General features: G+C 45.3%; 2 protein-coding genes across 2 annotated transcripts in view; both read right to left on the bottom strand.

Annotated features, from left to right (window-relative positions):
• Positions 1–4,522, bottom strand: part of LOC310799593 (leucine-rich repeat-containing protein 28-like) — a gene marked incomplete at its 3' end in the record, with an annotated part of 6,163 nt that extends 1,641 nt beyond the window's left edge. The window contains exons 1-5 of the mRNA XM_083662181.1: positions 4,433–4,522; positions 3,399–3,636; positions 1,122–1,162; positions 738–775; positions 254–391 (exon numbers count right to left, since the gene is read on the bottom strand). Of these exons, the coding sequence (XP_083518307.1) occupies positions 254–391; positions 738–775; positions 1,122–1,162; positions 3,399–3,566 (385 nt within the window). The 5' untranslated portion in view covers positions 3,567–3,636; positions 4,433–4,522. The remainder of the gene's footprint in view (positions 1–253; positions 392–737; positions 776–1,121; positions 1,163–3,398; positions 3,637–4,432) is intronic.
• Positions 4,523–13,754: 9,232 nt separating this feature from the next.
• LOC310799592 (histone-binding protein RBBP7-like) lies at positions 13,755–53,169 on the bottom strand (the record flags this gene model as incomplete). Its single annotated transcript, XM_083662180.1, has 16 exons — positions 13,755–13,899; positions 16,547–16,657; positions 18,145–18,202; positions 20,734–20,810; positions 21,354–21,431; positions 21,711–21,837; positions 29,035–29,195; positions 29,496–29,611; positions 31,971–32,144; positions 36,565–36,710; positions 37,705–37,797; positions 37,984–38,078; positions 38,171–38,304; positions 38,862–39,009; positions 40,297–40,403; positions 52,887–53,169. 16 exons carry the CDS (start codon positions 53,167–53,169, stop codon positions 13,831–13,833), a joined length of 1,977 nt encoding a protein of 658 aa, XP_083518306.1. The 3' UTR covers positions 13,755–13,830.
• Between the last annotated feature and the right edge of the window lie 18,920 nt (positions 53,170–72,089).

The raw sequence follows: 72,089 nt of genomic DNA, 5'->3' as shown, positions 1-72,089 counted from the left end.
ATTCCACAACGTTTATTTTTGGCCCTCGGCCCTCCACCCAGATTGAGTTTTGGCCCTTCAATGGGAAAGAATTTGGGCACCCCTGTACTAGAGGCTGGGGTGGTGATGTTCTGCGGGAGCGGGAGCGCACTCATACTGGATCATTGTTGCTAAACATGCAGGCCGACTGGGGTAGCGTCTGGTAATGTTCAGGGATTCACTGCATGTTTTAGAAATGGTGATATGGTCCCAGCCCTAGAGGGGACAGACCCACCTGGAGGAAGGCATTTCAGCTGGTTGTTGGACAGTTTCAGGTGCCGTAGAGACCTCAGCCGGCCGACCTCTGGACAGAGGAACTGGAGGGCGTTGTCGCTCAGGTCCAGTGACTGCAGCCTGGCCAGGTTTCCGATAGCTGAGGAGGATCAAACTACAGTCACTCTCTATCACTCTGTTCAATGGATAAACTTCACCTAGATGACCTCCTCACAAACACGTATACATGCAGTCAAAAATAAATAACCTTCAGGTTCATTTCATCTCCAGATCAGCCTAGTTTTCATTCTCATTGCTGTACCCCTTCCCATTGTCTTATTTCTGTTGTCATTATGTTATCCAGTCAAAATGGGCCTTAACTTGATTTTTGTTGTGACTATTTTTCTTTTTAGATTCTTTCAATACAATGCTGTCAAATCAAAGTGACTGACAATCAATCAATGTGGACAATAGAACCAATTCTTATGAAATAAAGAAAGACTTACCTTCAGGAATGATAACTATGTTGTTTGAGTGCAAATACCTTAAAAGGAGGGAGGGGACAAAGATGACAATTTGAATGACAACATTAATTGCTTGCTTTAGATATCTCTCCAGAGTGACACCGGACGCTATTGATATGATGACAGTGGCGTTGTGGTCACCTGATGGACATACATTAGATTTAATTTAGGAATTTAGCAGACAGGCTCATCCAGGCCAACTAGTTGTGGTTATTTCCAATCATAATCATAGTTAACATTTTATGGAAATAATAGTCGTGCAGTAATTATATCACATATCATATAGAGTGTGGCAAACCTTTAGTGTAAAATAAGAATCCTAATGTGTGTGGATTGCACATATACTTGTGTTAACTGAATACTCACAGTTCAATTAGATTTGGGAGCTTCTGAGCAAGATTGTCAGGCTAAAAGAGAAGGATAGATAGAGAGAATAAAATAACAGCACAGTAAATCTCACAGAAACAAAAAAAAGCAACAATTCTGAACTTGATTAGCAGTGCTGCTTGCTGCACTGCTGGCAGTGTGACAGGATTGTATGGAACAGGGACGGCACCCGGGTAGCAGTATGGGTTAGCTCCCCAGCCTGCGTCTTCCGTGAGGAAGAAGCCCAACAACCCACGAGAGGCCTTTTAGGAGGGCCATTCAAGCCGCAGGTGGAGTCTGCAGTGCCACCAAGTACTGGTACTGCATGGTATCCACCAAGATACCATCACCTCGGAATGAGATGTTTGGAGCGGGGGAGTCTGGTGCAGCGCACAGGTCCTAGACCTGGTGAGACGAGGGAGGAGCCCGGCCGGGTGGCAACCCACAGAGCCCGGTCCCTCTACGTACCAGAGCCCCCACCGCCCCGGTCCCGGCAGAGTAGTTCCGGAGCAGCGGATTGAGTGGCCCTGACCGCGTGACCACCTTCGACCCTTCCTGGAGGGCTGACCGTGGGTAGCTACTGGTACGTAAGTTGGGGCTTGGCCAGCCCCGGCTGGGTCACCTGGGCGAGGGTGTATGATGTTGCGAGACCCGAAACATCCTATGACCCCAGGGTACATCACTGAGGATACGTCCCAGTTATGCATCCATGCAATGTTTTTTTCTTTATATGAATGACAGGTATTTTTTTTTTAGTAGTTTAAAGTCGAACTGAACCTGTTCGTCACGTGCATAATGAGTCCGTTTCAGACTGAAAACATAGTTTGTCTAAGATGACAGGTTGAGAGGCGGGTCATAGTATCATGTCGATGATTTTATTTGACAATTCTGGGGACTGGATTGGGCTTTGGCCAATCCTGGCGTGTTCCGCCTCCAAATCGAGTGCGATTCAGTGTGTTGTGGCACTCCCCTCGGGAAGAGCCTTTTGACGGGAGGAGTGGAGCTCAGTGACCCGCAGGCAGCCAGCTGCCTTCGTGTTGCCGAGCGGAGAGTGCAGCACATCGGCCCGGAATCTCCGAAGTGCGACCCCTGACAACCAAGCTCTCGGATGCGCGCGCCATTATCGCTGCTGTAAATACGATATCCCTGGAATGCGCGTTTTAACGAGCCAGTTACATTTCCTTGCATTCTTAGAGATTATAGTTTTTGTTTTTTGTTCATGTTTCTAACAATTGGCCAAGTTAGTAGTTAGTTTATGGGATAGGAATTCTGCCAGATGACAGGCACTAGGCACCATTTTCTACTTCAATTGGAAGAGAAAATTATCCAGAAATGAAGATTTGATTGACAGCTGCATGTCATGATATGATTGGTTGAAATGGGGTAGAAACTAGAAGTATGATAGTACTAGGTGACGTCAGCAAACTGTACATTACTGTTATCAATGAAATCTTGAAAAATGAACTTTTGATGTGAAAAAGTGTGAAAAACGAAAGAAATTAGATTGTTGTGATTTTGTTTGCATACATTATTAAATAGGTGCACTGCATACCCAGGTATTTGAACTAAAAGAAAAGAAAAGTCATTTTTGGGTTCAGCTCGACTTTAAGTGTTTCTTCGAGGATCATATCGTTCATTCCTTTATAACTGGAAACTGGTAATCTTACGACTTCAAAGGTCATGAGCTGGGCGGTGACGTAATCAGAGCTGGTATTTCCCATTCCAAACTCGTAGGAGCCTCAGCAGCCCCGACCTCAAAAATCCAAGATGGCTGCGTCGTGCAACAACAGTAGTTATAATCGTAGTAATATTGTTTAGCACTTCTGTTTTGTTTGTGTCTCATTAAATCAGCTGTACACACAGCACTGTCTAACTTCTATCTGTGTGGACATGAGGCTGCAGTGTTTGTATGCGCAAAATGCCGCGAAATGCCTTGTTATCAACTGTTATTGCTAACAATGGCTAGCCTGGCTAGCGACTGGATCTGACCAATGAACAGTGAACTTCCCAGCTCAAGTTTTCTACAAATGGAACGCTAACAAAACGGATGTGACGTCATTTAGCCTCCACATCCCAGTTATTTTGCGATAAAGGAACGCACCAATAGGCCTACTGTATCTGTATGTATGCATACTATGCAGAACTGACCAGTTTAGTTTACCCAAACTTTTTAACAAGTCCTGTTCTGTAAAGACAATATTAAACATCGGTCATCCACAATTATCAATGGGGTTTGCCCTGACATCCTCTCCCATACAAAAAGACAGAGTAGGATACCAGCGTAGTGAGCGAGTTTCTCTTCATATAGAGTCTTTCCAGAAACTGCAGGCCCCCGTCCTTCAGCAGCTCCACAGGGAACTTGTTGAGGTTCCTGTAGTTGAGGTAGAGGTTTTTGTGGCGCTCCTGTTTGGCCACGAATATGGTCTCATGAAGGTCGGTTGCCATGTCTGAGTAGAACCTCTCCTGGGAGAGGAGACTCGGTACCTGCCTCCTGCTTCTATGGCATTACAGTTCCCTGAAATAAAAGGATGGACACAGTTTGCAGCAGACGTACTTGATCCTCTGTTGTTTCATTAGTGCAGCTTAGAATAAAAATAAATTGATTGATAAAGAACTAGCTACTAGAAAGCATCACAACACATGCAACAGGATCATTTAAAAAAACATATCTGGAGGTAACAAAGTCCATTCCTTTCATGTCAAACTTAACTGAAAGATTGTCACATCAGGTATGCTAACGTTGAAAACGGCAACCTTTTAAGGTACTTCAACTCACTGAAGATCTTACTGCCTGACTAAACCTGTCTTACTTTGATTTCTCTTTCTCTTTTATTTTCTCCAATAGGGAGAATTTGTTATTAAGATGTGTGTAATTTTTGTTTTGGAAAGGGAAGGGGTAGGGAATGGAGGTATTAGGCTAAACAAATCAGTGGGGAAATTAAAATGTCATTCTCCCTGTATTACGTTGATGAATAAGCACTCAATAAATAAATTAATACAAAAATGATTCTGATTCTGAAAGAAATGCTGACGTTACTAGGAAACAGACAGTCCACACTCAACTAGCTAGTCTGTCACCACAACGTGATCAGCAAAACTATTACGTTACTCGGTTGTTTTGACACTTGTTAAAGAGTGCTTACAGAAACAGAATTAATACTACAGCTATTTAAGTAAGATAGTTAACGTTAGAAACTCGGTCCCATCTTCGTACTGGTATCGTTTTGGTTAGCAACATTAGCAAGCTACTTTTCGACAGCAAGCAGCAACACACAAAACACGTAGGCCTATCTGTATCACTATGACTTTACCTTCACTCTGCAAGACTACTTTAAGATGCTTTAATTACCCCACATGCGCATTATAGACAAGTATTTTCTTGTCTAAGGTTTGACTAAAAGACTGGCACTGGCAGTTATGTGATGTAAACAACGTGAGACGTCATCGCCTCGGTCAAAGGTCACAATTCTCTTCCTTTTTAGGATTGGCAAACTACGAATTGGTGCATTACCGCCACCAACTGGTATGGAGTGTGGACATACCTACTATATAGTATCTCTTTACGGTTACCGTCTGCAGTGTACAGCGCCCTCAGGCGGCCTGGAGGCTGAGCTTCATCTTCGAACTTGAGCCAAGTTAATAAACCGTATAAATGCATTATTATAATGGTAAACGTTTATTATTTTTAATGCGTAAATTAAATCCCACTCATGTAAACTCAGTATGTACATTTAACATTGGTAAATAATGTTATAAATAATGCAATAATTTTAAAATGTGCTAAATATGTACATGGGGTGCAAAGGGGACGATGGGAAAATAAGTAACTTGCGATAATTGTATTTTTTGTAAGTATCTCTCATCCTAAAAAAAAACCTATGCCCCCTGCTACAAGGCACGCCCACTTCAATGTAACGTTATGCCTCTGTCTTGGACCAATCAGAACAAATTCCATATTTCAAACGGCCGTGCATTGAGGTTATGCCTGCAGGTGCGCAGGTGCGGCAGACGTTGTATATAAACTGAACTCGCTCAGTTCAAATTCAGTTCAGCTACTCTGAATCTACAGTACAGTCGCATAACCGAAATTCCCTTGAAAATAACTTGCAGTTGCAGCATGATGACTCCTACTAGTCGAGGAAAAAAGAGAGACCGGGGTGGTAAAGTGTTATTAACCCCCCGGGCTCCAGAGCGATACTTACTGATAAAGATGCCAGAGGCCTGGTCCAATCTCCCGGTGTTCCCTCTTCCCCAACCAAAGGGCGTGGAGAGCGTTGCGGTCTACGAGGCCAATGGCGACGGTTGCGTCATATACGCAGGTAATCAGTTGCATTGCTTTAATATTGTGATACTTGGATTATGTTAACGTTACTGACTTTTTTAACCACAGCTCCTCTGCCCTGGTCCCCTCTCCCCCCACAGCTCCTCTGCCCTGGTCCCCTCTCCCCCCACAGCTCCTCTGCCCTGGTCCCCTCTCCCCCCACAGCTCCTCTGCCCTGGTCCCCTCTTCCCCTCTCTGCCCTGGTCCCCTCTCCCCCCACAGCTCCTCTGCCCTGGTTCCCTCCCCCCCCCCCCCCCCTCTCTGCCCTGGTCCCCTCTCCCCCCACAGATCCTCTGCCCTGGTTCCCTCCTCTGCCCTGGTCCCCTCTTCCCCCCACAGCTCCTCTGCCCTGGTAGAGATAATTATTCATTGAGCCTCCATTTCTAAATCTATGGTCTAAATAGGGCTACGGATTTTGGAAAATTTAGACTGACTTACTACTTAGACTTACTCTCTCCCTCTCTGTAGGAGTGAATGTCTCTCGCTCTCAGTTCCTCTACAGCTCATTGGTCAGTGTGAGTGTGGAAGATGATCAGCTGATCAGCCAGGCGCTGCAGGATAGGCTGCTGCTGGCCCCACCCCCCCGTAACCATGACAACAAGGTACTAGCATGTTTTCAAGTAGGTTTCAAGGAGTATTAGTCTTATTAGTGACTGATAAACACCATCAATAATCCACGTGTGTGTAGGTGGCGGATGCTCCATCTCTGCTCCTCTTCTTGACCTCTGACCTCCAGAGACAGAAGCCACTCCCACAGGGGGAGGAGCCAACCCACAGCAAGGCAAGCCCCTCCCCTCGCAACCTTCGACCTTTACACACGACAAACACGCTGGCAGGCGTGACACGAACACAACACAAAACATATACATATCACACACAGCTGCTATGAATATGAGCGCTCTGATTGGCTGTTGATGCTGTGATTTTATTGGTGAGACCGTGTGATGTTATTGACTAATCAATTAATCTAATAGGAGGAGAGCCTGAATCACATTGTTTTATCAGATTTGATTTAATTTAAAAAATCAGTTTTCTTCTTTTCAAACCCAATATTAATATTGATTGTTTCATTTCATGTTGCAGTAAAAAGTCAATAAAGTCTTGTGGAACCACTATTCAATGTGTTGTTCTGTGTGTGTGGGTGTGTGCGGGGGGGTATGTGATCTAGTTCAGTGGTTCTCAACCTATGATGGTCATTTCTGAGGTGGTAATTAGTGTAAAGAGGTTCTAAAAAAAATATCCTTTGCAGCAGATTTAGCTACAAGTTAATTTCCCTCTGCAGTCCCTGATGATTAGAATCCACAGTAACAAGACACATAGTCTAATAATAATAGTTATTAAACTGAATAACTATTATTAGATTAGTTATACTATTTACATTCTCAATAAACCATATATGTTCATACACACACATATATACAAATATATATCTATATCTATACAAATACATTCATACCTTGCATAATAAATATAATTTATAGTTCTAGTGAATAAATTATGAATTATTAATCATATACTATAGGCTGAGACAAGTTTTTTATGTGTTCAACAGATCACCAAACTCCCATGGCTATATTAATAATTGGTCCTGAATGTTCCTGTATGTTTGTTTGGTTTGAATTAAGTTACATTTGACCTGTGCCAACTTCCAAGAGAGGTGCCACAGCGGTTAGACGTATGGCTCTGCTTCTGCTGGTCTATAGACGGTTTTAACTTGACAACAAAAACATTCTAAATTGAACCCCCGCTCACTTCCTGTTGCAGTGTTTGCTATGGACATAAAAGAAAAAAAAACATTCAAGTGCAGGACTGACCATTCCGTGAAAACCGTCTATACAGCTGAGCGGCGAAAACAAAAGTAACGATGTCGAGTGAATATTTCTGCAGTTTGCCGAATGCTGAGAAAAAGGAAGTGCTGTGGGGTTGCGCTCTGGTGAAAACCGTCTATAGCCTGAAACAGCTAACTTACAGTGGTCCTGCAATACGATTTGATGATACAAATATATCACAGCAAAGTCCCTGTGTATAGGGATATTATTGTGATAGGAAAATTCCATATGAACTTGCTCAGACTCACTAAGTTACTATATGGGGATATTATAGAAGAATTATAATAATACCATATATGATCAAATACCACAAAATATGAATGAGGTCACCATAAAGTGACTATGTCAGACAAAGTCAGAAATAGTAATTGGCAGACGAGGATAAAAATAAATAAAAACAAAACAAAGTATGACTTCATTAAGGTAACCATAAACTCATTGATTACACACACACACACACCAAAGCCTACAGGAATATTATAGGAGTAGGTATATAGCCTAATGATACATAGATACAAAGGTCACTATAAACTCACGAGTAAGCTATACTGTAAGTCCATAAGAATACAAATACAAGATGGTCACTAAAAAACAATTGAGGCTACCCAGATACTCCATAAATTCCTATTGGAATATTATAATTATTATACCATATATTAGAGGTTTTCAAAGTTGGAGGCGGGACTCCCCAGGGGAGCTCCAAGCAGTTTCAGGGGAGGCTCAGTGCATGGAAGTGAAAAACATATAGATATCAAATAGAGATCACATAGCCATGTGTGATTTGGTTAAAGATAGTTCAGAGATTTGGGAATTTTTCAGTTTTTCCCACTCTTCCCAGTGTCAGAAACAAGTAAATGGCTTCAGACAGATGTTTTTTTTATAGTCTGTATGTAATGTCAAACAGCAATATCAGGCTATCATGTCTCAATTGTTGAGTTTCTATTGGATCAAATAACATTCACGATCCCATTGGTATCCAGGAATCTAGCGAAACTACGGTAAGCAAGTAATGTGTGTGTGTGTGTGTGTGTGTGTGTGTGTGTGGGGGGGGGGGGGGCTTTGTCTGAGGGGAGGCCCACAGTCTCAGACTTTGAAAACCCCTGCTATAGAGGATAAAAGTCCCACAAATGACACTTTCAACTCACTGTACCAAGTGCCACATTATAACGTCCTATGAATATTAAATAAATATTATAGGCATTTTTCATGATGATATATTTGGAGCCCTAGAATCCCTTGGATGTACTGTATCATTTGTTTTTGTTAGATAGACAGCAAAGGATGGTCACATTTAAATATGATATAACACTAAACTAAAATAAACACATAATTAGAGATGTTAAAAAAAGATGATTCAATTCCCCTCTCCCTTTTTAAACCTATTTTTCACAGCATCAAAGCTCAAAAGCATCAACGCTCTCTTCAATATTAAGATGGATCATTCTATAGATTCCTTCAGCTCAGGGACTTTTCAAAGGACATTTGATGTTAAAGGCTTGAAGCAGCAAGATACATTTCTACCTCACAGCTATAGGCTTATTAATCTATGAAAGTAAACTGAACCAAAAAGGTTCTTTGAAATACAAGTGGATAGCTTAATTAGTCCAGTTTTGAATTGGTGCTTAATTAGCATAGACCCTTGAGTATTGCCTCTAAATCAAGGTAGGAAAATGGTTGTTATGCTGATTAGACTTGAAGTGACTTACTTTAAGTAGGCATACACACCGATGTCTACTGACTGCAGAACAAAGCTCTCTGTATTTTGAATGTATTTATTTTTTATTGTTATTATTATTATTATTACAACTATTGTTACTATATTATTATTATTATTATTATTTTTTAGGGTTGATGCTCACTGCTTATCTCTCAAGGCAGACAAATTGGGGCCGTGGGTTGGTTTCTTGGGGTCGTGGATGGAAGGGGACAGCAGTGCTGCTGACCCCCGTGAATGATGGGAGACAAGTAGCCCTGAATCCACTGTAACCTTACAAGGGAATTGTAACTGGAGTTATGGAGTTCTGTGTGTGTGTATATATATATATATGTATGTGTATATATGTATGTGTATATATATATATATATATAGAGCATATTGAAGCATGTACATATCTAATATATAATATACATATGTGATGGTAATAGTTATATATATAATTATATATATAAGATATGGTAATGGTATAGGTATACATAATATGTGATATAGTTTTATGTATATTCTACACATCTAATGGTATGTAGGTCATTCTGATGTATGCAATATCTTGAAAGGTACAGTATGTATGTAATATCCAAAATTGTACCGTTTGTACAGAATGCATTTTTGTACAATGTAATTTTATTTTATTTTATATTTTATTTTATTTTAATTTATTGTATTTATTGCATTTTACTGTAATGACAGTTTTTACATTTAGGGAGATCCTGTGTGATACTGTGTTATGCTATGTTGTGTTAACCTTGAACCTTGAACCTTGTTATGTGGATATTCATGCCTGAGTGCGAGCAACTGTAACTTGTCCCAATTTCCCCCCGGGGATCATTAAAGTCTTTCTGATTCTGATTCTGATGAATTTTGTATGTGATATCTTGAAACTATGCAAGTTGTTTGACCCCAGGAAGAATTCATAGCTTTCAAGGGGCGTTACGTAAGTACAAGGAACGCCCCTTCTGGCGGTCAAAACTCAAAACAACAATGGCGCTGAACACTGACCAGACGCAGCTGCAGCAAAAAGCGGTCTTTTTCCCTCCAGTTTCCAGTCAGGAATATTTAAACGCAGCACAGCTGTTTCATTAGTGACATACTGACACGGTGAATCGATTCACTTTGCACCGTATTGTATCGGCGTAAGAACTCATGGGTCTGGCGTTGAGACTAGGTCATTACCAACAATGTGTAGCAGCCACATGTGAAGGGTTCTTCTCAGAGACCACCACACATTTGTTCAAAACAGTGAACTGTAGTTGCCAACCAGAAACCGAGGCCACCGGCAATAGATTTTGGTGATTTTACCTTATCTCTTTGTCTGCTCTGATTATAGTGTATCCATCAACGTCCACATTGTAGTCCTGTTTTAACCCAGTTTCAAAAACAGATGAGATTGCTGCATTGAAAACTCCCAGGGAACGCTGGAAGTAGGGGTGCTGAAGCACACCCTGCTGTCAGGGGGCAGTAACTGCAAGTCTAAAAGGCTGTTACTCCTTGAGGACACTGGCAGCGTCTAAAGCCAGAGTGAAGATACTGCTATAGAGAGCCGCAGTAAGGAGTCCGGAAATAATCGATGCTAACAGCCCTGGTTCTTCACAGTTTTCGCCTATGGGAGTTTTGAATGGGTTTTTGGTGCGATGCTTCTAATAATCTCTCTGAGCAACGCTGGCTTAATCAAACGCGAACCAGTGTTTAGTAATATCATCTTCACACACGAGGACCACTTTTACGAGTTTCGAAGCTTTTACGTGCCGTTAAAAGGACGGCTAGCTAGCAAACGGCTAAATGAGACTACTGTTGAGTCAATGGGGATATATATGTCAATAACTTCACCACTTCAAAGGGCGAACACGGAAATTCTCTTTCCCTCACCTGGTTCAGCCCCGTTCAGCCCGGGGTAATCAGTGCACACATCAACAACAGTTGAGTGCTGACGTGACGTGGAAGCCTATGCGACAGTGTGTAGTTCTGGATTAGCTTAGCTCGAGCATTTTACTTCTAGGGCTCGCATTTACGCTACAAAACTCATGAAAGTGGTCCTCATGTGTGAAGATTATCCGACGGAACTCTGGTTCGCGTTTGCATACTGGGGTCCATAAATAGTCTTGGAATTGTGTAAATTGGGTATGACTGGAAAGTTGAGACTTGTGGATTTCAATGCCTTTCTGGACTTTGCTTGCCACACACCCAGAAACTCTCCATCACGGTGATGAGAATGAGACGGACGTAAGTCCACCAACATCTAATCAGTTTGTCCTTGAGTCTAAGCGGATGTTTGAGCTAAATTTGAAGGAATTCCCTCAAGGCCTTCCTGAGAACACCGGATCCAAATGACCAGATACAGGCGGGTGGGTCTCTAGACCGGATCTCAGGCCGATGGATTTGTTTATTTGCAGCGTTTCTTGGTGAAGCTGAGCCTCTGATGAAATGTTACTAAGGTCAAGTTGGGAGATTGAGAGGGAAAAAGGAAGCGTTTAAACACTTTATTTTCAAAGTTAGAAAAGTTTTATTGCAATTCACGCCAGCTCATGGGGTTCTGCAGGGGGTGGTGGGGGGGGGCAGCACTCCATGAGGTTTTCACACGGCGTCTGTCACACAACGGCAAACAGGAGAAAAATATACACATGCATTTATCTCAAGTGCACTAGCTTAGTCTTTCACTCGAGCCTAAATCCTCTGTCCTTAAGCTGTGTAGGATGAGTTATTTGATGTACCTGAATGTGCCTCAAAGGTGTCATTGGGAGGCAAAAAAAAACAAAAACAGAAGGGAATGTTTCTTCAAAAGACATGATGATCCTATGTAGGGACAGTGACAATGAAAGCAGAGAGTGCTTCAACACTTTTGGCTGGGAAAAAAACAGGAACAGCCAATCAGATGCACAGTAGGGCGGGTCTTGTGGTGTTGTTGGTAGCATTCTAGTCTGCACCATGACGCAGCATGGTGGAACAATGAATGAAGAAGAGGGCCCAGTCTCACGGCCACAGGGCCTCGGGAAGGAGATGTGGAACAAAGCACAGAGACTAGGAACAGCGGACCAGAAAACACCTTAAGTGCTATCAACAAAGGGGCCCTTGGTACCTTCAGACGAACTTGATGCACATGGAAACCTCACCTCTGCTCCCGTGGAAGTAGGCTCAGGCGAGGCAACGATCGAGCCTCCTGTTGACTGGTTTGAGCCCGTTGAGGAGGAGGATGAAGCAAATGACCTTCACCAAGGTCCTAGCTAACACTTCAATGGCAGAAAGGATCCTGAAGAAGAGAGTCTGGCAGGAGAAAGTGAGCAGCGAGAAGGCCCTAAAACAGATTTCCCAGCTTAATGTTCCACACCGTGGTACACAAACAGCTCGTGATGAGGGATGGGAAGATTGGCCTGTGCTAGAAGAGGGTTGCAAATGCAAAGAAGTTATTTGTCGCTCAGGTCCCAGAATTGACCATAAAGTTGTTTATTACTTATGTCCAGGTGGTGAACGAGTGAGAAACTATCCGGATTTAGCTAAAACGATTAAGGGCACTATGGACTTGACAATGTTTGAATTCAAAAAATAGAAAAGTACAGAAAATAAATAAAGCTCGCACACTGCAAAGGCTCCAGTTTAGGTGTTTTTATTTGACACCGGTGGTTACGTTTCGGGCAGCATGCCCTTCCTCAGACTGAGGTCTGGGTCTGAGGAAGGGCATGCTGCCCGAAACGTAACCACCGGTGTCAAATAAAAACACCTAAACTGGAGCCTTTGCAGTGTGCGAGCTTTATTTATTTTCTGTATTATTCTTGCCTCGAGCTCTGCACCTGCCCTATACAGGTTTTGGATGTGCGTGTCTCGCCTTTTTTCAAATGTTTGAATTCAAGACAGGAAAGTTCTACGACAGGAAGTCGGTGGGCTCGCCCAGCCCAGTCTTCCCGGAGGAGAGAGGCTCCTCCTCAGCCCCGACAACCAGAGTTCAAATTCAATTCAAGTTGAGCAAAGGCCTACTGGCTACAAGCCAACGAGAGGGTCATCTACAAAGGGAGCCACTCGAAGAACAGATACTAACCTCTCAAGAGGAGGTGAAGAGGCGAAACGAGGAGATTCAGGTTCAAATGGAACAGCTGGCCACGCTGAAGAATGAGAGCGCCAAAAATTCAGAATTGCAACAGCAAGTGATCCAAGGACCGAAAAAATCAAGTAGAAAGTATGAGTGACTCTGAAAAAAGGCAGAGGAACAAGTTCAGTCTCAGGCAGCTATGCTCGTCAGACACAAGCAGGAGAGTGCTAATCACAAAGAACATCTGCAGCAACAAGTGGCTGGCCTCTCAGGAGGAGGTGAGGAGCATGAAGGAAGAGATCCAAGCTAAAGATGAAATTAACCTGCTAATGTGACGAAATCCAAGGTTTAAAGAACCAGGTAGAAAGTCTTTGCTCCTCGTGGAGGAAGGCTGAGGACGATCTGCAATCCAAGGAAGATCTATTGGCCGAGCTGGAAGGACTCAAGGAGCCGTTTGGTAGCGTGTCAAGAGGAGGTGACGCGGCTAAATGGGGAGATTCAAGCTACCACCTAAGTAGGTCTAAAAGGCCAATCCCTGTCCTGTTGCAAACCAATGGGAAAACTATTCTAAAAGTGCTTTTGGAAGCCTGGGCCATGGAAAGGTGGAAGCAAAACTGAATCCAATCTTTCTGTTGATGAGGTGGAGTGTCGTCCGTGCTGCTTGTACCTTTCCGGTTTATTCAAAAAGTGGGCCGGGGGGAGACTCTCTGTCATTTTGCACTAGAGTAAAGATGAACCAGAATGGGCTGGGCTGGGTGTGCAGCCCGGGGGGTGGAAGAGGGGTCGTGCCTGGATAGAGACTCCTGCAGCGGGTAAGAGGTGGGTTACGATCCCTGGCCCTCCAGCTCTGATGCGGGGGTGTCTGGCTCCTCGTCATTGTAGATGTTCTCCGCCTGGAGGAACAGAAGAGAAGGAAGTACACAATGCATATCAGAATAATTATAGTATGTTTGGAAGAGAGAGAGAGAGAGAGATAGAAGAGTACATGCAAGTAAATAAAACTCAATGAAACATACAACTTAGCACTAGGGATGCACGATATATCGGCAATCATATCGGTATCGGCCGATGTTGGTCATTTTTTTACATATCGGTCATATCGGTATCGGTCAGATGTTGCAATGTTAATATCGGTTATCATTATCAGCCAAATTCTTCACATTGATATGAAATAATGCAGTAAATCTATGATTTATGGGCTTTTCCAAAGGCTTTGCAAATAAAGAAATGCATAACTATTTCAAATTCAGTGTTAACATGTGTTTTTCAGTATGTACAAAATGTGATGATCATAAAAATTTGGTTTTATACAGATCATATCGACATCGGTAAATATCGGTTATCGGCCATAGCAGCAATGTTAATATCGGTTATCGGCATCGGCCAAAATTTTCATATCGGTGCATCCCTACTTAGCACAACTGTTGCCAAAAAACAAATTCTGAAGGAATGGAAATCTCCCTCTCCAGTCCACCCTCTTTCCAATTGTGGTTGACGGACATGACCTCTGTTATACGCATGGAGAGACTTAGGTTCCTGAGAACCAATACACTTAGAAAGTTTGTGACTATCTGGGACCCGTTCTTGGTCTACCTCAACGAGGCTAGGGGTGACGGGTGACTCACCCGGCTGGCTTCCCACAGATCCCTTGAGTGAGATCCCAGGTATATCGTTTACAGGAACATAAGCACCTTAGGTGGCTGGCGGCACCACTTTGTAATGTTGATTATATTGTTTTGTTTTGTTTTTCCTTTCTTTCCCCTGTGTCTGAGCCTGTTTGTCTGTTTTGTCTTGTTTGTGTTCTATAAAAATTTTAAATATGAAAAAAATAAAAATAAAAAAATACAACTTAGCAGCTAGTACCTCAACATGAAAATTGCTAACATTATTTGCTTCGCAGAATTAGAAGCTTGGTTCAACAATTGTAATGCCATTCTAAACAGAATAAAACCTCTTGATGTGATTACCTCAAACCAAATAGATTGGCCAAGGCAATGACATTTTGTTCGGTATGAAAGTGCTGGTATAAAGCTTTGAAAATTGAGAAAAATAACAGCTTATAATGATGTAAACACTTAAATCAAACACATCTGTGCACCCTTGTCCAGAATAAGCAACATCTGCAAACTTCAAATTAAATCTGTTTTTTTGGGTCACCACTTATTCTGATTACATGCTTTTAGTGCATGTATGCTTTAGTGTTCTGTTCCCAGGGATACTCAACTTGCTTTGCCCGGGGGCCACTTTCGTGAAATGATAGAAGGCCAGCGGCCAGTTAATAAACAAACAATATACATTTTTCTGTAGCGGATTGTAGGTTTTTGGGGTGTCAGCCAATGTTGTGCACACCGGATAGTTACGGTAGTTAGGTTAAGTTAGTACATACATAAGTGCCTGGGTAGCAAGCAGACGGCGGTATTTGACAATTTAGCAGCTAAATTATAGATTATTGAAAGACATTCCATATTCCAGACTGAAATGCTATAACAGAAGTGGAGTATTGACCAGAATGACATGAACATTTGGACACTTATTCAGCGGGTATCTTTTTTTTTTGGTGCAATTCCATTGCGGGCCACACAGGGGGCGCCTGCGGGCCGCCAGTTGAGTATCACTGTGTTAAACAGTTCTCTTGATATGTTCAATCATTGAGAACAATTTCAGAATGATAAAGTATTCTGCATAATACCGTGACTAGTGTGTATTAATTAATACACAGGACAAGATGTTACTATCCCTTGTGCCAAAATCCGAGGAAAAACACATTTAGAAGCCCAATCCAGAATAAAACAAGCTAACAGGCTAACAAACTAATAAACAAGACACAAATCACCAGTTACCTACCCTAGCCAACAGCAGTATGAAGCATGTCATTGGGGTTTTCAAGTGGGCACCTTCCTTCACCGACGTTTCGTTAAGTTAGGCCCACGACACCTCAAGAAGGCTTAACGGTGTAATCCAGCGTCCTGGAAACACCCCCCTCCATGCTACCACCGCACAACTGCATATTACCTCACTATCTAAGCCTAGCTATTCAGGTCGATTCGGTATGACATTCCTGACTACACCACCACTGTCAATGATTCAGCCCTGTTGATGCGGACCGTTAATCATGACCACCAACAAACAATCCCTAACTAAACCACCACTGTCAATGATTCAGCCCTGTTGATGCGGACCGTTAATCATGACCAACAAACAATCCCTAACTACACCACCACCATCAATGATTCAGCCCTGTTGATGCGGACCGTTAATCATGACCAACAACAAACAATCCCTAACTACACCACCACTGTCAATGATTCAGCCCTGTTGATGCGGACCGTTAATCATGACCAACAACAAACAATCAATCTGACCTTAGCGAGCTCCCCAGCTAGCATGTTTCCTCCTTATCCACAGCCATTCACTTGCTCGTTCTGCTGCCTGAGACATGTTGCTAACCGCAAGTTTCAGGCTCCGTCCCCGAATGCCCAACTCAGTAAGGCAATAACGGACTTTGCCTTGTGTGGACTATTAGACAGCACATGTACTCACCATCTGCCAAACTTGCATGATGTTGTCCTCGGACACTGAGCAGATGACCCAGGGTTCATTGGGGTTCCAGGAGAAGTCCGAGATCTTGGCTGTGTGGCCGCCATGGATGAACTGATGGGGAGGAAGAGCATGAGAGACAGTTAGAGCCCATTCTGAGGAGGGGTGAACAAGATGTGGCGAGGAAATGATTTTTAGTTGTGACAGCAGTCTAGTGTTTAGTGGCTGAAACCATAGATGATGGATTATAGATTCCTCATTCCATGCTCTGCCAATAGTTTCCTAAAGGGGCGTGGTCACCTCTCCACTTAAAGTGTTGTGCTGACCTAGCAAGCTAACTTGAGCTCGAGATTGTGAGTTCCCAAAGCTCCACACATGTAAACACACAACTGCTCCTTTGTAGCTCAATCTAGTTGTAACTAAGATATTCGCTGAAAAAAAGAAATTTCCCAACAGATTTGGCTACTACATCAGCGAACTTCACATGTAGCTTTAGCTAATGGCTCCCTGCTAACGTAAGCTCCTGTTGCCAAATCTCATGAGTGTGTGTTGCTGAGACAGAGACAGGTCTCCTCCAACAAAGTTAAGTTTCTCCTGATCTGTGCATCTGAAAAATGCTATTTTAGTGTCCGAATGTTCAGAAGATATGTGGTTGTGGAAAATGGGCCCAATATTTACTTTGATGATTATGGGGGAGAAATAATCAGTCATAATCTGAGATCACGTTTACTTCTCCCATTGACTCCAATATAGTCAGGACCTGCCGCAAGTCTCCTAAGGGGGCCGTGGCAGTGGCGAAACCCACGTGACAGATACAGGAAGTGACTGGAAGTTGCACCGTCTCTATAATGCATCGTCTCTGCTGAAACCTTCCGCACTGATATAAGGGTGGAAGATCTAGAGGAGAGTGTGGAACTGGGTGGATGGCAGCTGACATCTTGATTAGGGCTGGGTTAAAAAAAAAATAGATTCTCAGATTTTTTAATCGATTTTTATTTTAATCCTTTGATATCGATTCATATGTCCAGAGATCGATTTTTTTTATTATTATTATTATTTTTTTTAAATAAACATAGGCTATAATATTATAGGCCGTGTGTGGTAGTTGAAACATAGTTTCAAGTTGACGTTTATTTATGTTTGTAGTTGAAACAAAAACATGAATACTGTAGGCTACATAAATGGAAATGTTTGATCATTAATATCTACTTTTAGAAATTATATAGGCTGAAATCAAATCACTGTGCATAATTGTGAAAGTGTCTTTATTGACAGATGAAATGGCTGTTATTTAACGTTTGTCACCACCTGGTGAGTAAATATATGTGTAACTAAAACCATTCAAATTGACAACCGGTCGAGCAAAAAGGTTGGGAACCCCTGTGTTACATAACTGGACAATCATGTAATTCAGGTTACAGCTCAAAAAACATGTTTTAGCATTACTAACCAAATCGATATTGAAATTAATCGAATCGGAATCGAATCGAATCGGGATTAATCGATTCGGAACCTTGTGAATCGGAATCGAATCGATTCTTGAAATTTGAACCAATACCCAGCCCTAATCTTGATTTGGGCTCTTGGCCAGTACTACTCACCAGCAGCTCCGGCGGGCCGTCCTCAGCATCCTCGGCCGACTGCTCCTCCCCGATTTTACTGGAAAGGCAGATCCAGCAATATGTGAAACTGAGTCCATTTGGGGGAATAGACACCTTGAATATGCAGGAAGTGTGATGTTTCTAGTTTTAAATCATAACTGGGACCAGACAGCCTGGTTCTCAATGTAGTTTAGTAGCTAATGAAATCGCTCACAGTCCACCATGTTTATTTGCATCATGTCATTTTCCACAATAAAGCAAATCCTCAGAGTTATTGTCTCTGCTGCACACGGCACATCAGCAGCTTCTTCTAAACAATCAGACGTGAGCACCTTGGTGAGTTTCACTTTCGCCTCGTGCACTGCAACCTCACGTCGGATAGGCTACAACATTGATGATGCAGGAGCTGTATTTAAGAACGGCATCGCAATATTCACCTTATGTAGCCACGCCCATTTGACCCGGTTGTGTGGTCGTGTGACGACTTCCAGCTAAAATAAAATAAAAAATAAAATGGCTGCGCTGCTCCAATATCATCTAACTCTGAATTAACTAATAATTTGGCCAATTGTATGTAACATACCAAATAAAAGCAAACGGCAATGTCTAAGAATGCAACGCCATGTAACTGGCTCGTTAAGTCTCGCATTCCAGGGAATTACGTTAACATCTGCGGGTCTTATAGATGTAAGTGGCTCGAGCGCTCGGAGGAGAGAAAACTATCTGAAGCTTTCTTTGTTGGAGTCCAGGCAGGGCCGCTGGAAGTCATTTTAAGCAGGGGGTGCTGGGAGGAAGGGACTCTCGGTGGGGCCCGCTAGGGCCCCGCCGAAAAAAAATTGGACGTTTTTTTTTTTACATTTTTTTGCCATATTTAGAGGAATATCTCATTTTAAATTAACATTAGGATACTATTGTGATGTAATTATTCAGTATTTTCTCCTTTTCTCACTCATTCAGAGCAAAGAGGGAGATATATAGCATGATGATAATGCTCTATATCTCCCTATTTGCTCTGAATACACCAGTTAACATGATACAGACTTAACATGACAGAAATATTATCAGCAAACTTAATGACTAGACTAACTATTCTGATCTGAATGGCATATATCAAGAAACATTGACTCCTCTCTTTGCTGTATAGTGGGAGGTGCATTTTTGAGTAGGCTATTAAAATAGCATGTCAAGTTCACATTTCTTTATTGCCAGATTAAACAATTCGTATTGGTTGTTGGTTGGTTCAACACAACATGTGCGTGCATGCGCGCTTCTTCTTCTTCTCTATAGCCTACAAGCATGTAACTTCCTTGATTGTTATTGTTGATAATTCTATTTAAATAGGCTACATTTTCATTTCCCGAAACATTCTTAAACAAGAAAGGAACATAGTGCACTGCAAAATATTTTTAATTACATTTGTAAAAAAAAAAAAAAAAAAAAAAAAAATTTTTTTTTTTTGGAAAAAATCTAGGGGGTGCTGCAGCACCTGCAGCACCCCTACTTCCCGCGGGCCTGAGTCCAGGTATGTTTTACAAGAAAGTGCTCGTCATTGTCGACGATAACGTTATCTGACCTGGCTAACAGTGGATACTCGCTTGCTTGCTGTGTACCAAGCTCAAAGTAGTAGGCTACGTTCTTTATTTTACCCCCTGCACTGTCCGCTACAATAACAACTCTCTTCTTCATGACGTTCTTTCATATTTGGCTCCGTGACATTAGTTCATTATTTCTTGAATTAGGCTAATTGACAACTTGCTCGCTCCGCTGGAAATGGGAACGTATCAAATCGACCGCGCCAGTTCAGCTCACCCCGAAGTGCTCTCTGTGTGTGTGTGTGTGTGTGTGTGTGTGTGTCCGTTCGCTCCCACGCTGGACTTAACATTTTGCCCGTTTCTTGCCTCACCATTTCTGTTTCCATGGCCCATCAGTGACATGCAAGTCCAGATCATACAGTGACCGCTAGTTTGGGTGAAGTAACGTTATGTCGTCTGCTGCTGGTATAAAAGTTAAACAGCCTACTACATTATGAGAGTTCCACCACAGAAATGATGCACACAACGCATTGTCGGTTAATCAAATCAGTTAAAATATTTTTTTTTATCTGTGACGGTCTTAACGGCAATTAATCGATTAACAGTTCATCATTAACATCCTTAATGGATGGCTTTACCGATAATCAACCCACTATGTATCAATAATAATCTCGGTAATATAAGCACATGCGCGATGTTTACCTTCTCTCTGTGTTTTCCTCACAGAGATCTCCCATGTCCTCCTCTGGCAAAGCGCCCCGTTGCGACGCGTTTTACGGAGCTGCGGAAGTTCTGCCAGAGAGGCAGAATCTGCTCCGCGGACGGCTGTTATTATTATTATTTTTTTTAAGTATGGCCATGGAGAATTGCATTGAAAGTCTTAATGACTTGCAGCTGGTGGGGGCGGAGTTTCTGCAGGAGGATTTTTCTCCGTGAGGTAAACGGAGAGAGAAGGTAAACACTGCCCATGTGCTTATATTACAGAGAGTATATATGATACAGAGTGGGTTGATTATGCGTAAAGCCAGATCCTTTACAGCTTCCTTTGTAGTTTTACCTGAGGTCCCAGACATTGAGGCGTCGGTCGGTGCCACTGGAAGCCAGGATGGTCTCATTGTGAGGTGACCATTGTACCTGATAAAGTAGGAAACAGTGGGAGCCCGCAGTTCAAAACTCCACTCTGACACAAACGGCACAGTTGTTGACTCACACAGCAGCAGTGCATCATAGCTTTGTGCAAAATCATGGATTTTTTGGGTGCGGAAAACCTGCTGCATCACTGAAAACTGGCCGTGGCTCAGAAAAATATGAACGTTTCACAATGATGCAGAGTATCCAGTTGCCTGTCGCCACCTCTAGATGTCGCTGAAGGACGGCTGAGCTTTTCACTCCCAGAGGCAGATGTTCAGCCTTTCACCATCCAATCACAATTAGGGATTTTTTTTTTTTTTTTACAAATAGTGGGTGCAGTGTTACAGCTGATCTAAATGTTATGTATGTGTTTAATGTCCACTTCTTTTTAAATACACAGGTGAGCCGCAGATGATGATTTGATTGTCCGTGGAAAGCTGGCTGGACTAACAAGTGACCACAAGTTAACTAAACACACCCCTTTTTGTGCGTTATGTTATGTTATGTTATGTTTGCACAACACTTGGTTGTACTGCAAATTCTTACCTGGAAGATTTCGTCTTTGTGGGACTCAAAGGAGTGCAGCTTCAGTTTGAGGTTCCTGAGATCCCACAATGCAACAGTCTGAGAGAAATACAAAGACTGACATTCAAACGTTTGAGAGATACATTTAATATGATCAGACCATTTTGGTCTGTTATTGGCAAAGAATTACTCATGAGTGATTTTCAATTGACACAAGTCCAGGCACAATTCTAAACAAATTCCAGAAAATACAACTGCTTCAAACTGCTATTAGGCCTTGAGAAGGCCATCTCTAGTAAAATAATCAATTTCAGTGACCAGTGCGACATCGTGGTCAAGTTTGTCTAATCTAGGTTATGTTGTCCTCCTCTTTTCTACCTTGTTGGCAGAACCGGTGGCGAGAATGAACTCGCTGTAGGGGTTGAAGCTCAGACAGTTGACCTCAGCCGTGTGAGCGGCCACTGAGTGGCTGGGCTTGGACGTGTTGTTCGACCGAGTGTCCCATCTGGTGGAAACGAGAAGGTACGGAGTCAGAGCCAGCAAGTGTTTGAAATAAGATGAAAAATGAAACTAGAACGACCGCAACGCGGACTTATGCCTCCGCCATTAGTTCATTCTTAAGTCCAAGTGGATGTTGGAGCCAAATTGGAAGAAATTGCATCAAGGCGTTTCTTTGCAGAATTGGATATTTGAGCCAAATGTGAAGAAATTTAGTCAAGGTGTTACTGAGATATGGCGTTACCGAGCTTGAAAATGGCATTTGTTAGGTCACTGTGACCTTGACCTTTGACCTTTGATAACCAAAATGGAATCAGTTCATCCTTGAGCCTAAGTGAATGTTTAAGGCGAATCTGATGAAATTCCGTCCAGGCGTTCCTCAGATATCGCGTTAACAAGCTTGAAAATGGCGTTTGAGAGGTCACAGTGACCTTGACCTTTGACCTTTGACCACCAAAATCTAATCAGATCATCCTTGAGCCTAATTGAATGTTTAAGGTGAATGTGATGAAATTCCGTCCAGGCGTTCCTCAGATATCGCGTTAACAAGCTTGAAAATGGCGTTCGAGAGGTCACAGTGACCTTGACCTTTGACCACCAAAATCTAATCAGATCATCCTTGAGCCTATAAGTAGGGATGGGAATCGAGAACCGGTTCTTGTTGAGAACCGGGTCCCAGTGGATCGATTCCTTGGAATCGTTAGCCAACGTCCTGAACGATTCCACTATCGATTCCATGCGCGATGACGTCACACGCTGCGACACGCACACAACGCAGCCTTGTTTTGTTTCCAGCCACCATGGCGTCTAGGCAGAAGCAAAACGATGACCACAGTGCCACTTGCAATGCTTGCAAAACCTCTATTTCGTCAAAGGGGGGAAATACTAGCAATATGCAGAAACATTTGTCCACACAGCATGCAATAATTTTGGAGGAATGTCACGTTTTTGATGTGCTACGGAGTGACGATAATAACAGCTAACAGCAGCGCGGCTAACGTTAGCGCGTCATCTGTTAATATGGAGAGTAAACTCCTCCAGACCCTGTATTGTGTAAACCAGATTTCACCAATACTCCATTTCCATCCATTTAATTTAGAGGATGATGACGTTCAGAGTCAGACTGGTTCAGGGGCTGGTAGTCGCTTTGGGTCAGACTCTGACAGAGGCTGCAGCGAGTACTTCTTGTGCAGCTCTAGCCCCTCCATTCACCCAGACCCAGGCAGGGAAGAGTAAAATGACCGAGGCGAGGGTAAACGAATGTCCCCGAGCAGTGACCAAGTTTGTCTGACATGCCAGCTAAAGTAAAATGTCCAAAGTTGCATGTTGTCATTTTAACCACTAGTTCTGTTTCATTCATTCCCACTATATATTTTCTATAGGGAGATGACAAAGATGCTCAACCCAAAATACAAACCCCCAAACAAAGCCAGTTTAACAGACACACTGATCCCTGCTTGGTATGGGATTGAAAAGAGCAATCTGATATCAGAGCTGAATAATAATACATAATTATAATAATAATAATCTAAAAGAAAATTAATGTTAATAAACCCGTTTGTACTCTTTTTTTTTTTTCCTTGCCCAATGAGAATCGATAAGAGAATCGATAAGGAATCGGATCGATAAGCAGAATCGAAAATGGAATCGGAATCGCTAAAATCTTATCAATTCCCATCCCTACCTATAAGTGAATGTTTAACACATTCAGTGCCACAGCGCTTCAGTAAAATTGTCTGGAGCCTGTGCCAGGTTCACTTCCATTCAGTTGAAAACAGCTATATAATTTTTTCTATTAGGGGTATATTGACAGGACTGGACTCAAATGAAACATTGGACACTCCTGCTTCTCTCAAAGAAGAAATTTTGTTTCTAGACAGTTCCATTATGAAATGACAGCCTCTGCAGGAAGAGCACTTTCAAGGGTTTTCTGCTGTTTTTTTTTACTTTCCGAGATAAACACACTTTTATGTAAACAAAGGTCACAGAATGAATTCTGCTTCAAGTGTGATAAAATGCTATACCTAAATGAAAGGTTGGAATGTCTACTTTACCTTGGGGGAAAAAGTATGTAAAAAGAATGTTTCATTGATTTTTTACAAATATTTGAACACTGCTTAGTCCAACTTCAAGACGCTGCTTTTTATGGCATCAAGGTGTATGTTGCAGGCCATCTCTCCATAAAGAAACATGATATCAACTTTTTTTTTTGTGATGATGAAAGTACACTTCCTAAGCTTTCATTTGGTGTGTAACAATCAAATATTCCACCACAACATTTCATGCAGTGTATTCTTTTCTTCAAAAAAACCTTCAAAGTAGTTTCAAAATAAAACACATTTTTATGCATAGTATTTTCATAATAGCCCACAGAATGAATTCTGCTTGATAAAATGCTATTCCTAAATGAAAGGTTGGAATGTCTACTTTACCTTGGGGGAAAAAGTATGTAAAAAGAATGTTTCATTTATTTTTTACAAATATTTGAACACCGCTTAGTCCAACTTCAAGACGCTGCTTTTTATGGCATCAAGGTGTATGTTGCAGGCCATCTCTCCATAAAGAAACATGATATCAACTTTTTTTTTTTTGATGATGAAAGTAGACTTCCTAAGCTTTCATTTGGTGTGTAACAATCAAATATTCCACCACAACATTTCATGCAGTGTATTCTTTTCTTCAAAAAAACCTTCAAAGTAGTTTCCAACTAAAACACATTTTTATGCATAGTATTTTCATAATAGCCCACAGAATAAATTCTGCTTAGAGTTGAACAAAATGCAATACCTCAAACGAAAGGTTGGAAACTCAACTCAAGTCAATAACAGCAAGTATGTGAAAAGAATCTTCCATTTATTTTCTACAAATATTTGATTCCAGCTTTTTTTTTTTTTTTTTTTTCAAAAGAACCAACACATTTTATGAAAAAAAGGCATACACATGACTGATGCTATTACTGTGTTACAACTGCTACTATTCTTGTTACAGTAATGACACTGCTATTGGACGGCTTGACAACAGTCAGACAGCAGGCAGTTTGTGTTTGGAGGTAACGTTACTGTAGTCTTGAAGGACTGAATCCCGCTACAGCTTTCTCTCCAGTGTCTCTACTTTTCAACTGTCAAAGCAAATAAACATAATAAAGCTTGATGGACTGCCCACACACTCGTTGACACTAACTAAACTAAACTAAACACTGCATCACTGGCTGAAGCGGGGGTGGGGGGGGGGGGGTCGGGGAAAGTATCACTGTGAGTGATACTCAAAGTAGCACGGGTAGAGGCAGAGAGGTACGTGGTCACAGCCAGGGCAAACGTACTTGGTTTCTTTTCGTTGTCCCTTGGCTGCGCAGTGTGCACATTTTCGATATATTGTTTTGGTGGCTGGGTCTGCCACTGGCAGTGGCACGTGCCCCGCGAAGTCCACATCCAGCCTCGCTGAAGCGGACCTTTTGCGTGGGTGGGCTGGTGCTCTTCCTGGAAGAGGAGGTTGGGGAGGGGCTGGAGGAGGAGGGGGATCTGCGGTCCAGGACTTGAGCACAGACAGGATGAAGTCTTTTAGGGTTCTGCAGCTGGTCGTTGGGTTGCGTGCCCTGTACACAATGAAAGCATTGCTCATTGCGATCTGCATCAGGTACATGACGAACTTAGAGCTCCATTTTGAAGTCTTCCTGATGAAGGGGTAATAGGAGATCTTCTGGTCCAGGCGATCCACACCACTCATGTACTGGTTGTACTCCACCACGCATGCTGGCTTCCTCTGGGGGACTCTCTCACTGTTTCCTTTTTGTCTCACCGCCACAGTTGTCATCTCATCCTGGTGGAACGTCGAAATCATCCGGACGATGCGTTTGTCTCGCCATGCCAGGACCATCACTGTGTCATTGTGACGAGCGCGGTGTTCACCTACTGCCAGGTCAGACGTGGTTACCTCGCGGATGGACGGCGGTTCTCCCCTGTTGACACGGAGTGTGCCAGCTGAGTGGATCTGGAGGCCGAGGAGAAGACGACACATTGACTCGCTGTTGTAGAAGTTGTCCATCCACAAGCGATATCCAAACCCCTCGAGGCCGGCAATCAGGAAGCGCACGGTGTCCTGCAGGGTACTGTGAGTTCCACAGTATGGCTTCATGGCGTAGCAGTAACCATTGGCTGAATCGCACAGAATGTAACTCTTGATTCCGTACTTGGTGGGTTTGGCAGGATTGTAGACACGGAAACGTAAACGTCCTCGAAAGTGCAGCATCCCTTCATCCACCGAGATGTTTTGTGACGGCTGGTACAGCTCCTTGAATTTGGAGAGGAGCAGATCAAGGACGAGACGAACCTTGTGGAGCCGGTCGCTGCCATCGACCTCCCGATTGTCGCTGAAGTGGAGAAACCGCCAAATGAGCTGGAACCTGTTGCGTGGCATTGTGCTCCCGAAGTATGGTGTTTCAAGCGCCAGATCAACAGACCAATACTCGGCCCAACTCGGCTTCTTGACGATGCCAGTAAGGAAAAGCAATCCCAGAAACCGCTTCAGCTCCACCAGGGTCAGCGGTTGCCAGGCGTTTACCCTGGAGTATGGCAGACGCAGCTCCTCTATGACAGCAATACACTGTTCAGCGTACTTGTTGGTCTGATCAACAATGAGCAACAGCAGCTCGTCGCAGAGGAACAGTTCCACAAAGTCGACAGGCTTGTCGGACTGCAGTGATGCTGCCGCACTGGGACCTGGCACTGCGGTGAATGGCAGCGTTTTGGGGCTCCAGTCAGCCATATCCCGCCAGCTCGGAGGATCCAGGGAGGGACGAGACTTGCCCGCTGAAAACAATGAAATAAAAGGTTTTTCTTCAGACAATTGTGATATGTAAACAAGCTGTCTTTTTGACAAAATCCAATAATCTTCTCACCTCTTTTGCTTGAAGATGCCGGCAGATGTTGCTCTTCTTCTTCTTCCTCCTCCTCCTCCTCCTCCTCCTCCTCCTCCTCCTCCTCCTCTTCTGTATAGTAAAAGTGAGTTTATAAAAATATATTGACATTTCTTGAAGGAAAAAAAGTTTGTTTTCAATATCAGATGAATAATTGTAATTCTAAAATGGCCTTCATCTCACCATCACTGGAGCTCAAGCGCGCACGACGTGTGACGCTGGGGGGACGTGTGACGTCGTCGTCTTCTTCCTCCGAGCTGTGCTCCAACTCTGAAATTGAATATTTTACATGGTATTATTAGTATGCTAACTAATTGCAGGATCGTTATTCTTACCAAGCTTTGTGTTGACGAAAATAAATTGATGAATAATAAAAGGTGTGTGGGTGTGTTTATTTTATTTTTTACATTTCTACCTCCTATTTTTCTCCTGCTTCTTTTTATTATTAGACATTACATTACGGCATTTGGCAGACGCTTTTATTCAAATCGACTTACAATATCAGAACTTACAATATCACATTTTTGTCAACAATCGAGAAGTCATCTATGCATACAATCGTCTGGCATTTACAGCTTTAGTAGTAATAGTTTCCTGTAAAGGATCAATAAAGTAGGCTATCTATAGCCTATATGTAGGTTCTAACCTCTGGAAGCCGCCTCCTCCAAGAATGTTCGCCTCTTAGGTCCAGGGCCAGGGGGCTGCCATTCCTCATCTCTGGCGTCATCAGGAGATGATGAAGCCGTCTCCTCGGGCTCATCCGTGTCTGTTTCAGGGAGATCTCTCTCCCGAACAGCACGGCTGAGAGCCTGTTGCAGTGTGAGCTGCCCAGGCCCTGGGAGCGGCCCACCACGCTTACGCCTGGCCTTGGGCATGACAGCTAATCTAACTAACGCTAGTCTAACTGTACACTAACGCTAATCTAAGACTAACGCTAGTCTAACGCTAGTCTAACACTAACGCTAGTCTAACAAAACAGACACACAAGACAGACAGACAGACAGACAGAGACACACAGACAATTTTTTTTTGTTTTTTTGTTTTTTTTTACACAGATGCTATCTACCCTGACCTAACTAACGCTAAATGCTAACTGCTAAATCTAACACAGGCACACTCGCTAGCACACTCAGACACACCCGACACAACCCACCCACGCACGCACTCACCTCACACCAAGCACTCGAATCCACTCACTACACAATCTCACAAACTAATCTAAAATCGCTATGCTACTAAATTCTACTAAATGCTACTAAATGCTATAAATCTATTCTCTTCTTCTGCTACGGATACTGCTAATGCTACTGCTACTGACCAACCTACTCTACAAAGAGCCTCTGAGCGTCGCAAGGTTTTAACGTGGCTGCACTGCGCAGCTGCGATGTGATTTTTAAGGTGGCGCCGTGTGATCCCTTGAAGGGATTCATGCTCACTGGCTGGGTACGACCTTAAACAGAAGAATTATGGAATAATATGAATTATGATTTTAGGACGTCCACAGACGTCCTTGGCACTGAACGTTACTTTTTTTTAGGACGTCCACAGACGTCCTTGGCACTGAATGTGTTAAGGCGAATCTGATGAAATTCCGTCAAGGCGTTCCTCAGATATCGCGTTAACAAGCTTGAAAATGGTGTTCGAGAGGTCACAGTGACCTTGACCTTTGACCTTTGACCACCAAAATCTAATCAGATCATCCTTGAGCCTAAGTGAATGTTTAAGGCGAATCTGATGAAATTCCGTCCAGGCGTTCCTCAGATATCGCGTTAACAAGCTTGAAAATGGTGTTCGAGAGGTCACAGTGACCTTGACCTTTGACCTTTGACCACCAAAATCTAATCAGATCATCCTTGAGCCTAAGTGAATGTTTAAGGCGAATCTGATGAAATTCCGTCCATACGTTCCTCAGATATCGCGTTAACAAGCTTGAAAATGGCGTTTGAGAGGTCACAGTGACCTTGACCTTTGACCTTTGACCACCAAAATCTAATCAGATCATCCTTGAGCCTAAGTGAATGTTTAAGGCGAATCTGATGAAATTCTGTCAAGGCGTTCCTCAGATATGGCGTTAACAAACATCCGTACGGACGGACATCCGTACGGACGGCCGGCCGTACGGACGGACAACCCGGATCCATAATGCCTTCGGCCTGGCTTCGCCGGCGGAGGCATAAAAAGGAGGCAGACAGATTTTAAGTTGAGTTTGTCATCCTCAATTCACAGAAGCAGAAAACGTCTCACTGAAGGCTTAAGGAGCAAGCCTAGCGGTTTGAAACCGCCACCACTCACATCATTAGTTTCTGGTCGTCGGCCACGGAGCCAAACAGGGACTCGTGGAGCAAATGCCAGGAAACGTCCTCCACCACCGCCGTGTGGCCGGTGAAGATGGTCTTGGCGTCCACAATCTTCCCTTCCTTCGGCCCGGCACCAATGTCCCACAGGCAGATGGTCTGGAGAGGAAGGAAACTGACAAGACGAGGTCAGAGTCGGTATCAGTTCTTTTCCCACTGCCTTGGTCTGTCTTCAGCTGGGAGCACACTACAACACTTATATTTGATCGTCATAGCTAGGTGCTGACACCTTCTGGTCGGTTGGTCGATTGATATATGCTGTTGCCCGACCAAATTCTCATGCTATGTGCTGTGGCAGATTTAGTTAATCTAGAGATAATTGTGGCTGATTTAATTAATCTAGAGGTAACATACAGATTTTTATTTTAATCCTCTGGTGAGAGTTAGCCAGTCACTCACATGGTCATCGGAGGCGCTGAGCAGGTTGCCGCTGAGGTTGGGGTTCCAGGAGAGGCCGTAGCCTTCCTTCTGGTGGCCTCGAAGCCGCAGGTCAGGACTACACTCTCCACTGGGATCTGAAGGACATACCACACACTCAATTCACCTCTGTGTGTGTTCTATTCAACACAAAGTGACATACAGAGCAGCACCATGTCACGCTCTTATGACATCACTGATGATGTGACAATGCCTATGACAACATCAGCAAGTGACATCACTTCCAAAAAAAAACAAAAAAAAAAGTGACATCACTTCCAGTTGAGTGTAGAGCTGTGCATCTTCACTGATCTCACGATTCGATACGATTATACAAGTCTACGATTCGATTCGATTAAACGATGCATCGCGATGCATCTTAAATCGATGCATCACTTTTTCCGCAATACATGATTTATTTTTTCTCGCTTTCTTTTTTCTCACTGTGTGGCTACTTTTAAAATAAAAGTGCATTTGGAATTGCATTGTATTATGATCCATAATTAAAATAAACAACTGCATGTACTTACATTCTATTTTATTTGATTATAATTTTTTTTTTTTTTTTATAATCGATTTTTGATATTTGTTAATCGATGCAGAATCGTGCACGTCCGCATCGCGATGCATCTCTGAATCGATTATTTTCGGCAGCTCTAGTTGAGTGACATCACTTCCGGGACAGAAATCGCAGAGCCCAGTTTCTTTTAGTTATAGAGACAGTCCGCATGTCTGGGAACACCCATACAGTCTCTAGGAATGCCCACGATATACGCTGGGTTAGCTGGCTCCGCCTTGCTGGGGACAGGGTCAGGGTGGGGTAAATTCCCCCGTTCTATCCATTCAGCAAAGTTAGAATTTAGCTGATAGCCCAGCCCAGGCAGACACGATCGGGGATTTAACCACCGCAGTAAACGCACATCTGAGCAGACGTCTTGTGTTCTACTCTAGAACCCCCAAACATGTAGTTTAGAGCCGCAGCACCATCTTTTGGTGAGTCAGCCTATGAGATATATCGGCGGTTTTACCCCACTCGCGCGCCAGCCGTTTTGTGGGCGTTCCCAGACACGCCTCTCTCTATGATGATGATGATGGTGGTGGTATGATGATGATGGATGCAGCCCCTATCAAAGTCCATGACAACAAGTTCTGCTTTGTTGTGCATGAAACCACTGACGACTGCAGATACATTTTGAAGCATAAAGTACCCTGCCCTGATGAAGGCCAAGAGGCCTAAACGTTGGCACGCTTTTTATTGACCATGGCCAAATAAATTGGTGAAATTGAGATTTCCTTTGTCCTGAAGTTTTGCGAGTGCTACCTTGTGCCTTCGGTACTTTATGCTTCAAACTATTAATAATAATAATAATAAATTCAATTTATATAGCACGCTTTAAAATCCAAGGACTTCACAAGGTGCTTTACAGATGCATGATAAAAACAATCAAGCAATCAAACAGGGAAAAATAAAAATATATAAAAAATAAATATAAAGCAACAGCTACTAAAAGAATAAAAAGATAAAAGGATAAAGACATAAAAATATAACACGTGTAAATGGAGAGGGAGGACCCTAGGGGAAAGCTAAAATAAATAAGTGGGTTTTGAGTTTTGATTTAAAAACGTCAAACGAGTCTGTAGCCCTGAGTGGTCCTGGGAGCTGATTCCACAGCCGGGGGCCCAGTGAGGAGAAGGCACGGTCACCCATGCTTGTAAGTTTGGTCCTAGGGACAGAAAGGAGGTTGGAGCTGCATGATCGGAGTGTCCGGAGTGAGGATTGAGGGGTAACTAGATCTTGGAGGTAGGTTGGAGCAGTGTGATGGATGGCCTTGTATGTTAACAGGAGAAGTTTGTAGGTGATGCGGTGGTTAACTGGGAGCCAGTGAAGGGAGTGCAGAACCGGGGTGATGTGCTCTGACTTGCGTGTTTTTGTAAGAATCCGGGCGGCACAGTTTTGGACATATTGAAGTCTCTGGATGGTTTTGGAGGGAAGGCCAGCGAATAGGGAGTTGCAGTAGTCCAAGCGGGAGTTAATGAAGGAATGAACCAGTTTTTCTGCATCAGGTTTGCTTAGTGAGGGGCGTAGTTTGGAGATGTTCTTCAGATGGAAAAAGGAGGTTTGACAGATGGATTTGATGTGTGCGTCCAGAGATAGTGATGAATCCAGTGTGACACCAAGGCTAGTTATGAGTGAGGAAAGGGGGATGGACTGGCCACAGATGGTGATGTGGGTGATGGCAGCCTTTTGTATTTGCAGAGGGGTCCCAATGAGGATGGCCTCGGTTTTACTGCCATTTAGTTGCAGGGAGTTGGCACTCATCCAGTGAGTTTATTAGTTGGTTTAGCGCCACTAAAAAACCCACCAGGAGGTAAGGCGCATCCTTTCAAGGATCTAACGACTGCAGATACATTTTGGCCCTAGCATCCATTATGGTGGGTGTAGAACAGCAGGCCAACCTGGTTTGGAGGGGTGCTTGGTGTAGTCAAAGACCAGCACGTCGGAGGTTGGGGTCTTGGTGGCGATGATGCAGGGATTCTGGGGCATGTAGCGGGCTCGGTTCACCTCTCCCTCATGGTTGATCTTGATCTCAATCTCTATTTTTCCACTGACTGAACCAAATCCGCCAAATTCTACAGAGAAAATACAAAAAAAATACTAGTACATCACTTGATGGGGTTAAAACCTTTATGCCTTGTATTTGGAGAATTCAATTGGGGACATGATTTCTTATCAAAACTTAAAGGAACACTCCGCCCATTTTCAACCAGCTTTGTATCATTAGAACATCAGTAGTTTATCAGAAAACTGTAAACGGTTTTGAAGTCTGTCATTTAATTTAACAGTTATTGAGTGTTAAAGTGTGGACCAGTGACATCACTGGTCAACACTAACTCAAATTAATAACTCATTAACTCAAATCAACTCTCAATAACTGTCAAACTAGATGAATGATGAATAGTTTGACAGTTATTGAGAGTTGGTTTGAGTTAATGAGTTATTAATTTGAGTTAGTGTGGACCAGTGATGTCACTGGTCCACACTTTAACACTCAATAACTGTCAAATTAAATGACAGACTTCAAAACCGTTTACAGTTTTCTGATATACTACTGATGTTCTAATGATACAAAGCTGGTTGAAAATGGACGGAGTGTTCCTTTAACTCATTCACCGCCAAAGACGTCTTTGACGTCTTATCAGAAATAGCCATCCACGCCAAAGACGTGTTTGACGTGTTTTTGTTTTTATGAGTGCAGCGCGTAGTTGAAACACTTACCCAGCCTGTGACACAGACACGGGTCCCTAAACCTCAAAGTCAAGCCGACAGCACGTTATCAAACACATACCGCAGCTGTTGTTTGAAACGAGAAAGAAGGAGGAAAGGAGGAAACACAGAGAAACGCGCTTCCTTGTACAGAGGAAAAAACGCCATTGAAACGCCTCTCGTCGTGCTGCACTGCTGCCTTGCTGCAGGGCGAACCTGGATTGCCTAGTCAAACCCGTGACGAACATGATCGATCCGGTTCCAGCAGCGCCTGGTCCCAAAGCCAAGCCGCGGACCCGTTCCTGTGTCGTGTGACTCGTGTCGCAGCATTCGTCCCACTCCCAGCCCAAACGAGAGGAGGAAAACGCTGATGGGGAAGGAGGTGCGATCTAGCTGCAGGCAGCTGTGGACAGAACTCTCTCTCTCTGTGTGTGTGTGTGTGTGTGTGTCTGTGTGTGTCTGTGTGTGTCTGTCTGTCTGTCTGTGTGTCTGTCTGTACACTCACTCACACTGAGCAAACTGTATTCTTGAATGTAAAAAAAGCACTTCATATTTTATTTTTTTTGTCATTTGTGTCATAATGAATAATATTTACATGTCTGATGTCAATACAGTTCAAAATAAAAGAATTGAGAGCGATTTCTGCATGATATTGTGTGCTGTACATAAATGCCATTTTCTGCAATTTCTTTTCTCAGAGAGACATTTTGGGTGAAAACAGGGTGTATATAAATGGCTATAAGTAGAGTACAGAACATGCTAAAAGCTCACTTTTTTTTCCTGGTGAACCCAGAGACGTACATCTTCATTTTGAGGTATTGCAAATCACTCTGGTGCTAATAGATAATTTACTGTGGGTCTTGAAAGATGACCAACAATTATGAAAATCTTTGGCCTGTGCTAAATATTGGCAGTCCTAAACTGGCGGTGAATGAGTTAATAGTAGACATATTTTATGGATCAAATAAAATAGAAGTATTAAACATCTTCTCAAAACATTGTTCTTCTGCCATCTGTAATGCTGCTACGTTGGCTTCTGTATGCAGCAGTATGCACTGAGGTTTAGGCCATGTCCACACGGAGACGAGTTTAGGTGTATCCGCTAAAGTTTTTTGTCATATAGACGTTTCGTCCAGATGGAACCGCGTTCTGGGACTATACGTTCTGGGAGTATACGCTAATTTTTCAAAACTGGTCCCAGAGTGATTAAATCTGAAGACGACACCCTTGCATTTCCGTGTTTACAACCCATACGCATCTTTCCTGAAACGATGATGCCATAGCCCCACCTCTCTCCACCAGCAACAATAACAATCATGGCAGTAACGTTCGTGCTACAGCAGTGGGGATCTTGCAGCAAAATATAATGCTCCTCTATTACCACCGTCAGCAACAAGTGGACACGGAGAACAGCGTGTAGCCTACAACATCCTCAGGGCTCCACAGCTGACTCTACCCATCCACCCCTCCCCTCCCTTCATCGGATATTTCCCAGAAGGCTTAGCGGCGGCTACATTTTTACAATAACACAAACAAAATCAGGCTTAACGTGTTAGATAGAAATTATATTTATTTTTAATACAACATGCAATTCTGGAATATTTTAATATTGGACAAAATGAAATGAAATGAAATGTAAACCCTGAGTGAAACCAACATACTCTCTTGCCCTAGTATATAGCCCTCGTAAATACAACGTGAATAGGGAAGTGAGAGGTTTGAGGAACACGCGGTTGCACTGTGATGTCTGTGATATCCGCTCGTGTCCACTCCAACAAGACTTTAACTTACTTGACGCGACTTTTTCCAATAAAAACACATTTATGCCATGAGTTTATATAATGTATATTTATGTTGCATCATTTAGCCTGTGCTGTGATGTGCAGGAGCGGCCAATATGCTGGGATGTGTTTGCAACATGTCTAAAGATCATGGAAGTGGATGATATCAGGAATGTCACCGATAGTTAACGTTCTATATTGTAGGCTACAGGGAGACCATCAGCCCTGCTGAACAGCTCTGCATTTGCCTGTATACTGTAGGTTTCATCATTTTATTCATCGACATGGCAAACCTCCCCACAAAGCCAAGGGTTTAAGCTGCTGCTACAGTGAGATACACATTATAGACTGTGCGCCCCTAGAGGTTGTATGCCATTATTGACGAGATTGTCTTTCTCTGTTATTCTACAGCGGTTTCAGTGGTTTCATGTGGATACACACATTTCTTGAAACGTTTCCATGTTTATGGAAAACTTTTCTGAAACGAAAAAAAAAAACATAGCTTCCGTCTCCGTGTGGACATGGCCTTAGACTTCAACTGTACCTTCAAATGGCTCAACATCTGTTCACACTCACAAACACAGACTACCTCTATCATCACACCAGAGCAGCAGGGAGCCTTCAGCAGCCCTGCACACAGTACGGCACCCATCAACATACCTGCTGGGAGACAGAATAAGACAGTTTCAGCACCCAGGAAGAATGGAGAGCGACAAGAATCACACTTGAAAAGTAGTCAAAGAGGGAGACAGTCAAAGAGGGTGGGGGGGGGGGGAGGGAGAGAGAGAGAGAGGGCGGTCCCTCCTCGCTTGAGGGGAACTGCCGTTGTTGTGAATGGAAAATTGAATGGAAAATTTATTAAAAAGACGTTTTTCCGGGAGGGAAAAAACGGCTTATCGGCAGTGTTGACAAACTCGCGGCCCACCTGCAGTACCTCCACCGTCCACGGCGGCCCGCGGTTTGGGAATCGCTGCGTGTAGGAAATATGGTTTCTGGCTAAATCTAACAGAATGGCACCAGAGGGAAACCCAAACCACTAACCAACTTTAATAATTTGAATAATCGAGTGTCTTGATGTGAGATAGACAGATCAATCTTGAAGCCCTATAGAGCTCTATGTTATTGCTTTATTGGAGGCAGGTTAGTTTTTACAGGATGAGCCTGATTTATAAAGCAACAAAAACCTAATCCCCTGACCTAACTAAACTAAGCTTGAAACCTGACATTTCTGTGATGGTCTTATAGACGGTTTCAACTTGACAGCATCAATATTGTAAAAGGACAAGGAAGCACAGTGGGTCGGTGAAACACGCACGCACACACTAAAACGGGTTTTATGCTTACGCGAAATCGCCAGCGCCGACGGGTCGCCGCAGCTGGCCGTCCTATCGGCGCAGCTCGGCGGAGGGGGGGGCGTGCAGCTCCTCGAAAATGTGACTCCGCGGCGTCAACGCGGACGTCGCGTGACCAGCACGAGAGCTGCGATTGGCCGTTCGCTTGGGCAGCGCACATATCCGCTGACGTAGTTGTTGTGAGGAATGAGGAAATGCCATTTCCTCATTTAACAGTGCTTGTCCCTCATCTAGCAAAGCCTTCTGCAGGCTCACCGGAATTGAGTATTGAAATGGAGGGACAATAAAATGTCCCCCCACCGACATGCAAGTTCTTGGTAAATGACATGATAACGTCATATGTAATGGACTTAGTGTACCACAAGCCACCTAGTGTTTTGGACGTGTACCGCAGCCAAACGCCCCGAGTTACATTCGAGTATGCACAGTCTCGCTGTCGCCGCTAGTCCGCGGCAAGGCTCCAAGTGGAGGCTGCGCAGTGTCAGCGCCTATACACATGCATGCAGACACACATTGCCAGAGAGGGGGGAGGGGGAAGGATTATAGGGTTCAACCTGCACAAACCTGCACCACTTACTTTAACACCTGGATGTGATTTTTTTTTTTTTTTTTTAATAAGATTTAAGCTTGCAGACAACTCCCGCCGTATTTACCTCCTTTCTCGCTGTCGTAGTGTGAGGCATCAAACTGGGCATCATCATTTGGCACCTGGACGCTGGCGATGACAAGGTGGTTCTGCTCATCTGATGTGTGGGTCCCCAGAACCAGCCTGTGGACCGCATAGTCCTTCCCCTCCGGCCTGCAGAGTACCACAACATGAGCAGAAGTATAATATTCTGCTGGTCATATCCGGCCTGCAGAGTACTATGACATGACCAGGAGTATAATATTCTGCTGGTCATATCCGGCCTGCAGAGTACTATGACATGACCAGAAGTATAATATTCTGCTGGTCATACCCGGCCTGCAGAGTACCACAACATGAGCAGAAGTATAATATTCTGCTGGTCATACCTGGCCTGCAGAGTACTATGACATGACCAGAAGTATAATATTCTGCTGGTCATATCCGGCCTGCAGAGTACTATGACATGACCAGAAGTATAATATTCTGCTGGTCATACCCGGCCTGCAGAGTACTATGACATGAGCAGAAGTATAATATTCTGCTGGTCATATCCGGCCTGCAGAGTACTATGACATGACCAGAAGTATAATATTCTGCTGGTCATATCCGGCCTGCAGAGTACTATGACATGAACAGGAGTATAATATTCTGCTGGTCATACCCGGCCTGCAGAGTACCACAACATGACCAGAACTATAATATTCTGCTGGTCATACCCGGCCTGCAGAGTACCACAACATGACCAGAAGTATAATATTCTGCTGGTCATATCCGGCCTGCAGAGTACCACGACATGACCAGAAGTATAATATTCTGCTGGTCATATCCGGCCTGCAGAGTACCACGACATGACCTTGGTAATGATAAAAGGCCAATAATCAAATAAGCTATAGGATTGTATGTGCTATGGTCTAAAAGGACTAGGTTTTGGTTTGATGAAATGTGTTACTGTATTCATTTGGTAACGCTGCTGATGTGATTGACACACATAGGAGAAGGTGATTTCAGTTGAACCCAGTCCTCTAGTAGAAAAGCTATTTTTTTTTTCTCCAAAGTGTCTTCAAACCTTTTGAAATTAATCAGAAACATTCTGCCTCATGCTGGCAAGTGCACAACTCTGAAACAGAGAAGCGTCTATAATATCCGAGTCCCGATTGTCCCTCACCTTCTCCATCTCTTGTCTGAAGGTGGTGAAGACCTCGTTGCTTTTAGCCAGAGTGCTCTGGAACTCCTCAAACTTGTCCATGTACAGAGAGAGCTGAGATATATGAAAATACAGTCAGACATAAAGGAACACTGGACAATCTCACAGGCTGTCTCATTCTGATATTTCAACTTCGGGTCGCGTAACATGTCAGTCAAATTCACGTTTCCCGTGGAGAGTGATTGGCACGCCTTGGAATTCGGGGGCTGTGTTTAGCGGTGATTGGCTGGAGGCTTTTACCTGGAGACGGGGGAAATCCCCGGATGGTCAGTGCTTGTAGAGACTATGGCGGAGTGGCGGTGAGCGCTGGTGGTGGAGCGCATGGGAACGTTTATCTGTGCAATTGCAGGAATAAGACACTAATCCTGGGAATAATTTCTCTAATTTTTCCTGGAAGCACAATAATTGAATAAAAGGGTGAGTTTACCTCCTCGCGGAGCTCGTACTGCTCGATGAGCTTCTTCAGCTTGTCGGCTGGTGGTCTGGAAAGGTGGTCTGGAAGTGCAGCATGGCCTCCTTGCGCTGGTCCTCGTACTCCCTGGAGCGCTGCGCGTTCTCCTCCTGCCACCAGAGCGCAGGGGCAGGTGAGCGAGGCAGGTTAGGAGAGGGATTTGTGCCATTTCAACACTAGGGATGTGCGCGACTAGTCGCTTTAAATGGCCGCTACCTCGCTAGTCGTCGGCACCAGAAATACTAGTCACGGTCAAACAAATTTTTTAAATGAATAATGTGTTCTTCTAACGGTTGCGTCTAAAATGTTAAGCAGCCACCCCCTGTAGACCCTTCCCTGCTACTGCCGGGATGTAAACAATCCAGTGTGGTGTAAAGTGGTGGGCAGAGATTAGATCTCGTAAAACCAGCGTGGTTTGGCAATATTTTGTGACCATTTAGTCGACTCTGGGTGGGAGTATGCTGGGTGAATATGGTGAATGAGGAGAAAATACTCATGTTGTACCAATCTAGATAGGTCAGGAACAAACCGGTAACTGATGCTCGAGACACCACTATGTTCATGGTTCCACTTATATCAATGTAATGTACGACATGTGATAATAAAGATGATATTTTGCACAACATGGAATAGAAAATAGAATGTTAAATGTGTGGTTGGTGCGGACCTTCAGTGTCTTGTTGTGTCTCTGCAGCTCCCTGCACAGGCTCTCCAGCTTGCTGCGAGCCAGGATGGCCTTGCTCGCCCTGCAGGTGGAGCTTCTCCTTCACGATCTGAGACTGCTTCTTCTGCAGCGCCTTCAGGCTCTCCTCCAACTGCAAACGCCACACACACACACACACACACACACACACACACACACACACACACACACACACACACACAATTAAAACGTTGACATGACTAAAACTGGTTATTGCTACGTTTTTTATACCGATACCAAATATGTGAAATGATACACAAATGACTTCCACAATTGTCCCAAAACTGCTTTAAGCTTAAAGGAACAGCTCACCCTAAAATCCTAAGTACATATATTCCCTCTCACCCGTAGTGCTATTTATCCATCTATATCGTTTTGTGTTAGTTGTGAGTTTTGGAGATATCGGCCGCAGAGTTTCTGCCTTCTCTCCAATACAATGGAACTGGATGGCACTCGGCTTGTGGTGCTCAAAGAAATACATTTGATAAACTCAACAGCAATGTCCCTTTCCAGAAATCATGACCCTGTTAACTCAAGATAATCCACAGACCTTGTTATGAACAGTTTCATGGAGGAACTATTTTCTTTTGACTGCTAGCTAGTTCCTACATGAGACTGCAAAAGAAAATAGTTCCTACACGAAACTGCTCACAACAAACTCTGTGCATTATATTGAGTAACCAGGTCATGATTTCTGGGAAGAGACAATGCTGTTGAGTTTTTCAAATAAATTTTTTTGGTGCCTCGAGCACCACAAGCCGAGTGCCATCCATTTCCATTGTATTCAAGAGAAGGCAGACATCTCTGCGACCGATATCTCCAAAACTCAGCAATTATCCCAAAATGATATAGATGGATAAATAGCACTACAGGTGAGAGGAAATATTATGTATTTTGGATTTTAGGGTGAGCTGTCCCTTTAAAGGTCTTCACCGAAAAACAATGCTGATTTATTTTGCACGTGATCTCACATAAACTGTCAACAGTTTTGCAGGCATTCATTTAGTTTGACAGTCACCGAGAGTTGATTTGAGTTCAGTTGTGGACCAGTGATGTCATTCATGCACAAATGACTGAACTGGTCCACAACCACAACTTACCTCAAATCAACTCTCAATAACTGTCAAACTGAATGGATGCCTGCAAAACTATTTACAGTTTTCGGATATGTGTGTGTGTGCGTGGGAGTCTCACACACACACATATCCAAAAACTGTAAGCAGTGATCTCACACTGTGAGAGCATGAACGCAAAACAAATCAGTGTTGTTTTTCGGTGAAGTTCTCCTTTAAGCATTTTTGGGACAAGTCCCAAGTTTAGCTTTAAGTAATTTTGTCTGTTAACTCTGGCCCTAGCATTCAAGTCTAACTGAAATGGAAATATTTGAAGAGTGACTGACCGTCCCGGAGCTTACCAGGTCCGCATACTTCTTGCACAAGGCAGCCAGTTTCTTCTCAGGAGTGGCCAGGGAGTTCAAGGCCTGCATCAGCAGAAGAACCTCTTTCCCTGAGACAAGACCATCAGAGAAATTAAAGTTACCTTTCGGATCTTTTTTTTTATGAACCAATCAGAAAACCTTGGCATCGGCAGACATTTTTCATTGAAGTTAGAAGACTGCTGAGTGCATTGCATGGTGAGCCTTTTCTCTCCCCTGTATCAGCAGGAAAACATTGAGAAATGGCTGAGTGATAACATAGAAGAGTGATTTCACCTATTTTCCACTTCATGAACGTTTTTACATTTGCTGTTCAGGATCATTCTGGTTATTTTCAACCTGGGCCTTATTTTACAGTCAAACTGCTGCAGGAAACGCATCACTTCATTTAACAGCCACGTGTTCAAGGATAATTCTTTATCATGTGCTTTTATTATGATTAGGCCAGTCTTTATTATTATGCTGGGCCAGTGCCCACTTCAATCAAATTTTATATTAAACTAAAAACACTTCAGTGGTTCGATCCTGGATGATTTTCTTTTCTTTTTTTTAATAAAATAAAAAAATCACTAGATTGATGGCGCTGGCTGATTGTTTAGGAGAGAGAGAAAAAATGAGGACTAGCTAAACTGAGCAGTTAATGATCCCTGAGGGGAAATTGCATTGTTGCAGGAACAAATTGACTATAATAGGACAAAGCAATAATAAACAGAATATGAACTATAATGCGACATAAGGTAGATGGTGACTACGCCACATGGGGCTAAAAATGTCAGCACTGCAAGTTCACAACATACCCTGACAGGGTTCAATTTTGGAGATGGAGCTTTAGGTTAGCCTTTAAGCAAGATATACGCTAGGATACCCAAATCAAACTGTAAGCACATGAACGTCCAAAATATACCCAGGGGACGACTTGTCTTGACTTGAGCATATCTTGACAGCAGTCTCAGGCCTGCAAGTTAACTTCTACAAATAGCTAGGGCCTAAAAAAAAAATAAGTTTGGTTCCTGTTGGTTGTCAGTTCGGTGATGGGTCGGTAGGGAATTTATTTTATTTTATTTTTTTATTTTTTTTATTTTTTTCCCAGTGGCAGCAAGGGATAGATAGGAAATATATATATTTTTTTATTTTCCTTAAAATTACAGCAGCGATGGATACTTTTTTTCATAACATAGTTTACATGTACTCGACTACCACTGTGCTCTACACACGTTTTTATATGAACAAAATATTTAAGTCAATATGAATGCTTTCATATCAAACATGTTTGATATTTAGGACTGAAAATCTGCGTGAATAGCCTACATCATCCTGCTGCTGTGCAAGCCTCCCGTCATTATCGTTTATCTCCCCTAGAATCTCAAACATGCACACACTACAAGATTTGTAAATGTGGCGCACCATGCACTACAGGATATTATTAAGATTATCGGCAGGATAATCACCTTGACGCCCGGCCATACTCGTTTTTGGGGTTCCAGCAGTGACCAAAGCGCTCCGCCCCCACCTCACCTCTCTCTCTCGTTTCCTCATTTTCATGCCCGTCTCGCCAAACAAATGAATCTCACGGTAGTTAGCATGCGTGTAAACAACGCGAGTCTATTGTCTGTACAAGTGAGAACACAAACACATGGGTACCAAAATATATTCCCCTGCTGCATGTCATGAGATCGGCAAAAGTTTGGATAGACTGCTTCCCGCAGCAGCATGCCTTTTCCCCCCCACACTGCTCGATAGACAGGACAGCCTCTGACTGGCAGGGGCTCAAAACTACGATATAACAACTTTTTATTCATTGGTCATTCATTGTGATATAAATTAGTGACATTTTCCCCCAAATCCTCATGGTTCTGTGCTGTTGGTATTTGGTAGCCTATCTGATGCGTGCTGCAGTGCAGCGCATCAAATGAGCCGCGTCAATTAACGATAATGACGGGAGTCTGGCGCAGCAGCAGAATGATGTATTCGCGCAGATTTTCAGTCCTAAATATCAAACATGTTTGATATGATCGGGACGGCCCCGATGAGGCTTTGAGCAGATCGGGAGGTTTAAGATTGGATCTGCAAACAGCTCACACTAAAATCCTGTAGTGTGAGCCAGCCATAGCGCCACCGTCAAATCAACATGCTCATAAAATAAATTGGGTCGCACGTAAATTGACAGGGTCGGTCGGCAACCGGAACCGAACTTTATTTTTTTTTAGGCCTAGCGTTACTTCAAATCATAAGCTCCTTTTCAGCATTTCAGGTTAAAGCTCAGCACTAAAGCCGACTAGCATTAATTAAGCCCTCCCAACGGGTTGATCGCTAGAAATTAAGTTACACAATGTAAAAGTTCGTGGGACTGACAGACAAGCGACAGGCAGGGCGGAAGTTAATGATAAGCTAACTAACCTTGTTCGCAAGTTGCTGCTTGCTGAAACCCAACTAGAATAATAGCTACGTTACTGCGTCAGTTAGACTAACTTGCCTGTACCAATATATATATATATAACGGTTAGATAATAACACCAGGTTTTATGACTTGTAACCTTAACGTTACACTCACGTCGCTATAAGTTACCTGTGTAGCTAAGCTAACTAGCAAGCACATCTGTTGATGTAACGTTAGCCCCTGTGTGTGTGCGCAGTTGACTCGTGCAGGAAAACACCAGCTGAACTCCCTAGCAGAGAATATGACATTTGAATATGAACGTTACCTATAAGGGTAGGCTGGTTGGTTGACGTTAGCTGTTGTATGCAGTGCTAACGTTAGCAATGCTAACCGTAACGCTGTAGTAGCAGCAGCTAGGTAGCTGGTGGCTAATCGTGCTGGCTAACACTGGCAATAAACTTTACTTCGCCAAATACCACATGTACGTTAGTAAACAGCTCCGTTAGACTGGCGAAGGCGTGTCAGATACCATACTAAACATGCGAAATTATCACGATACAATGACATTTAAGCAAAATGACACAAATTAATAATGCGTTACCTGAGTGTTTTCACTTGATAGCTTCTCTATCCCAATCGAGCTCTGACTCCCAGCATGCCCCTCGCATGAGCTACATCAGACCATGCATCAGACCTACAAACACAATAAACACCACAGGCAGCAGCGTCAGCACGCGTCAAACGACGCGTAGATGTGGCCAGCCGTTAGACTGTTTAAACTTTACGTGCAGTAACAGCGGGGGGAGGAAGCGGGGGGAGGAAGTCCATATATGGTCCATCCGGTAATTCAAATTCAAATGTTTGTGCCCTGGCTATAAAAGGCAGTGCTTAGCGCTGAGTGTCAGTCTGGACCCTAGAGGCCACTAGAGAGCTGGAGAGGAGGGGAGAGAGGAGAGGAGAGGTGAGGCAGCAGTGCATCACGCACCCCTCTGGTTCTCGGCTCTGAGGAGCTGCCTGGGTCTCTGGTGCCCGACAGGGGGGCTCCAGGCCTGGGCAGAGGCAGTGTGGAGGTAGGGGGCTGGCCTGGGTCTCTGGTGCCCGACAGGGGGGCTCCAGGCCTGGGATGCCCAGGAGAGGAGAGGAGAGGAGAGGAGAGGGGGAGAGAAGAGGAGAGGAGAGGAGAGGGGGAGAGAAGAGAAGAGGGCAGGGGCGTATCTACGGGGGGGCCTGGGTAGGCACAGGCCCACCCACTTCTTGCCCTGGCACACCCAATTTTTTTTTTTTTTTTTTTTTTTAATTGGTTGTTTTCTAGAGGCAAACTTGCTGCTGCCTTGCTAGCTAATGGTTTTGTAGCTTAAAAACGCAGGGTACATCATCTCCAGAGTCTAATGCATGACAACTTCATGACATCTAGGAATTTTGCACGCTTTGCGCACAAAATTTCGTCATGCAATTGCCCCACCAATTTTATCCAAGCCCACCCAATTTTATCCAGGCCCACCCAGAGGAGAGGAGAGGAGAAGGGAGAGGGGAGAGAGGGAGAGGGGAGAAGGGGAGAGGAGGGGAGAGGAGAGGAGAGGAGAGGGGAGAAGGGGAGAGGGGAGGAGAGGAGAGGGGGGGAGGAGAGGGGGAGAGAAGAGGAGAGGAGAGGGGGCAGAGCAGCTTCACACCGGCGCCCACCTGGCGCCAATGTCTATGCAGCAGAAGCAGCCGGGCTGCCCGGGCAGTCTGGGCAGAGAGGAGTCTGCTACACCCGGCCCCAGTACCAGCAGGAGCCGACACCATCGCACTTAAAGCCTACCAGGAAGGACCCTGCACCTCGCCCCAGCAGCACGGACTCGGAGGACGCGCCCACGCCCACGAGATTGCACTCAAACCCTGCCAGGACGCACCCCTCACTTGGCCACCCAGCAACACCACAGGACCGAGGCAATGACTGCATGCTCTACTAAACTACTAAAGGTAAGATGCTGGTTATTCTATTTGCTTTGATGTTTGTGCTATACTGGCTGGTACACACGCTGTTATTGTGTACACACGCTGTTATCTGTTATGGTGAAGAAGAGGGCGGTGACCTCTCGGCGGTCGGAATCGCTGGGATTGGTTGAATGAAAGATTGGATTCGCCTTCTGATTGGATGGCTTTGTGAAAGATTCACTTGGTCATTTGATAGGCTTCTGAATTATTAGGCTCGCCATGTGGTTGGTTCTTGAAAGATTAGGCTCGGCATGTGGTTGGCTTTAGAAAGATTGACTTCGCCCTGTGATTCGTCGACTTGTACAGACTAGCAGTGGTTAGGTACCGAGAGGGGGAGAGGAGAGGGGGAGAGAAGAGGAGAGGCAGGGGCGTATCTACGGGGGGCCTGGGTAGGCACAGGCCCACACAACAACTCTTTCTCACTACACTTTCCAAACATTAACACACATCAAACACAACTCTTTCTCACTACACTTTCCAAACATTAACACACATCAAACACAGCAACTCTTTCCCACTACACTTTCCAAACATTAACACACATCAAACACAGCAACTCTTTCCCACTACACTTTCCAAACATTAACACACATCAAACACAACAACTCTTTCCCACTACACTTTCCAAACATGAACACACATCAAACACAACAACTCTTTCTCACTACACTTTCCAAACATTAACACACATCAAACACAACAACTCTTTCCCACTACACTTTCCAAACATTAACACACATCAAACACAGCAACTCTTTCTCACTACACTTTCCAAACATTAACACACGTCAAACACAACAACTCTTTCCCACTACACTTTCCAAACATTAACACACATCAAACAAAACAACTCTTTCCCACTACACTTTCCAAACATTAACACACATCAAACACGACAACTCTTTCCCACTACACTTTCCAAACATTAGGCATTTCTAAGAACAGTTGGAGAACAGTTACTCTCACACTGCAGGAACTGGGAACCATAGTAGCTCTTAGAACATCGTTTTGAGGGACTTGGCCCAAAAGCCCCTCAAAACTAAGAGCTACCATAGTAGCTCTTAGAACATCGCGGCCTGTTTAAACTACGTTACGTGCAGTAACAGCGGGGGGAGGAAGCGGGGGGAGGAAGTCCATATATGGTCCATCCGGTCATTCAGCGCAGCGCAGTACAATGCGATTGGCTGGCGAGCCAGCCAATCGCGTTGCCCTGCGCTGCGCTGAATCGTTAGGCCATGGCTATAAAAGGCGAGTGCTGAACGCTGGGTCGACAGTCTGGACCCTAGAGGCCACTAGAGAGCTGGAGAGGAGGGGGAGAGGAGGTGAGGTGAGGTGAGGTGAGGAGAGGAGAGGAGAGGAGAGGGGGAGAGGAGAGGGGGAGAGGAGAGGGGGAGAGAAGAGGGGGAGAGGGGGAGAGGAGAGGGGGAGAGAAGAGAAGAGGGCAGGGGCGTATCTACGGGGGGGCCTGGGTAGGCACAGGCCCACCCACTTCTTGCCCTGGCACCCCCAATTTTTTTTTTTTTTTATTTTTTTTATTGGTTGTTTTCTAGAGGCAAACTTGCTGCTGCCTTGCTAGCTAATGGTTTTGTAGCTTAAAAACGCAGGGTACATCATCTCCAGAGTCTAATGCATGACAACTTCATGACATCTAGGAATTTTGCACGCTTTGCGCACAAAATTTCGTCATGCAATTGCCCCACCAATTTTATCCAGGCCCAGCCAATTTTATCCAGGCCCACCCATAATTTAATTTCTGCCTACGACCCTGGGAGAGGGGGAGAGAGGGGAGGAGAGGAGAGGAGGGGAGAGGAGAGGGGTAGAGGAGAGGAGAGGAGAGGGGTAGAGGAGAGGAGAGGAGAGGGGGAGAGAGGAGAGGAGAGGGGTAGAGGAGAGGGGAGAGGGGAGAGGAGAGGAGAGGAGGATAAACAGCCTGGGAGACCTTGCATTGCTTAAGGACCTTGCATTCGCTAAATAAAACTGCGTGTTAGAGCAGCACTGCCCTAAACATGCAGCACTGCCCTAAACATGCAGCACTGCAGTGCTAGCCTGGGTAAACCCATCCCCCACGTCACCTGCTCTCAGACCTGTTCTCAGTCACTATTTGAATGGCCCGGAGTCTAGATGCTAGTGACTGGGAACTGAGAGAGCAGGTCACGTGGTGGCTGGGTTTACCTAGGCTACTGCAGTGCTGCAGTGCTGCCCTAAACATGCAGTGCTGCCCTAAACATGCAGTGCTGCTCTAACACATTTTACGTTAACACGTTTTATTTAGCGAATGCAAGGTCCTTAAGCCAAGCAGTTGCCTCCTGATCTGCTGTATGGAGGGTGACTAGTCCTCCTTCAAGTCTTTGTAGAGGGCAAGCGTCGATGATGTGTTTCATTGTCTGAGGGGAGAGGAGAGGGGGAGAGGAGAGGAGAGGAGAGGGGAGGGGAGAGGAGGGGAGAGCGGAGAGGGGAGAGGAGAGGAGAGGGGAGAAGGGGAGATGGGAGAGGAGAGGAGAGGGGAGAGGAGGTGGAGAAGAAGAGGGGAGGGTGGGGGGGACCAGAGAGGCCGCTGGAGAGGAGAGGAGAGGGGAGGAGGGAAGAGGGGAGCGGGGGAGAGGAGAGGGGAGAGGAGAGGAGAGGGGAGAAGGGGAGAGGAGAGAGGATAGGGGGAGGGTAGAGGAGAGGGGGAGGGGGAAAGTGGGGGAGAAGAAGAGGGGAGGGGAGGAGAGAGGAGGGGAGAGGAGGAGGGGGAGACGAGGGGAGGGGACAAGAGGAGGGGGGGAGAGACGAGGGGAGACAAGGGGAGGGGAGAGGAGGGGAGGAGGGGGGGAGGAGAGAGGAGGAAGGAGGGAGACGAGGGGAGACGAGGGGAGAGGAGGAGGGGGGAGGAGGGGAGGGGAGGGGAGGAGGAGGGGAGGAGAGAGGAGAGGAGACAAGGGGAGGGGAGAGGAGGAGTGAAGGGGAGAGGAGGGGAGAGAGGAGAGGAGGGGAGACTAGGGGAGGGGAGAGGAGGAGCCCATACGGAAGAGGCATATATACACATATATGGACATACATCCGACACAAGGTCCACATATATGTCACCATACATGTACATGTATGCACTTTGCATACAAACCCACCTGAGATATATGCATATATATGTGAGGATCATATATGTGATCCAAATATAAATTGACATATATGATCATATAGGCAATTAACATATATGAGTACTCCCATACATGTGATCATATATGCTCATGTAAGTAATGGACATATAGGATTATTCTAGCATATGTTTAGATATATGTACATATAAGCAATTAACATATAAGAATATTTCTACATATTTCCGCATATATGCAAATACAAGCAACACACATATATGTTATTCTCTTGCATATCAATATATGTGTGCATATGAGCATTAAACATATATGATTATTATTACGTATGTCAACATATATGCTCATATAATCAATTCACATATGCGGATGTTCGCATACATGTAATCATATATGTTTCAGATTCAGATTCAGATTCAGATTCAGATTCATTTATTAAGGACTGCACAACAAGTCGGCAGAATTTGCTTTCGGTACAGCATTTGTTAGCACATGAATATAGTGTCAGCATGAGACATTACAGTACATAGACAGACATATGACAACATAAATACAGAACATTCAACATATACATTGCTGGAGAGGTATGCAGTGAGGTTTCAGGGGTGAGTGGAGTTCAGAAACCTGATGGCAGTGGGGAAAAAACTGTTTTTGAAACGTGTTGTTTTGGTGGAGAGTGATCTGAAGCGCCGTCCAGAGGGCAACAGTTGAAACAGGTGATTGGCTGGGTGAGATGGGTCAGAAACTATTTTTTGTGCTCGTGTGATTGTCCGTTTATGGTAGAGAGTGTCTAGTGATGGGAGTGGGGTACCTATAATTTTTGAAGCTTTTTTTATTATTCGTTGGAGTTTGTTTCGTGAGTTACTGTCCAGGTTGCCGTACCAGATGGTTATGGATGAGGTGAGGATGCTTTCTAGTATGGCTGTATAAAACTGGAGGAGCAGATTGGATTTTACCTTGAATTTTTTCAGCTGCCGGAGGTGAAAAAGTCTTTGATTGGCCTTTTTGATTATGTGACCGGTGTTATTGTCCCATTTGAGTGTGTTGCTGATGTGGGTGCCCAGGAATTTGTATGTGTCTGTGGTGGTTATGGGTTGACCGGAGATGTGGAGGGGTGTCTTGGGGGGTGGATTCCGTCTGAAGTCTGTGATGAGTTCTTTGGTTTTGGAGGTGTTGAGTTGTAGGTTGTTGTCCTGGCACCAAGTGACCGCTTGGGCCACTTGGTTCCGGTAGTGATCTTCATTATTGTTGGTGATGAGTCCAGTTATGGTGGTGTCGTCTGCATATTTGAAAAATGAAACTGAGCTGTGGTGGGATGTAAGAAGGTTGGTGTAGATGGAGAAGAGCCAGGGGGAAAAGACACAGCCCTGGGGGGCACCAGTACTGAGGGTCAGAGGGGAGGACAGGAGGCTGTTTGTGTAAGCATTGAACATATAGGGTTAAACTTACATATGTCTACATATATGTGCATATCAGCAATTACCATATAAGAATTTACTTACATATGTAAGCATGTATGCTCATATAAGCAATTAACATATATGAGTATTGTCATACTTGTGATCATATATGTTCATGCAAGTAATGGACATACAGGGTTATTCTTGCATATGTTTAGATATATGTACATATAAGCAATTAACACATAAGAATATTTCTACATATTTCCGCATATATGCAAATACAAGCAACACACATATCTGTTATTCTCTTGCATATCAAAATATGTGTGCATATAAGCATTGAACATATATGATCATTATTACGTATGTCAACATATATGCTCATATAATCAATTAACATATGCGGATGTTCGCATACATGTAATCATATATGTTTGTGTAAGCATTGAACATATAGGGTTAAACTTACATATGTCTACATATATGTGCATATCAGCAATTACCATATAAGAATTTACTTACATATGTAAGCATGTATGCTCATATAAGCAATTAACATATATGAGTATTGTCATACATGTGATCATATATGTTCATGCAAGTAATGGACATACAGGGTTATTCTATTATGTTTAGATATATGTACATATAAGCAATTAACATATAAGAATATTTCTACATATTTCCGCATATATGCAAATACAAGCAACACACATATCTGTTATTCTCTTGCATATCAAAATATGTGTGCATTTAAGCATTAAACATATATGATCATTATTACGTATGTCAACATATATGCTCATATAATCAATTAACATATGCGGATGTTCGCATACATGTAATCATATATGTTTGTGTAAGCATTGAACATATAGGGTTAAACTTACATATGTCTACATATATGTGCATATCAGCAATTAACATATAAGAATTTACTTACATATGCAAGCATGTTTGCTCATATAAGCAATTAACATATATGAGTATTCTCATACATGTGATCATATATGTTCATACAAGTAATGGGCATACAGGGTTATTCTCGCATATGTTTAGATATATGTACATATAAGCAATTAACATAAGAATATTTCTACATATTTCCGCATATATGCCAATACAAGCAACACACATATATGTTATTCTCTTCCATATCAAAATATGTGTTCGTATAAGCATTAAACATATATGATTACTATTATGTATGTCAACATATATGCTCATATAATCAGTTAACATATGCGGATATTCTCATACATGTAATCATATATGTTTGTGTACGCATTGAACAAGGGTTAAACTTACATATGTCTACATATATGTGTATATCAGCAATTAACATAGAATACTTTACTTACATATGTCAGCAGGTATGCTCATATAAGCAATTAACATATATGAGTATTCTCATACATGTGATCATCTATGTTCATGTAAGTAATCCAGGGTGCAGCAGAGAGACTGGTTGGAGGGGGCGTGAACATTTCTCCAGAATTTGCATGGAAGTCCCATGATGCATTTGGGGCAGATATTAGGGATCTAATATGGTTAATAACTCCACAGGATTTAATTTATGAAATTTCTGATTCCAAATTATATATTTGGAATCAGCTTTACGATGAGCTTCTAAATCATATATAATATATAATGTTTACACTAAAACCATAATATAGACTATGGGGCATTTTAATGACACCTCTGTCAAAAAACCAATCTCATGCACACTGGACTAACCTTGAAAATATCCAGTAGTGCTGGAAGTCTTGCACAAAACTAACCATTTTTATGGTGGGTTTCACTTCTGAGATGTTGTTCAATCAAAAATAATTTGGAAAATTATATTTCTTTTAATTAAGAGATATGTGTTTTGATTCCATACATGTTCATATATTGTGATATATATGCACATATATCCTGCATATATAGGTGCATATATGTCGAATACAGATAAATACATAGTTATACACAGGTAATAGTCATATATGTTCATATAAAATAAAACATATATGTATGTATAGTTATTATTCATATATAGTTTTATATGTATAAACCATATATGCCCGTATAGTGTCAATGCATACAAATGTACATATAATTAATTGCCATATGTGTCCATATACAATCTATACATGTATGCACATATATAATTATATAGGACAAACATATATGGACCATATATGAAACGTTCCAATTCCATACATGTTCATATATTGTGATATATATGCACATATATGCACATCTATCCTGGATATATAGGTGGATATATGTCGAATACAGATAAATACATACAGTTATACACAGGTAATAGTCATATATGTTCATGTAAAATAAACCATATGTATGTATAGTTATTATTCATATATAGTTATATATGTATTAACCATATATGCCTGTATACTGTCAATGCATACAAATGTACATATAATTAATTGCCATATGTGTCCATATACAATCTATACATGTATGCACATATATAATTATATAGGACAAACATATATGGACCATATATGAAACGTTCCAATTCCATACATGTTCATATATTGTGATATATATGCACATATATGCACGTATATCCTGGATATATAGGTGGATATATGTCGAATACAGATAAATACATACAGTTATACACAGGTAATAGTCATATATGTTCATATAAAATAAAACATATATGTATGTATAGTTATTATTCATATATAGTTTTATATGTATTAACCATATATGTCCGTATAAAGAAAAAAAAACATTGTATGGATGCATAACTGGGACGTATCCTCAGTGATGTACCCTGGGGTCATAGGATGTTTCGGGTCTCGCAACATCATACACCCTCGCCCAGGTGACCCAGCCGGGGCTGGCCAAGCCCCAACTTACGTCCCAGTAGCTACCCACGGTCAGCCCTATAGGGAGGGTCGAAGGTGGTCACGTGGTCAGGGCCACTCAATCCGCTGCTCCGGAACTACTCTGCTGGGACCGGGGGAGGGGGAGGGCTCTGGTACGTAGAGGGACCGGGCTCTGTGGGTTGCCACCCGGCCGGGTTCCTCCCTCGTCTCACCAGGTCTACGACCTGTGCGCTGCACCAGACTCCCCCGCTCCAAACATCTCATTCCGAGGTGATGGTATCTTGGTGGATACCATGCAGTACCAGTACTTGGTGGCACTGCAGTCTCCACTTGCGGCTTGAATGGCCCTCCTAAAAGGCCTCTCGTGGGTTGTTGGGCTTCTTCCTCACGGAAGACGCAGGCTGGGGAGCTAACCCATACTGCTACCCGGGTGCCGTCCCTGTTCCGGCTGTCAACTGACTCTCCAGTAGTCACTAGTCTTTCCTGGTTGTCACATAGTCTATTCCTATGAGTCACTGGCTAGGCCAGGCTAACTAATAAAGAAAAAAAAACATCGCATGGATGCATAACTGGGACGTATCCTCAGTGATGTACCCTGGGGTCATAGGATGTTTCGGGTCTCGCAACATCATACACCCTCGCCCAGGTGACCCAGCCGGGGCTGGCCAAGCCCCAACTTACGTCCCAGTAGCTACCCACGGTCAGCCCTATAGGGAGGGTCGAAGGTGGTCACGTGGTCAGGGCCACTCAATCCGCTGCTCCGGAACTACTCTGCTGGGACCGGGGGAGGGGGAGGGCTCTGGTACGTAGAGGGACCGGGCTCTGTGGGTTGCCACCCGGCCGGGTTCCTCCCTCGTCTCACCAGGTCTACGACCTGTGCTCGCACCTGGCACGCCGCTGTGCCCAGGCTCGGCTGTGTTTCTTGGCCGACCTGCTCCCCCGGTGCCAGCACTGGATCCTCTGCGCCACCACTGTAGGCCCAGCAGACTCAGTGGCGGTGTGGATTTTGATCTTCTTCGGCCGCTGAGACGCACCTCGGCTAGCACAGAGCCTAGCATCCACTTAGCTCTGCTAAACGCTAGGTCGATAGCCAACAAGACTTTCCTCCTGAACGATTTCTTCACCTCCCGTAGCCTGGACTTCATGTTTGTAACAGAGACTTGGCTCCAGACGGGTGAGTTTCTGCCGTTCTCCGAACTTCTTCCTCCAAACTGTACTTTCTTCAGCTCTCCTCGCTCCTCTGGCAGAGGTGGAGGATTAGCCTCGGTGTTCAAAAACACCTTTCGCTGTCGTCTGTCACAGCCGACAGCTAATTACACCAGCTTTGAACTACAGTCCTTTGAACTTAATTTGTCACCTGTTGTTTTTTGTGCTGTCATATATCGCCCGCCCAAATACAACAAGGATTTCATAAATGACTTCACTGATTTCCTCTCTGGACTAATGGTGCGATATGACCATATTCTTATTTGCGGCGATTTGAATATCCATGTATGCTGCCCATCGCACCCCCTATCTCGTGACTTTCATGACGTCATCGAATCATTTAATCTCTCCCAATCCGTCATGGCTCCGACTCATGAAAAAGGACACACTCTTGATCTCGTGTTATCATTTGGATTGTCTGTCGATATAATTGAAATATGTGCTGCTGGTATCTCGGATCACTCTCCTATTGTATTCTCCTTCACAACTCCCTGCCTTGCCATTACATCCCATGTACCCACGCATCGATCACGCATGATCACCTCTGACACTGCTGCTCAGTTTTCCAACGCCTTTGCTAACTCCCCAATCTGTGTGCTGGATACAAACTGCATCCCCACCGATATAGACAAATTTCTCTCTGTATTTAACGAATCCTGCATTGATATTTTAAACATTGTTGCACCCCTCAAAACCAAGCGCAGGAAAACCCTCCCAACACCCTGGTTTAATGACTCCACGCGCGCTCTCAGATGCGAATGCAGACGCGCTGAGAGAAAGTGGAGGAAAGACAGGCTGCACGTCTCCCTCCAAATCTTACGTGCCACTCTATCCACCTATCAAACGGCTGTCAAAACTGCAAAAACCATGTACATTTCAAATCTAGTCACAACAAACTGCAATAAACCCCAGGTTCTATTTAAGGTACTTAACTCTCTCATTAACCCCTGCGACACCCCCTCTGTTGTGCCTTCACTTGCTCTATGTGAAAGCTTTCTTAACTTCTTCATCAGCAAAGTCTCTGCCCTCAGACCCCTCTCCCTCCCCCTCCCTCCCTCTCCTACTCCCCCCACCCTCTCCTCTCCCCCCCCACCCCCTCCTCTCCCCCCTCACCCTCTGCCTGCTGTCTTTGATCAGTTTGTGCCAATCTCCCTCTCCTCTCTCTCTGACGTCATTAAACACCTGCGACCCACTACCTGCCCCTCTGATGCACTCCCCTCACGCCTGCTTAAGGAAGTCCCTGACACTGTCCTCCCCGTCATATTACTGCTGCTTAACACCTGTCTCAGCACTGGCTGTGTCCCGGCTGCCTTCAAGCACGCTGTGGTCCAGCCTCGGATAAAAAAACCAAACCTTGATCCCTCTGTCCTTGCAAACTTCCGACCCATCTCACAGTTACCATTCCTGTCAAAAGTCCTAGAGCGCATCGTCCACCTACAAATACAATCTTTCCTTGAGCAAAACAATATACACGAAAAATTCCAATCTGGCTTCAAACCGCGCCATAGCACCGAAACGGCCCTACTCCGCGTTTTCAACGACCTCATCCTAGCTGCCGATGCAGGTCACCCCTCTATCCTGCTGCTCCTGGACCTCACAGCCGCCTTCGACACCGTGGACCACAAAATACTCCTAGCCCGCCTCGAACACCACGTAGGCATCAGGGGTGTTGCCCTGGACTGGTTCCGATCCTATCTTAGCAATCGGTCCTTCTCTGTGCAACTCGGTGACCTCTTCTCCTCTGTGGCCCCCCTCACCTGTGGTGTCCCCCAAGGATCAATTATGGGCCCCGCCCTCTTTTTGCTCTACATGTTACCCCTGGGTCAGATCATGGCAAAACATAACATCTCCTTCCATTGTTACGCCGACGACGTCCAGGTCTACCTTCCCCTAAAAGGGGTAACTCAAATCCAGCCCCTGCTAGACTGTCTGGCCGACATAAAGGGCTGGATGTCCAAAAATTTCCTGACCCTAAACGAAAAGAAAACTGAGGTCATTGTCTTTAACAAGGTCCCCCCAGCCCCCCTCGTCGAAGCTCTCGGCCCCTTGGGCTCAAACCTCTCGACCTCAGTAAAAAACCTTGGAGTCATTTTTGACAGTGTTTTTAAATTCGAAAAGCAAGTCAGCGCTGTGGTAAAAAGCAGTTTTTATCATCTTAGGCTCCTGGCAAAGACGAAGGACTATCTCTCCCAGAAAAACCTGGAGACGGTGATACATGCTTTTATTACCACCCGCTTAGACTACTGCAACGCACTTTATGCGGGGATCGACCAGTCCCTGCTCCGCCGCCTCCAGATGGTCCAAAACGTGGCTGCGCGCCTCCTCACGGGCACCAAAAAACGTGAGCACATCAGCCCGGTTCTGTCCTCATTACACTGGCTGCCTGTGCGCTTCCGCATTGATTTTAAATTAGCTCTCACCGTTTTTAAAGCACTAAACGGAACGGCCCCTCCTTACATCTCTGAGCTGCTGCACCGCCACACCCCTTCCAGATCCCTTAGATCAGCAGACCAGTCCCTGCTGGTAGTGCCCAGAACCAGGCTGAAAACTAGGGGGGACAGAGCCTTCTCGGCTGCTGCTCCCAAGCTCTGGAACAGCCTCCCCCTCCATGTAAGAGCCGCCCAGACACTCGAGGTTTTTAAATCTCAACTAAAAACCCACCTGTTCTCCCTGGCCTTCCCCCCCACTTAGCCCTCAATAGGTCCCTGGCTTTACCGTTTATTGCTTTTATTGTTTTATTGTTCTATTGTCTTATTGTCTTATTGCCTCTAGTCCTTCTCCCCCATTTTTAAATTGCCATTATTTCTTGTATTGTGTTATATTTTATTTAGTACTTTGCACTCATCTGTTTATTTGTACCTGCCTATACCTGTGAAGCACTTTGGTTCCAGCTGCCGCTGTATGGAAATGTGCTATATAAATAAAGCTGACTTGACTTGACTTGACAGACTCCCCCGCTCCAAACATCTCATTCCGAGGTGATGGTATCTTGGTGGATACCATGCAGTACCAGTACTTGGTGGCACTGCAGTCTCCACTTGCGGCTTGAATGGCCCTCCTAAAAGGCCTCTCGTGGGTTGTTGGGCTTCTTCCTCACGGAAGACGCAGGCTGGGGAGCTAACCCATACTGCTACCCGGGTGCCGTCCCTGTTCCGGCTGTCAACTGACTCTCCAGTAGTCACTAGTCTTTCCTGGTTGTCACATAGTCTATTCCTATGAGTCACTGGCTAGGCCAGGCTAACTAATAAAGAAAAAAAAAAACATTGCATGGATGCATAACTGGGACGTATCCTCAGTGATGTACCCTGGGGTCATAGGATGTTTCGGGTCTCGCAACATCATACACCCTCGCCCAGGTGACCCAGCCGGGGCTGGCCAAGCCCCAACTTACGTCCCAGTAGCTACCCACGGTCAGCCCTATAGGGAGGGTCGAAGGTGGTCACGTGGTCAGGGCCACTCAATCCGCTGCTCCGGAACTACTCTGCTGGGACCGGGGGAGGGGGAGGGCTCTGGTACGTAGAGGGACCGGGCTCTGTGGGTTGCCACCCGGCCGGGTTCCTCCCTCGTCTCACCAGGTCTACGACCTGTGCGCTGCACCAGACTCCCCCGCTCCAAACATCTCATTCCGAGGTGATGGTATCTTGGTGGATACCATGCAGTACCAGTACTTGGTGGCACTGCAGTCTCCACTTGCGGCTTGAATGGCCCTCCTAAAAGGCCTCTCGTGGGTTGTTGGGCTTCTTCCTCACGGAAGACGCAGGCTGGGGAGCTAACCCATACTGCTACCCGGGTGCCGTCCCTGTTCCGGCTGTCAACTGACTCTCCAGTAGTCACTAGTCTTTCCTGGTTGTCACATAGTCTATTCCTATGAGTCACTGGCTAGGCCAGGCTAACTAATAAAGAAAAAAAAACATCGCATGGATGCATAACTGGGACGTATCCTCAGTGATGTACCCTGGGGTCATAGGATGTTTCGGGTCTCGCAACATCATACACCCTCGCCCAGGTGACCCAGCCGGGGCTGGCCAAGCCCCAACTTACGTCCCAGTAGCTACCCACGGTCAGCCCTATAGGGAGGGTCGAAGGTGGTCACGTGGTCAGGGCCACTCAATCCGCTGCTCCGGAACTACTCTGCTGGGACCGGGGGAGGGCTCTGGTACGTAGAGGGACCGGGCTCTGTGGGTTGCCACCCGGCCGGGTTCCTCCCTCGTCTCACCAGGTCTACGACCTGTGCGCTGCACCAGACTCCCCCGCTCCAAACATCTCATTCCGAGGTGATGGTATCTTGGTGGATACCATGCAGTACCAGTACTTGGTGGCACTGCAGTCTCCACTTGCGGCTTGAATGGCCCTCCTAAAAGGCCTCTCGTGGGTTGTTGGGCTTCTTCCTCACGGAAGACGCAGGCTGGGGAGCTAACCCATACTGCTACCCGGGTGCCGTCCCTGTTCCGGCTGTCAACTGACTCTCCAGTAGTCACTAGTCTTTCCTGGTTGTCACATAGTCTATTCCTATGAGTCACTGGCTAGGCCAGGCTAACTAATAAAGAAAAAAAAACATCGCATGGATGCATAACTGGGACGTATCCTCAGTGATGTACCCTGGGGTCATAGGATGTTTCGGGTCTCGCAACATCATACACCCTCGCCCAGGTGACCCAGCCGGGGCTGGCCAAGCCCCAACTTACGTCCCAGTAGCTACCCACGGTCAGCCCTATAGGGAGGGTCGAAGGTGGTCACGTGGTCAGGGCCACTCAATCCGCTGCTCCGGAACTACTCTGCTGGGACCGGGGGAGGGGGAGGGCTCTAGTACGTAGAGGGACCGGGCTCTGTGGGTTGCCACCCGGCCGGGTTCCTCCCTCGTCTCACCAGGTCTACGACCTGTGCGCTGCACCAGACTCCCCCGCTCCAAACATCTCATTCCGAGGTGATGGTATCTTGGTGGATACCATGTAGTACCAGTACTTGGTGGCACTGCAGTCTCCACTTGCGGCTTGAATGGCCCTCCTAAAAGGCCTCTCGTGGGTTGTTGGGCTTCTTCCTCACGGAAGACGCAGGCTGGGGAGCTAACCCATACTGCTACCCGGGTGCCGTCCCTGTTCCGGCTGTCAACTGACTCTCCAGTAGTCACTAGTCTTTCCTGGTTGGTATAGTGTCAATGCATACAAATGTACATATAATTAATTGCATATGTGTCCATATACAATCTATACGTGTATGCACATATATAATTATATAGGACAAACATATATGGACCATATATGAAACGTTCCAATTCCATACATGTTCATATATTGTGATACATATGCACATATATGCACATATATCCTGGATATATAGGTGGATATATGTCGAATACTTATATTTACATATACTTACATATACTACATGTATGTTTACTACATATATGTGTATATATGCCTCTTCCGTATGGGAGGAGGGGGGAGAGGAGGAGGGGGGAGGAGGGGAGAGGAGAGGAGGAGGGGGAGGAGGGGAGAGGAGAGGGGTAGAGGAGAGGGGTAGAGGAGAGGAGGGGAGAGGGGTAGAGGAGAGGAGAGGGGGAGAGAGGAGAGGAGAGGGGGAGAGGGGTAGAGGAGAGGAGAGGAGAGGAGGGGGGAGGAGGGGGGAGGAGAGAGGAGAGAAGGGGACACTAGGGGAGGGGAGAGGAGGAGGAGGGGGGAGAGGAGGAGGGGGGAGGAGAGAGGAGGGGAGAGGAGGGGAGAGGAGGGGAGGAGGGGGGAGACAAGGAGAGGGGAGAGGAGGGGGGGGGAGACGAGGGGAGAGGAGGGGATGGGAGAGGAGGAGGGGACGCCCTCCTCCTCTCTCCCCCCCTCCTCTTGTACAGGTGAGTTACTGTCATGCAAGAACAGGATGTACAGGTGAGTTACTGTCATGCGGGGACAGGATGTACAGGTGAGTTACTGTCATGCGGGAACAGGATGTACAGGTGAGTTACTGTCATGCAAGAACAGGATGTACAGGTGAGTTACTGTCATGCAGGAACAGGATGTACAGGTGAGTTACTGTCATGCGGGAACAGGATGTACAGGTGAGTTACTGTCATGCAGGAACAGGATGTACAGGTGAGTTACTGTCATGCAAGAACAGGATGTACAGGTGAGTTACTGTCATGCAAGAACAGGATGTACAGGTGAGTTACTGTCATGCAAGAACATGATGTACAGGTGAGTTACTGTCATGCAAGAACATGATGTACAGGTGAGTTACTGTCATGCAAGAACATGATGTACAGGTGAGTTACTGTCATGCAAGAACATGATGTACAGGTGAGTTACTGTCATGCAGGAACAGGATGTACAGGTGAGTTACTGTCATGCAAGAACAGGATGTACAGGTGAGTTACTGTCATGCAAGAACAGGATGTACAGGTGAGTTACTGTCATGCAAGAACATGATGTACAGGTGAGTTACTGTCATGCGGGAACATGATGTACAGGTGAGTTACTGTCATGCAAGAACATGATGTACAGGTGAGTTACTGTCATGCAAGAACAGGATGTACAGGTGAGTTACTGTCATGCAGGAACAGGATGTACAGGTGAGTTACTGTCATGCGGGAACAGGATGTACAGGTGAGTTACTGTCATGCGGGAACAGGATGTACAGGTGAGTTACTGTCATGCAAGAACAGGATGTACAGGTGAGTTACTGTCATGCGGGAACATGATGTACAGGTGAGTTACTGTCATGCGGGAACAGGATGTACAGGTGAGTTACTGTCATGCAAGAACATGATGTACAGGTGAGTTACTGTCATGCGGGAACATGATGTACAGGTGAGTTACTGTCATGCGGGAACAGGATGTACAGGTGAGTTACTGTCATGCAAGAACATGATGTACAGGTGAGTTACTGTCATGCGGGAACAGGATGTACAGGTGAGTTACTGTCATGCAAGAACATGATGTACAGGTGAGTTACTGTCATGCGGGGACAGGATGTACAGGTGAGTTACTGTCATGCAGGAACAGGATGTACAGGTGAGTTACTGTCATGCGGGAACATGATGTACAGGTGAGTTACTGTCATGCAAGAACATGATGTACAGGTGAGTTACTGTCATGCAAGAACATGATGTACAGGTGAGTTACTGTCATGCGGGGACAGGATGTACAGGTGAGTTACTGTCATGCGGGGACAGGATGTACAGGTGAGTTACTGTCATGCGGGAACATGATGTACAGGTGAGTTACTGTCATGCAAGAACATGATGTACAGGTGAGTTACTGTCATGCAAGAACATGATGTACAGGTGAGTTACTGTCATGCGGGGACAGGATGTACAGGTGAGTTACTGTCATGCAGGAACAGGATGTACAGGTGAGTTACTGTCATGCGGGAACAGGATGTACAGGTGAGTTACTGTCATGCAGGAACAGGATGTACAGGTGAGTTACTGTCATGCGGGAACAGGATGCACAGGTGAGTTACTGTCATGCAAGAACAGGATGTACAGGTGAGTTACTGTCATGCAGGAACAGGATGTACAGGTGAGTTACTGTCATGCGGGGACAGGATGTACAGGTGAGTTACTGTCATGCAGGAACAGGATGTACAGGTGAGTTACTGTCATGCGGGAACATGATGTACAGGTGAGTTACTGTCATGCAAGAACATGATGTACAGGTGAGTTACTGTCATGCAAGAACAGGATGTACAGGTGAGTTACTGTCATGCAGGAACAGGATGTACAGGTGAGTTACTGTCATGCGGGAACAGGATGTACAGGTGAGTTACTGTCATGCGGGAACAGGATGTACAGGTGAGTTACTGTCATGCAAGAACAGGATGTACAGGTGAGTTACTGTCATGCGGGAACATGATGTACAGGTGAGTTACTGTCATGCGGGAACAGGATGTACAGGTGAGTTACTGTCATGCAAGAACATGATGTACAGGTGAGTTACTGTCATGCGGGAACATGATGTACAGGTGAGTTACTGTCATGCGGGAACAGGATGTACAGGTGAGTTACTGTCATGCAAGAACATGATGTACAGGTGAGTTACTGTCATGCGGGAACAGGATGTACAGGTGAGTTACTGTCATGCAAGAACATGATGTACAGGTGAGTTACTGTCATGCGGGGACAGGATGTACAGGTGAGTTACTGTCATGCAGGAACAGGATGTACAGGTGAGTTACTGTCATGCGGGAACATGATGTACAGGTGAGTTACTGTCATGCAAGAACATGATGTACAGGTGAGTTACTGTCATGCAAGAACATGATGTACAGGTGAGTTACTGTCATGCGGGGACAGGATGTACAGGTGAGTTACTGTCATGCGGGGACAGGATGTACAGGTGAGTTACTGTCATGCGGGAACATGATGTACAGGTGAGTTACTGTCATGCAAGAACATGATGTACAGGTGAGTTACTGTCATGCAAGAACATGATGTACAGGTGAGTTACTGTCATGCGGGGACAGGATGTACAGGTGAGTTACTGTCATGCAGGAACAGGATGTACAGGTGAGTTACTGTCATGCGGGAACAGGATGTACAGGTGAGTTACTGTCATGCAGGAACAGGATGTACAGGTGAGTTACTGTCATGCGGGAACAGGATGCACAGGTGAGTTACTGTCATGCAAGAACAGGATGTACAGGTGAGTTACTGTCATGCAGGAACAGGATGTACAGGTGAGTTACTGTCATGCGGGGACAGGATGTACAGGTGAGTTACTGTCATGCAGGAACAGGATGTACAGGTGAGTTACTGTCATGCAAGAACATGATGTACAGGTGAGTTACTGTCATGCAAGAACAGGATGTACAGGTGAGTTACTGTCATGCAGGAACAGGATGTACAGGTGAGTTACTGTCATGCAGGAACAGGATGTACAGGTGAGTTACTGTCATGCAGGAACAGGATGTACAGGTGAGTTACTGTCATGCGGGGACAGGATGTACAGGTGAGTTACTGTCATGCAGGAACAGGATGTACAGGTGAGTTACTGTCATGCAAGAACATGATGTACAGGTGAGTTACTGTCATGCAAGAACATGATGTACAGGTGAGTTACTGTCATGCAAGAACATGATGTACAGGTGAGTTACTGTCATGCGGGGACAGGATGTACAGGTGAGTTACTGTCATGCAGGAACAGGATGTACAGGTGAGTTACTGTCATGCGGGGACAGGATGTACAGGTGAGTTACTGTCATGCAAGAACAGGATGCACAGGTGAGTTACTGTCATGCGGGAACAGGATGTACAGGTGAGTTACTGTCATGCGGGAACAGGATGTACAGGTGAGTTACTGTCATGCAGGAACAGGATGTACAGGTGAGTTACTGTCATGCAGGAACAGGATGTACAGGTGAGTTACTGTCATGCGGGAACAGGATGTACAGGTGAGTTACTGTCATGCGGGAACAGGATGTACAGGTGAGTTACTGTCATGCGGGAACAGGATGTACAGGTGAGTTACTGTCATGCAAGAACATGATGTACAGGTGAGTTACTGTCATGCGGGAACAGGATGTACAGGTGAGTTACTGTCATGCAAGAACATGATGTACAGGTGAGTTACTGTCATGCGGGGACAGGATGTACAGGTGAGTTACTGTCATGCAGGAACAGGATGTACAGGTGAGTTACTGTCATGCGGGAACATGATGTACAGGTGAGTTACTGTCATGCAAGAACATGATGTACAGGTGAGTTACTGTCATGCAAGAACATGATGTACAGGTGAGTTACTGTCATGCGGGGACAGGATGTACAGGTGAGTTACTGTCATGCGGGGACAGGATGTACAGGTGAGTTACTGTCATGCGGGAACATGATGTACAGGTGAGTTACTGTCATGCAAGAACATGATGTACAGGTGAGTTACTGTCATGCAAGAACATGATGTACAGGTGAGTTACTGTCATGCGGGGACAGGATGTACAGGTGAGTTACTGTCATGCAGGAACAGGATGTACAGGTGAGTTACTGTCATGCGGGAACAGGATGTACAGGTGAGTTACTGTCATGCAGGAACAGGATGTACAGGTGAGTTACTGTCATGCGGGAACAGGATGCACAGGTGAGTTACTGTCATGCAAGAACATGATGTACAGGTGAGTTACTGTCATGCAAGAACATGATGTACAGGTGAGTTACTGTCATGCAAGAACATGATGTACAGGTGAGTTACTGTCATGCAAGAACATGATGTACAGGTGAGTTACTGTCATGCAAGAACATGATGTACAGGTGAGTTACTGTCATGCGGGGACAGGATGTACAGGTGAGTTACTGTCATGCAGGAACAGGATGTACAGGTGAGTTACTGTCATGCGGGGACAGGATGTACAGGTGAGTTACTGTCATGCAAGAACATGATGTACAGGTGAGTTACTGTCATGCGGGAACAGGATGCACAGGTGAGTTACTGTCATGCGGGAACAGGATGTACAGGTGAGTTACTGTCATGCGGGGACAGGATGTACAGGTGAGTTACTGTCATAGTTGGATTCCTGGTCCAAAAGGGACCAGAAAACGTATGGGGCCCTTTTCGCTCAGGAGTTTCGTTGCCGAGCAATTGTCTAACCCCGACTAGCACCTAGGGTTAGGGTTACAAAAATGAGGTTTTTTACGGTGCCCGGAGAGGCCCGCGCATGGCGCAGTTGGATTCCTGGTCCAAAAGGGAGCAGAAAACGTATGGGGCCCTTTTCGCTCAGGAGTTTCGTTGCCGAACCATTGCAAATTGCCATACCCACATCTAGGGTTAGGGTTACGAAAATGAGGTTTTTTACGGTGCCCGGAGAGGCCCGCGCATGGCGCAGTTGGATTCCTGGTTCCTGGGGTGGAGTACTATGAGTGTGAAGTGGAATGGTTCAATAATAACAGGTAGTTTTCTATCAATATTCCTCCAAATGTACATGTGATGCAGTGAAATATGAATAGTTAGAAGGCTTTTATTCTGAAATGCTACATCAGTTTTTTCTGAAAGTTTCTGGGTGAACCCCCGGGGTGAGGTACTATGAGTCTGAAGTGGAATGGTTCAATAATAACAGGTAGTTTTCTATCAATATTCCTCCAAATGTGCCAGGCCTTTTTGCATGGCAATTGTCTAACCCCGACTAGCACCTATACGGTGCCCGGAGAGGCCCGCGCATGGCGCAGTTGGATTCCTGGTCCAAAAGGGAGCAGAAAACGTATGGGGCCCTTTTCGCTCAGGAGTTTCGTTGCCGAACCATTGCAAATTGCCATACCCACATCTAGGGTTAGGGTTACGAAAATGAGGTTTTTTACGGTGCCCGGAGAGGCCCGCGCATGGCGCAGTTGGATTCCTGGTTCCTGGGGTGGAGTACTATGAGTGTGAAGTGGAATGGTTCAATAATAACAGGTAGTTTTCTATCAATATTCCTCCAAATGTACATGTGATGCAGTGAAATATGAATAGTTAGAAGGCTTTTATTCTGAAATGCTACATCAGTTTTTTCTGAAAGTTTCTGGGTGAACCCCCGGGGTGAGGTACTATGAGTCTGAAGTGGAATGGTTCAATAATAACAGGTAGTTTTCTATCAATATTCCTCCAAATGTGCCAGGCCTTTTTGCATGGCAATTGTCTAACCCCGACTAGCACCTATACGGTGCCCGGAGAGGCCCGCGCATGGCGCAGTTGGATTCCTGGTCCAAAAGGGAGCAGAAAACGTATGGGGCCCTTTTCGCTCAGGAGTTTCGTTGCCGAACCATTGCAAATTGCCATACCCACATCTAGGGTTAGGGTTACGAAAATGAGGTTTTTTACGGTGCCCGGAGAGGCCCGCGCATGGCGCAGTTGGATTCCTGGTCCAAAAGGGAGCAGAAAACGTATGGGGCCCTTTTCGCTCAGGAGTTTCGTTGCCGAACCATTGCAAATTGCCATACCCACATCTAGGGTTAGGGTTACGAAAATGAGGTTTTTTACGGTGCCCGGAGAGGCCCGCGCATGGCGCAGTTGGATTCCTGGTTCCTGGGGTGGAGTACTATGAGTGTGAAGTGGAATGGTTCAATAATAACAGGTAGTTTTCTATCAATATTCCTCCAAATGTACATGTGATGCAGTGAAATATGAATAGTTAGAAGGCTTTTATTCTGAAATGCTACATCAGTTTTTTCTGAAAGTTTCTGGGTGAACCCCCGGGGTGAGGTACTATGAGTCTGAAGTGGAATGGTTCAATAATAACAGGTAGTTTTCTATCAATATTCCTCCAAATGTGCCAGGCCTTTTTGCATGGCAATTGTCTAACCCCGACTAGCACCTATACGGTGCCCGGAGAGGCCCGCGCATGGCGCAGTTGGATTCCTGGTCCAAAAGGGAGCAGAAAACGTATGGGGCCCTTTTCGCTCAGGAGTTTCGTTGCCGAACCATTGCAAATTGCCATACCCACATCTAGGGTTAGGGTTACGAAAATGAGGTTTTTTACGGTGCCCGGAGAGGCCCGCGCATGGCGCAGTTGGATTCCTGGTTCCTGGGGTGGAGTACTATGAGTGTGAAGTGGAATGGTTCAATAATAACAGGTAGTTTTCTATCAATATTCCTCCAAATGTACATGTGATGCAGTGAAATATGAATAGTTAGAAGGCTTTTATTCTGAAATGCTACATCAGTTTTTTCTGAAAGTTTCTGGGTGAACCCCCGGGGTGAGGTACTATGAGTCTGAAGTGGAATGGTTCAATAATAACAGGTAGTTTTCTATCAATATTCCTCCAAATGTGCCAGGCCTTTTTGCATGGCAATTGTCTAACCCCGACTAGCACCTATACGGTGCCCGGAGAGGCCCGCGCATGGCGCAGTTGGATTCCTGGTCCAAAAGGGAGCAGAAAACGTATGGGGCCCTTTTCGCTCAGGAGTTTCGTTGCCGAACCATTGCAAATTGCCATACCCACATCTAGGGTTAGGGTTACGAAAATGAGGTTTTTTACGGTGCCCGGAGAGGCCCGCGCATGGCGCAGTTGGATTCCTGGTTCCTGGGGTGGAGTACTATGAGTGTGAAGTGGAATGGTTCAATAATAACAGGTAGTTTTCTATCAATATTCCTCCAAATGTACATGTGATGCAGTGAAATATGAATAGTTAGAAGGCTTTTATTCTGAAATGCTACATCAGTTTTTTCTGAAAGTTTCTGGGTGAACCCCCGGGGTGAGGTACTATGAGTCTGAAGTGGAATGGTTCAATAATAACAGGTAGTTTTCTATCAATATTCCTCCAAATGTGCCAGGCCTTTTTGCATGGCAATTGTCTAACCCCGACTAGCACCTATACGGTGCCCGGAGAGGCCCGCGCATGGCGCAGTTGGATTCCTGGTCCAAAAGGGAGCAGAAAACGTATGGGGCCCTTTTCGCTCAGGAGTTTCGTTGCCGAACCATTGCAAATTGCCATACCCACATCTAGGGTTAGGGTTACGAAAATGAGGTTTTTTACGGTGCCCGGAGAGGCCCGCGCATGGCGCAGTTGGATTCCTGGTCCAAAAGGGACCAGAAAACGTATGGGGCCCTTTTCGCTCAGGAGTTTCGTTGCCGAGCAATTGTCTAACCCCGACTAGCACCTAGGGTTAGGGTTACAAAAATGAGGTTTTTTACGGTGCCCGGAGAGGCCCGCGCATGGCGCAGTTGGATTCCTGGTCCAAAAGGGAGCAGAAAACGTATGGGGCCCTTTTCGCTCAGGAGTTTCGTTGCCGAACCATTGCAAATTGCCATACCCACATCTAGGGTTAGGGTTACGAAAATGAGGTTTTTTACGGTGCCCGGAGAGGCCCGCGCATGGCGCAGTTGGATTCCTGGTCCAAAAGGGAGCAGAAAACGTATGGGGCCCTTTTCGCTCAGGAGTTTCGTTGCCGAGCAATTGTCTAACCCCGACTAGCACCTAGGGTTAGGGTTACGAAAATGAGGTTTTTACGGTGCCCGGAGAGGCCCGCGCATGGCGCAGTTGGATTCCTGGTCCAAAAGGGACAGGATGCTTTTTATCTAATGATCTATTGTTAGATAAACAGCCTGGGAGATAACGCTAGCCCGGTCATCTTACGAAAATGTCCGTGCAAACATTACACGTAAGCTGTATCTTGATAAAAACAACTTAACAACGACATTACCACCGATAATTATGGCATTTCGTAACAACGTTAGCAATGTTATAATATAATATAATAATAATAATATGGCTTGATCGCACCAGCACGGCTACTGACTATCGATAGTTAGCAACAACAATTGTTGTTAGGATTCCAAAACGGAAATCCATAAAATGACATCCCGACTAAAAGGGGCTTGGTTTTAGGCATTAAAATATCCAGCCAAACCGCCTCTAAATGGGCACCAGAGAGGCCGCTGGAGAGGAGAGGAGAGAGGGAGGGGAGGGGAGAGGAGAGGGGGGAGAGGAGAGGAGAGGAGAGGGGGAGAGGAGGGGAGAGAGAGGGGAGAGGAGAGGAGAGGGGAGAAGGGAGAGGGGAGGGGAGAGGAGGGGGGGGGGGGAGAGGAGGGGAGAGAGAGGGGAGGAGGAGAGGGGAGAAGGGGAGAGGGGAGGGGAGAGGAGGGGGGGGGAGACTGAGGCGAGCGGAGGGGACGGGGGAGCAATCTCCCATCCCCTCCTCTCCCCCTCTCGTCTCCCCTCCTCCTCCTCTCCCCTCCTCTCCTCCCCTTCTCCCCTCACCCCTTCTCCCCCTCTCCTCTCCTCTCCTCTCCTCTCCTCTCTCCTCTCCCCCTCCCCATCTCCTCTCCCCTCTCCCTCTCCTCTCCCCCTCTCCCCTCCCCTCTCTCCTCTCCTCTCTCCTCTCCCCTCTCCCCTTCTCCCATCTCCTCTCCCCTCTCCCCTCTCCTCTCCTCTCTCCTCTAGGGTACAGGCGAGTTACTGTCATGCGGGAACATGATGTACAGGTGAGTTACTGTCATGCGGGAACAGGATGTACAGGTGAGTTACTGTCATGCGGGAACATGATGTACAGGTGAGTTACTGTCATGCGGGAACAGGATGTACAGGTGAGTTACTGTCATGCGGGAACATGATGTACAGGTGAGTTACTGTCATGCAGGAACAGGATGTACAGGTGAGTTACTGTCATGCAAGAACATGATGTACAGGTGAGTTACTGTCATGCAGGAACAGGATGTACAGGTGAGTTACTGTCATGCAGGAACAGGATGTACAGGTGAGTTACTGTCATGCGGGAACATGATGTACAGGTGAGTTACTGTCATGCAGGAACAGGATGTACAGGTGAGTTACTGTCATGCAAGAACATGATGTACAGGTGAGTTACTGTCATGCAGGAACAGGATGTACAGGTGAGTTACTGTCATGCAGGAACAGGATGTACAGGTGAGTTACTGTCATGCGGGAACAGGATGTACAGGTGAGTTACTGTCATGCAGGAACAGGATGTACAGGTGAGTTACTGTCATGCGGGAACAGGATGCACAGGTGAGTTACTGTCATGCAAGAACATGATGTACAGGTGAGTTACTGTCATGCAAGAACATGATGTACAGGTGAGTTACTGTCATGCAAGAACATGATGTACAGGTGAGTTACTGTCATGCAAGAACATGATGTACAGGTGAGTTACTGTCATGCAAGAACATGATGTACAGGTGAGTTACTGTCATGCGGGGACAGGATGTACAGGTGAGTTACTGTCATGCAGGAACAGGATGTACAGGTGAGTTACTGTCATGCGGGGACAGGATGTACAGGTGAGTTACTGTCATGCAAGAACATGATGTACAGGTGAGTTACTGTCATGCGGGACAGGATGCACAGGTGAGTTACTGTCATGCGGGAACAGGATGTACAGGTGAGTTACTGTCATGCGGGGACAGATGTACAGGTGAGTTACTGTCATAGTTGGATTCCTGGTCCAAAAGGGACCAGAAACGTATGGGGCCCGGAGTTTCGTTGCGAGCAATTGTCTAACCCCGACTAGCACCTAGGGTTAGGGTTACAAAAATGAGGTTTTTTACGGTGCCCCGGAGAGGCCCGCGCATGGCGCAGTTGGATTCCTGGTCCAAAAGGGAGCAGAAAACGTATGGGGCCCTTTTCGCTCAGGAGTTTCGTTGCCGAACCATTGCAAATTGCCATACCCACATCTAGGGTTAGGGTTACGAAAATGAGGTTTTTTACCGGTGCCACGGAGAGGCCCGCGCATGGCGCAGTTGGATTCCTGGTTCCTGGGGTGGAGTACTATGAGTGGTGAAGTGGAATGGTTCAATAATAACAGGTAGTTTTCTATCAATATTCCTCCCAAATGTACATGTGATGCAGTGAAATATGAATAGTTAGAAGGCTTTTATTCTGAAATGCTACATCAGTTTTTTCTGAAAGTTTCTGGGTGAACCCCCGGGGTGAGGTACTATGAGTGTGAAGTGGAATGGTTCAATAATAACAGGTAGTTTTCTATCAATATTCCTCCAAATGTGCCAGGCCTTTTTGCATGGCAATTGTCTAACCCCGACTAGCACCTATACGGTGCCCGGAGAGGCCCGCGCATGGCGCAGTTGGATTCCTGGTCAAAGGGAGCAGAAAACGTATGGGGCCCTTTTCGCTCAGGAGTTTCGTTGCGAACCATTGGCAAATTGCCATACCCACATCTAGGGTTAGGGTTACGAAAATGAGGTTTTTTACGGTGCCCGGAGAGGCCCGCGCATGGCGCAGTTGGATTCCTGGTTCCTGGGGTGGAGTACTATGAGTGTGAAGTGGAATGGTTCAATAATAACAGGTAGTTTTCTATCAATATTCCTCCAAATGTACATGTGATGCAGTGAAATATGAATAGTTAGAAGGCTTTTATTCTGAAATGCTACATCAGTTTTTTCTGAAAGTTTCTGGGTGAACCCCCGGGGTGAGGTACTATGAGTCTGAAGTGGAATGGTTCAATAATAACAGGTAGTTTTCTATCAATATTCCTCCAAATGTGCCAGGCCTTTTTGCATGGGCAATTGTCTAACCCCGACTAGCACCTATACGGTGCCCGGAGAGGCCCGCGCATGGCGCAGTTGGATTCCTGGTCCAAAAGGGAGCAGAAAACGTATGGGGCCCTTTTCGCTCAGGAGTTTCGTTGCCGAACCATTGCAAATTGCCATACCCACATCTAGGGTTAGGGTTACGAAAATGAGGTTTTTTTACGGTGCCCGGAGAGGCCCGCGCATGGCGCAGTTGGATTCCTGGTCCAAAAGGGAGCAGAAAACGTATGGGGCCCTTTTCGCTCAGGAGTTTCGTTGCCGAGCAATTGTCTAACCCCGACTAGCACCTAGGGTTAGGGTTACGAAAATGAGGTTTTTTACGGTGCCGGAGAGGCCCGCGCATGGCGCAGTTGGATTCCTGGTCCAAAAGGGACAGGATGCTTTTTATCTAATGATCTATTGTTAGATAAACAGCCTGGGAGATAACGCTAGCCCGGTCATCTTACGAAAATGTCCGTGCAAACATTACACGTAAGCTGTATCTTGATAAAAACAACTTAACAACGACATTACCACCGATAATTATGGCATTTCGTAACAACGTTAGCAATGTTATAATATAATATAATAATAATAATATGGCTTGATCGCACCAGCACGGCTACTGACTATCGATAGTTAGCAACAACAATTGTTGTTAGGATTCCAAAACGGAAATCCATAAAATGACATCCCGACTAAAAGGGGCTTGGTTTTAGGCATTAAAATATCCAGCCAAACCGCCTCTAAATGGGCACCAGAGAGGCCGCTGGAGAGGAGAGGAGAGAGGAGGGAGGGGAGAGGAGAGGGGGAGAGGAGAGGAGAGGAGAGGGGGAGAGGAGGGGAGAGAGAGGGGAGAGGAGAGGAGAGGGGGAGAAGGGGAGAGGGGAGGGGAGAGGAGGGGGGGGGGAGAGGAGGGGAGAGAGAGGGGAGAGGAGAGGGGGAGAAGGGGAGAGGGGAGGGGAGAGGAGGGGGGGGGGGAGACGAGGCGAGCGGAAGGGGACGGGGGAGCAATCTCCCATCCCCTCCTCTCCCCTCTCTCTCCCCTCCTCTCCTCTCCCCTCCTCTCTCCCCTTCTCCCCTCTCCCTTCTCCCCTCTCCTCTCCTCTCCTCTCCTCTCCTCTCTCCTCTCCCCTCCCCATCTCCTCTCCCCTCTCCCTCTCCTCTCCCCTCTCCCCTCCCCCTCTCCTCTCCTCTCTCCTCTCCCCTCTCCCCTTCTCCCATCTCCTCTCCCCTCTCCCCTCTCCTCTCCTCTCTCCTCTAGGGTACAGGCGAGTTACTGTCATGCGGGAACATGATGTACAGGTGAGTTACTGTCATGCGGGAACAGGATGTACAGGTGAGTTACTGTCATGCGGGAACATGATGTACAGGTGAGTTACTGTCATGCGGAACAGGATGTACAGGTGAGTTACTGTCATGCGGGAACATGATGTACAGGTGAGTTACTGTCATGCAGGAACAGGATGTACAGGTGAGTTACTGTCATGCAAGAACATGATGTACAGGTGAGTTACTGTCATGCAGGAACAGGATGTACAGGTGAGTTACTGTCATGCAGGAACAGGATGTACAGGTGAGTTACTGTCATGCGGGAACATGATGTACAGGTGAGTTACTGTCATGCAGGAACAGGATGTACAGGTGAGTTACTGTCATGCAAGAACATGATGTACAGGTGAGTTACTGTCATGCAGGAACAGGATGTACAGGTGAGTTACTGTCATGCAGGAACAGGATGTACAGGTGAGTTACTGTCATGCGGGAACAGGATGTACAGGTGAGTTACTGTCATGCAGGAACAGGATGTACAGGTGAGTTACTGTCATGCGGGAACAGGATGCACAGGTGAGTTACTGTCATGCAAGAACATGATGTACAGGTGAGTTACTGTCATGCAAGAACATGATGTACAGGTGAGTTACT

The sequence above is a fragment of the Poromitra crassiceps genome, assembly GCF_964638095.1.
Source record: "Poromitra crassiceps genome assembly, chromosome: 28".
NCBI classification, from domain to species: domain Eukaryota; kingdom Metazoa; phylum Chordata; class Actinopteri; order Beryciformes; family Melamphaidae; genus Poromitra; species Poromitra crassiceps.
This window is presented reverse-complemented; position numbering and strand designations above follow the sequence as displayed.